At 36.0% G+C, this 51,782-nt stretch overlaps 3 protein-coding genes and 1 long non-coding RNA gene across 4 annotated transcripts; all 4 read right to left on the reverse strand.

The window, feature by feature from the left end:
- Positions 1-3,915: 3,915 nt before the first annotated feature.
- On the reverse strand, positions 3,916-5,723 carry LOC127977046 (leukotriene B4 receptor 1-like). The gene has a single exon (XM_052581724.1). It carries the CDS (start codon positions 5,237-5,239, stop codon positions 4,265-4,267), a length of 975 nt encoding a protein of 324 aa, XP_052437684.1. The 5' UTR covers positions 5,240-5,723; the 3' UTR covers positions 3,916-4,264.
- Positions 5,724-11,117: 5,394 nt separating this feature from the next.
- On the reverse strand, positions 11,118-15,273 carry LOC127977052 (cleavage and polyadenylation specificity factor subunit 5). Its single transcript, XM_052581728.1, has 7 exons — positions 14,969-15,273; positions 13,860-14,060; positions 12,605-12,668; positions 12,267-12,356; positions 11,797-11,872; positions 11,613-11,727; positions 11,118-11,504 (listed from the first exon to the last, which is right to left on the reverse strand). The coding sequence occupies exons 1-7, from the start codon at positions 15,085-15,087 to the stop codon at positions 11,483-11,485; spliced, it is 687 nt and encodes a 228-aa protein (XP_052437688.1). The 5' UTR covers positions 15,088-15,273; the 3' UTR covers positions 11,118-11,482.
- A 3,342-nt stretch (positions 15,274-18,615) lies between these two features.
- LOC127977044 (heat shock factor protein 4) lies at positions 18,616-27,550 on the reverse strand. The gene is made up of 13 exons (XM_052581719.1): positions 26,511-27,550; positions 24,679-24,787; positions 24,457-24,584; positions 24,188-24,312; positions 23,108-23,183; positions 22,908-22,975; positions 22,275-22,374; positions 21,959-22,083; positions 21,475-21,669; positions 21,258-21,366; positions 21,073-21,138; positions 20,186-20,304; positions 18,616-20,077 (listed from the first exon to the last, which is right to left on the reverse strand). The coding sequence occupies exons 1-12, from the start codon at positions 26,634-26,636 to the stop codon at positions 20,224-20,226; spliced, it is 1,308 nt and encodes a 435-aa protein (XP_052437679.1). The 5' UTR covers positions 26,637-27,550; the 3' UTR covers positions 18,616-20,077; positions 20,186-20,223.
- A 98-nt stretch (positions 27,551-27,648) lies between these two features.
- Positions 27,649-38,331, reverse strand: LOC127977058 (uncharacterized). Its single transcript, XR_008158088.1, has 3 exons — positions 38,135-38,331; positions 31,335-31,372; positions 27,649-31,067 (listed from the first exon to the last, which is right to left on the reverse strand). It is a non-coding gene; the product is annotated as an uncharacterized LOC127977058 (long non-coding RNA).
- Positions 38,332-51,782: the final 13,451 nt, after the last annotated feature.

Raw genomic sequence — 51,782 nt, forward strand, 5'->3', positions numbered from 1 at the left:
AACTTAAAACTACTTTATTGGCTTAAATGTTTCACATGCAGAATTGCCAAAGCAAAAGAAAAATGTCCAAATTTATAGTTGAAAAATAGATAAACAAGAACCACAGCAAAAGAAAGATTAAAATAAGAAAGGCAGTATGTATTTACACTTAGAGTAAATGGCTATAGATTCTATTTATACTATGTTAAAATAGCAGGATTTTCTGCTATTTATATTACTTAGGGTTAGGCATTTATTTGCATCTCAGTATTGTAGTACATTATAAAACAGTATGCAATAATGAGTGTAAACTGAGTGTAAATTATAATTTTAATTCAAATTATTAAATGGATGCCAGCATATTAGGAAAATAAAGCCCTACCTCAAAACAGTTTTATTATTTCCTTCGTTTTTATTCAAAATAAATGCTTTTCTGATGTGATTTGAAATTTGAAAAGGTAGGGAAAAAAAGGCAGATTCGGACCTGTATCGATTGCATCAAATTGTGAACAATACACGTTTTACCATCTGCACTATTAGAGCCGACAAATGTAGCTACTTTATCTGTTGTAATTTTGACTTGCTCAATAAGAAATATAAGGTGCCATTAAAGTGTAATATTACAATCTACACAGTGAAGTAAAGTGCAACAGAATGCTAATATATTGTAAGTAAGATACTACACAGATACACAGAATTAACTTTAATTCCGTTTAATTTTACCTCAGATGAAACATGGTTAAACATGGTTGTTTTCTCCGTCTTTTTTACACCTTAATGTTCTTTAATACTTTACCATTTTATTAGAGTTTTCTGTTAAGTATGTGCATCGTTTTAATGCACTCACGACGCGAAAACAACTAACATCATGATGCAATGCAAATTATAAGCGCATGCGCGGTAAACATGCACGTCACGTATGTACGTCACGTATGTACGTCACGTATGTGACGTCACCGCGCTACAGTCTGCAGCGAGGGGTGTCTCGAGTGCTTAAATACAAACACACATTAACACATTTGCATGAGAAAACTCTCAGAAAAAGCAGAAAAAACACTGGACAGAGTACTTTGACATAAATCAAAAACAAGGATGAAACAGTGGTACATATCTGATAAAGCACTGGAATTTATGTCTTGGGTCAATTCTGACACAGATTACAGCCAACGGATCGATCATTTATATTATGTATATTATGTTAACTAAGTAAATCATTATATAATTATACAGTTCATAAAGAAAGTTGCACTATTTTTTTTCTGTTGCACTCTGAATATTTCTCACTCATTTTGTGTGTAGTTTCTGAATCATTTGCACTGTTTTTTGCACTGTATTGTTGAAGACCATTTGTGCAATTGTTTTTAATATATGCTGCATAGTTTGAGTTTATTGTTCATACTCATATTGAAAATATATTCATCAGAAGAAGAAAAAAGAAATGTATCTTATCTTTAAGAGAAAATATAAATGAATATTTTATTACTTAATTTGATAACCCAGAAAAATGTAAATACACAACAGAATTTCCGAGGGGGAAAAAAAATTTCATGAGACTATTTTAAGAAAAAAATTATAAATGAAGTTGTTTTATGCATTTAAATAATCACCCATGCTAAAAAAATAATTTCATAGTGCCCTAAACATGTAATTTTTGTTAAATTATTAATATATTGCTGTGTAAATGTATAAGTGTCATGATTTAAATTAATTAGACATGCTTTTTGATAAATATAATTACATTTAACCATTAAAAATGAGTTGAAGTTTCTTTTCAAATGCAGTAACTAGTAAAGTAATCTCATTACAATTTACAGAAGTAACTAATAACTAGTAACTAATTAAATTTTTTGAGTAACTACCCCAACACTGGAAATCAGTCTCATGAATGGGCATGACATCAAGGCGGATGACGTAGCGACCAGGAAGCTATAAAAGCATCAGCTTCGGTGGAACGAGCATCAGCTTTTTGTCATCCAGCGAAGCTCTCTGTGTGTTAGGGTTAGGGTTAGGGTAAGGGTTAGGGTTTTGTGAGTCTTATTTAGTGTTGTTTGTCCACTGATAAGCTCCATTATATCAAACCTCAGTCAAGAGAAGTTTTGGGCTAAAGCTAGTTCAGCTCTCCCCTACTGGTTTCGCCGCTTTAGGGCACTGAGCCAGCAGCTCTGATTACACCAGAGGTCAGTCTCGAGAGACTGGTTCCCTTAATAGACTATTTAGCAGAGTGGAAACTACTGCCAAACATGTCTCTATGGGTCCTGCACTCTGTAGTGAGAGGCCACAGAATCCAGTTCGGTTCTCCTCTGCCTCAATTCAACGGGCTTTTTCCACACTGGTTCCACCCAGGGTTCCACCTCTGGTAATGGAACAGAAGTAGACAATCTCTGGGGACGGAGGCCATCGAGTTGGTCCCTCCTTGCATAGTGGTGTCCGGGTCATACAGCCAGTTCTTCACCATTCCAAGGAAGGATAAAGGGTTGCATCCTATTTTAGATCTGCGTCTTTTGAACCGCTCAGTCAGGGGACTGAAGTTCAGCACACTTGCACTAAAAGCAGTGGAGGTCTGGGAAAAAAGGGAAGGGCCTTCGGGCTGCGCAGGTGTACGACTAGTTAGAAAACGGTCGTCCAGCTTAGACGAAGGTTGGGCGTCTTCATATCATCCACAGTCGAAGGAGATAGCATCATATGCCTCCGGGGTGGGCTGTAAATCCTCATTTGAGAAAATGACTGGTTCGACAAAGCTCGCTTCCTGCACTAGGGTAGGGGAGAGCGAGCGACGTGGAGAAAACTCCAGCGCACCGGTGTCCTCATTATCCATGTCGCACATGTCTCCCCAAGCCATCGCCTCGTGCGGTGCCTCGGCAGCCGCAGAAGTGACATGGCGGGGGTTAGACACGGGGGTGCCCTTAGAAAATACTTCTACCCTCGTAAGCCGCAGGCCATCACAATGAAGGCCAGAAGAAAGGCCACTAACCGCTGCCTGTGCGTGATGGAAGCCCTTGCAGTCTCCCTTCTAGATGAAACCGGTACACAGTTCCTTACACTTCCGAAAATTCAACGCGTCCGCGAAGAGGAGTTAACACTGCTCAGAGAAAACCGCTGAGAATGTGAGATGATTCCTATGGCACAGATGATTCGCTTTCCTGAAGGAAATGAAATCTGAGCGAAATAGCACGCGGCACCCAGGTATACGATGCGTACACATGCGTGGGGCGGTGCCAAGCGCTATTTGGCCAATAGGATTGGTGAGATGGTATAGGGCTTCAGACATTCATCACACCGAGAGGTGTTCCCATACGGTGACGTCACCGCAGCATCGAAGTGACCTATGAAAGGGAACTGTTAGAACTGTCCTGAGCACGTCCAGGTGCTTTATGGTGGATCACAGACTTATAAGTGCATTACTGCCACCTATCTCTCAAATGGACCAATGACACTCTATCAATCTCAATTAGGAGTGTCAATGGTCCCCTTGAGAGACACAAACACAGACACTTTCTTCAAATGTCTATATATTTTAACTTTCAAATTATAATTGGTTTCTTACCAATCATATCGTTCTCTTATTTTATTTTTATAAACCGTAATTATGACCAGCTCTGTTCAGTCAATGATACTTTTTTTCATTAAGTAATTAACAGATATTGAATTTATAATCCATTATTATTAGATGTTTTAATTATTACTTGAATGCATAAATGAACCCAATCACAACAAAAAACACAAAACAACAATCTCTTGACTTTTTCTAATTTTTTTGTGAAGGGCTCACATGTACTTTTTTAGTTGTAGCCTTCATAACAATAATTCCTTTTATATAAATGGAAGGAACACTACGTCATCTGCAGAGAGAAACACCTATACACACACACACACACACACACACACAATAATTGACTAGAAGGCATAAAGGAGAATTGTGAAGACATTTTACTGGAACTTGGTCTTCATTACTATTTCCTGCTTCTGTGTTGTGCTATTTATTCAAGATCAATATAATTTGCCATTTATGAATTAGAGCACTGTTGTTGGAGCACTGTAATTTTTACATAAATAAAAACAAAAGTACCTACAAGATATGACTAATAATACTAATATTAATGAAAATAACAAATTATAACACTATGAATGTCCTGCAGTATACAATAAAGCTCTTTTTAAGCATGGTTCTTTATGGAACATTATAAAAAGGGCTATATATAATGCAAATTTGGTACTCTTTAGAACCATTTTTCTTAAATTTCCAAAGGATAATTGACTGCAAATAAATAATTCAGAATTGTTTTAATTATCTCATTCTGAAACATTTCATAAGATTCTGTGAAGAGATGGCATAAAGAAAAGGATTCAGACAGCAGTTCAGCAAAGCCAGAGTCTTGCTTGTATCACCATATACTCCGCGGAAAGTCTTCAGTTGGGAATGAACATCTGGATGAGATGTTTTAGTCAGAGTAGTGACTATATCAACCACATTGATAATATGCACAGGAGTCCAAAAGAGGAAGAAAGCCACTACGATACTGATCACAAGTCTCTTCTTGTAAGTCTTAACATTTGTCCCCTGGTTTCTGGGTTCCTGATCCTGTGGAGAACTAGTTAGACTGGAGCTCCTGGCTTTTTGTCTCAACCCTTTGTCCAACCATAAATAACATGTCAACATTATACAAAATGGAATGATAAACCCCAACAGGATCTCAAAAAGCAAAACAGTCACCACAAACTGTGACTTCGTTATCCTCTGACATCTTAGCAATCCATTCTTGTCTTTGAGCCCTTGAGTAAAAAATACTGGTAGGGCAAAAGCAAAGGCTAGAATCCAGATGCCAATCAGCTGAAGGCACCTCTGCTGTCTTTCCGGTCTCCGGAGTATCATCCTGTTAGTGACTCTTGACTTGAAGACATTATGATAGCGGTGTACGCTCATGGATGTGACAGTCAGAACAGCAACATACAGACTCCAGTGACCCAAAAAAAACAGAAACTTACAAGACCAAAGGCCGAACTTCCATCCAAACAGTATTCCATAAACCACAAAAGGAGCCAAGCAAAGAGTCAAAGCATCAGAGACTGCAAGGTATAACATTAGTTTTAAGGTGAAGCTCAGATTTTTGCTCCACTCACGAGCAATGCTGATGATTACCACAATGTTGCTTGGCAAACCAACCAAACAGCACAAACCCAGAATTACAGCAGGAGTGATCTTCTCTGAACCAACAGCAGTGCTGTTAGATGTTGAATTGAAGCCTGCACTGTTCTCCATCATGATCAAAAATATTTAGAACTTCTAATACTGGAAAAAAAAAGAGTTCCTGGAAATAACCCCACCCACAAAACAACTTATGCTAAATGACATGTCTATCTATAGCAGGAAACATAAAACAAAGACCACATTTCATTGCCCACAAGCAATTTTCACAAGTAGCATTTTGATTTAACATGACACAGTATATCATTATATGATAAAAGATCAGTAGTTAGTTATTTGTTGTGGCAATTTTTTTTGTTTTAATAAAAGGCATGAAACAAAGTCTTTAAGATTTATGTTCTTGCAAGAAAATGGTCAACAGTCCTACAGAGTGTGACCAACAGAAATAAGTTGATTCAGAATTTACAGCCTAATCAAATCCAGACACTTCTGTATCTACATGTCCCCTGGATGCATTTTAAGTATTTAATGCACATCATTTACAAATTAAAAGCGAGCATGTAGCAGCTCTAAAATAACACTTCTCACCTTCAGCTACACTTACACACATACATTTCCTGTTGGTCTTTTAGCACACATAGTACCATAGTAGCATAGTACCTCAATCACACTGACGAAGCATTTACACAATTTAAATAAAAGTCTTTAGAAGAGTAAAGCAAATAAAACCATAGTTTTATATTAAGTTATATTCAAGTGTGACTAGTGTTTTTATAACACCTGCAAATCCTCAAAAATAAATTAATAAATAAATATAAAATGTATTAATTAACATTAACTAACATGTTAAAAAGACCTATAGAAAACACACACACGTTTGTTTTTGTGAAAAGTGGGGACATTCCATAGGCGTAATGGTTTTTATACTGTACAAACTGTATATTCTATCACCCTTCACCAACCCTACCCCTAACCCTCAGGAGACTTTGTGCATTTTTACTTTCTCAAAAAAACTAATTCTGTATGATTTATAAGCATTTTGAAAAATGGGGACATGTCCTCATAAGTCACCATCTCCTTGTAATACCTGTGTCATACCCATGTCATTATACTGAGTTGTGTCCTGATATGTCAAAAAAACTAGAGCACCCACACGTTCAAGGTGCTCAGAATTTTCCACAATCCACATCTCTGTTTAAGTGATACCGTTTCAAGTGTTCTTTACAGTTACTCTTACAAAATAGTGTTCATTTAAGAGACCAATGAGAACATTTCATTATCAAACTCATAATTATCTCACAATGTTGAAATTTATTGCTTATATTTTTACATGCCTTCAGTTGTGTCAGTTATTTACAGTATGCACTGTAACCCTTCATCTGTGAGACAAATCAGTTTTATACATCAAAATCAGCACTACACTAAAAACAGGTGTGATTATGTTTAGTGACTTTGTGCATTGAGTTTAATGGGTGTGGTGAAGAATTTTACTAATAAGTATCTCTACTGTTTCTCTACATTCAAGTTAATTCATTGTCATTTCCACCACCACCCTGTCATTTCCATCACCACACACATTTGTAAATAAATATTTTAAAAGTTCTCAATATTTAAAAAATCCACAATTTATGAGATCATGCTCTACTTAAGTTATTTAAAAAAAATTTTGAGAGTGTGACAAGTGTACAGTTCAGCATTTGGTCCTTAGGGCAGTTAATTTATATCATTGACAAATGTATGATTATTTTACATTGTGGATAAACTGGTAAAATTACTAACAAAATGATCTTAGACAATTCTTGAGTGGCATAAGTTATTCAATTTTTAAATAACAGCTGTATATTGAGATGTGGTCGAAATGACATTTGTTAATTGCAGGTTGGAATTTTTTTTTAATAATAACAATTTCTCTTGTAATCTAAGTTTGTCCAAATGATCTATATATATATATATATATATATATAGATCAGTGGTTTGTCCTCTTAAGGACCTTAAAACTAGACAAATTATGTGTGTGTGTGCGCGTGTATATATATATATATATATATATATATATATATATATATATATAATACCCTTTTTTTAATAGCGCCTTTAAATGTATTGACAAATTATTAGTAACCTTGACCATTGCTGTTTCAGTACTATAGAATTTGCGGAAGCCAGATTGCAAAGGCTCAAAAAGATTTTTTCTGTTAAATGAGAAATTAACTGTGAAGCAATATCAATATCTATATATCACTAGCTCCAAATTAACAAGAAAAGGAAGATTTGATATGAGCCGAAAATTAGAAACGTTTTCATTAATATATATACATTTTTTTTTTTTTTTTTATAAGTTAATATAAAAACTGGTTTATGTGCAATTTACATGTTTGCATATTTATTTTTATTTTTGTTGTTGATAATTTATTTAAAAATAAATAGTAATTTAATTTAAGTTTGGGTTGTTAGGCCTAATCGTAACCTTATAATGTAGTTTTAAACTGAGGTAGATTTTTATCACTAAGAAAATTTAACTATAACTGAATGTATTTTTTCAAGAAAGAGCAACTTGTTCAGTAAAACAATTTTTTTGTACTGACCATCATATTTGTGTACCGTTACACCCCTAGCTTTTAACGAGCAACAGGGCCATCACTAGTGGAGTCAAAAGTGGTGACGATTATATGGGCCCACGGCCGAGGGGATCCCGACTGACTGATGCCAGCCTAAAACGATGCTCAGGACAGTTGACGGGCTGCGCATCGTCACTAAATCTTATCATTTGCAGGTGTTTTTAAGCCCTGCCAATTTCAACATTCAAAAGTTTTTAAAACATTCAAACACAAGACACAGAAAAACTGAACTGTTGTGCACGGTGTTCAGCTCGCACGCAGAGAGCCACATGCACAGACAGCAACACCGAACAGAGCTCTCCTTCGCATCCTCCTGCACCTGAACGAACAAATACAAAATACAAATTGCAGTTTGAACAAGCAAACAGAAAAAGATGTGTAATCTTCCACACTGCAAGCGTGAGCGGCGCGCGAGCAGTGCGTATTTTTTTCGGCGTCCATGTTAATCAATGAGTGCATTCACACTGAGACCAGGAGCAGCGCGTGACCCCTGTTTCACACCGCAAGCGTGAGCGGCGCGCGAGCAGTGCATATTTTTTCCGCCGTCCATGTTAATCAATGAGTGCATTATAAATGAGTGTTAAATAAATATGATTTCACACAAAACGTGCTCAAAATGCACAGAATAAGCATGTCAAGAGTTTTAACAACAATGCCAATGTCTAGTGTTTTCACAATCATGCCAGAAAAGAAAATTAAGTATAACAAATTGGATTTACCCATTTAAACTTTTTAATTAATCGTTTTGGGTGAAAGTATGGTGCATTGTTATAAAAACAAATGTTGAAATGTTGAATTGAATTATACCCATTGTTTGAAATGGTTATACTGTCTGCCGAACATGCTTTGCAGCCGCTGCTGTGATACTGTACCTATAGTACGCTTCCAGTGTGAATACTCGCGAGAGTCTGCTGCTGCAGTGACGGTGTAGTTGCGCGGACGCCCTGCTCGCGCACCGCTCAGGCTTGCGGTGTGAAAGATGGGTGGTAAGAGCCACTGATCTATATATATATATAGATCAGTGGTAAGAGCACAGTTTAGCAATTGGTGTAATGTGTTCAGGATGCACGCAGAGAGACACGTCTCTAAATGCTTCAACACCGAATTTGCCTCTTCTTGCACTTGTACAGATAAATACATACAAAAATATGTCAAAATACCCGTCTTGGAGAGTATTCTCAAAAAAACTGTTGGTTATGTCTTAAGTGAAAGTAAACAGGGGAGAATGAAATCAGATGTGTATCATTATAATGGATGCTTGTCTCTTAAAGTAACCACGCCTAATTTACTAGCTGTCGGTTTCTTTAATGTTAATCCAAGAAAATGTCAAAGCAAAAATTATTCAGACACCAGATATATTTTTTGATATTTGCGTGCAGGTCACTATAGTTCATTTATGTAAATATAGCAAAATAGAGTAAACTGTGACATACCCAAAAATTCTTCATACAGTGGACTAACAGTAAAATTGCTAGAAAAAACTTGGGACAAAAAATGATTCAGACACTTTGACCTGGCTAAATGTTTTGCCTATAAGTGTTTTTTCTTTAATGCAGCCTTTTTACACCACAGACTGAACTAAATTAAGCATTGCTTTGTAATTGGTCAACAAAGTATTGATAGTTGTGTAAATATTGTCATACTAACAATATTTAGGGGAAGTCGTGGCCTAATGGTTAGAGGGTTGGACTCCCAATCGAAGGGTTGTGAGTTCTAGTCTCGGGCCGGACGGAATTGTGGGTGGGGGTAGTGCATGAACAGCTCTCTCTCCACCTTCAATACCATGACTTAGGTGCCCTTGAGCAAGGCATCGAACCCCCAACTGCTCCCCGGGCGCCGCAGCATAAATGGCTGCCCACTGCTCCGGGTGTGTGTTCACAGTGTGTGTGTGTTCACTGCTCTGTGTGTGTGCATTTCGGATGGGTTAAATGCAGAGCACAAATTTTGAGTATGGGTCACCATGCTTGGCTGAATGTCACTTCACTTCACTAACAGTTGAATTTTGATTTTTTTTGTTGATTGTAAATCCATTACATAGGCCTACCTTTCTATCAAAGTTATCTGACATTATCAAGATGAATTTGTTCTGACGGTTTAATTGTGTTCTTGTCATATTTTATAACCATTTTCTAAACTATAGCAAATAAACTGTGATAATGTGAGATGCTGAAGGTGTCTGAATAAATTTGGGTTTGACTGTACATTTATTTTTTGATAAAGACTATGCAGTGCTATTTTACATTTACTATTTGTTTTATGCACCAGGAAACCTACAAACTTGAAAAAACTTGTTGTAAAGTGAATATCATAAAAAGGGAGTACAGGTTTGACGAATAAGTGGTCTAGCGCTTGCATGTTAGACTCGTCAAAAACACTTTGCTTTGCTCTTGTTGCGGTTCGCGGATGATTTCATTTTCCTCTCAAGTAGGACGTGGTGTACTGTGTGATATGTTACATTAGGCCTATGTCTTCGATGAAAGTGTTGTTGTAATGATTACATTACCACAAAAAATACAAACACGTGATTTATCAGTCTGTTAAAACTTGTTCTAAATTGTATGGCAAAGATGCTTCTGTATGAATATATAATTAAATAGAGTTAACTTAATCTGTATCACACAAGTGTCGATTTTTCTCCAGATATCAGCATGATAACAATTCAATGTATACAAGTTTAATAAAGTTAGCATTAAGTGACTTTTGCCTGTTTTTGCTCAATTTTGCCAACGAAAATAGTTCCAAACAAAGATCACAGCAGTTTTGCTTTTTCGAACAAAGGACTGTGTACTGTGTACTAATATATATATATATATATATATATATATATATATAGTTTTTTTTTTTCCTTTTTTAAAAATAATTTCAAACATTAGTATTCACCATTTTATGTTTAAAAAACAAAGCATTATTTATGGTTCAGTAACAGGTCAAATGCATCCATGTCCACTCTGAGCTACATTAAACTTTGTAAATATCACATATTTTAACACTTTTACTCAAGCAATATCATAAATGGTGACTTCAACATCTACCAAATTTTTTTTACTTGAGTACCTTATCCACAACTGCCTGAGGGCGAGTAAATTCTGTATTTTTGAGTGAACTTTTCCTTTAAAGAGAAATGTCAAAACATTGTCCCTTATCCTGGCGGTGTTAAAGCAAAAGTGGCTCTTCTTAACTTTAGTAAAGAGTGGCTTAAATTTTTGTTCGCAACAAGTTATGATTTATGTCAGTCCACCTGTTTAATCAGATTTTAGAGTAAAACAATCTTTTTAGTTTCTAGGGTTTAGAGTAAAATTATATATAAAACTAAATTATGACTCTTTGTGACAAAAATGCAAATTACAGCAACAATAAATTACACAAAAGGAAACCTGTGAAATCTCCATGTGATTGTGAACAATTTATTATAAAAAGCACTGACAAATATACAAGGTTAAAAAAAATTCACTGAAACATTCTTTTCAAAAGACATTGTGTTCACCGCTTAGTCAAACATAAAAACGTAAGTTACTCGATGGCAAAGTACAACAATAAAGACTTGCAATGTATTTATAAATGAGAAGAAAATGCACATATTTCTGTGGAATCTAAATCAATGCAATGCAGACAAAAAAGAAAATGAGAGATTTTGTAAACCTCAGTGGACCTAGCCAACACCTAAACACCACATCTTCATCCATTACCCCATCAGACTGCGTTCACAGAAACAGTCCACGGTCATGACAAATCCTGACGCTTCTCAATTGTAGATGAAGTTAAACCTGGTCCATAGAATAAACATTTGCTATTTAATTAGACAGCATTTATCAATACTAAATTATGTGAAGCCCATTTACTACAAGCTACAAGATTCAAAAGTAACATCTCACCTGCTCAGTAGCTGTGGAAGACTGGATATTATTGGGCCATAGCCAGGAGCATTATCATAAAGCTCAAACAAGGGGGCAGCCACCAGCTTGTAATTCTTAGGCACAGCAAACAATGCTAAAAACACACAACACACAAGTTGAGCTGAATAATAGTACATTGAGTAAACAATGTATTTTGTCTTACCTTTCTCTTGCAGCTGTACTAGAAAAAGCTTCTTATGTTCTTTAGGCTTAGTGATGTGTGCAGGAATATAAGGGTACTGTGGAAGGAAATGAGATGTTCAATGTGATTTACCATTGAATCAAACTATAATAACTAGATATTCATTGTGTTTAGTTAAAGTGCTTGAAAGTTAAACAAAACTATATGTACTTTTATCTGTCTGATGGAAAAGGCAAGGCAGGTTTATTTATAATGCACATTTCATACACAATGGTAAATAAAAAATACAAAATTGATAAAAAACAAAACTAAAATCACAACAATAAAACATGTAATTTAAAAATGATTATACATATAATATAGTGCAATCTGTCCGGACAGCGCACAGTGCTCATTAAATAAATGCACAGCTAAACAGATGAGTTTTGAGTCTGCATTTAAATGTGACTAATGTTTTAGCACATCTGATCTGAAGGAAACAGAGTAGTTACCTGAGGTGGTTCAAAGTTTGGTCTCCACCAGTTCCCAATACAGTCATCAATGACCCAGTCCTGTTTCACTCCATCCTGACGCCCCAAAATCTTGACAACAAATTTAGGAATTATTCTTAGTGTATATCAAACCGTTCTTTGCTAGATGTTACATAACATGGCATTTAATGTCAAACAAGATGGCACAATACTCTGATAATAAGTGTTTTTGGCTGATTGGCATTTACACTTTCAGATTCACTCTTTTCGAACAGACTGTAGGTTTTTTTTTAATTTTTAGATGGCATATTTCACCAATTATTATTTTAAATCCAGTCAAAAAATGAAAGCAATAATACCTCAGTCATTAGTCGCTTCAGCCCCTCCACTTCATCCTCTCCAGGGTTCAACTCACCCCCAGGACTGGAAAAAAACAATGTATAAACCTTCAGCCACTGACAGACATTTTAGTAGACAATTATTTTATAAATGCATAATGAACAAACAAAACACTGCAAAGAAAAGAAAACAAGACATAGCATAATAATGAAAAAAAAAAAAGTATAAGGGAATGTATATCAGTCCCTCCAGGATTTTGCGATCGCTGAATTTATTGCAAAATCAAGCAAACTCCACAATTTTTGTAATTGCCGCAATTTTTCAGCAGAATTTGGACGCATCCTGTGACCTCATAGCAATGCGCATTCAGTCAAAGAAATGTTGTTTCTCAGTTCCAAATATGGAATGAACAGCCTTGTGTTCTCATCATGACTCAAAGCTTTAAGTATTACTGATATTTATTCATCCTTCATAGGTTCCCCATGTATAAAACTAAAATTTTCAAAATGTAGGAAAGCAAACAATTATTTAAAAATAATATTAAATTACTACTAGTAGATGGCTGCAGAGAAGTACTTCTAAGCCATTTGCAATCCCTAATATATATTTTTGTATTCACTGAATTATATTTAGACATTATGAATGACAGAAATAAAAGTACATTTTATCAGATAAAGTCTGCTAAAGATCTGGGAATCATCTGCTGTCTACTCTGATAAAGGTCTCGGAAACAGTTTTACATGCATTCTAATAAATGCCTATTTGACATCTGACACGAAACATCTTAGAAACGTACTGCAGATGAGCAAGCACTCTTTAAAATACATCTTGCATATGTAAATGCAGACATTAAATAGAGATCTCTGAGATGTACATGTGCGATTAGGGCAAGTGCTTTACTGTCAGGTGCTGGTGACACCATCTGTAGAACTTAATGGCACTAGTGCTGGTGTCGTGGAACGTTAGTCTGGAGACCTACAGTGGTTCTCGAAGTCAGAAAAGTCATAACAGTGTCAGAAGAATGTTGTCTGTTGTATTATTTTCACTGAAAAACAATAAGAAATGGCGCAAATATCACTGCAAATTTTGAGAAAAGCAGCCATTTTAGGCAGCAAAAATCAGAAAAAAAGTTCCACTAAATCCTGGATGGATTGATATATGTGAAAATATGTTACATTTAACAATAGAGTACAGTTTAACCACTGAAAAGCACCCATTTGAATCGATCACATCCTTAACAAAAAAAAAAACTCCAGTGTATCACTGGCTGCTTACAGCTTGAAGAAGGTTGTTCCTAGCTGCAGCAGCAGCACGTGAGGGAGTCTGTGCTCGTGAACGATCAGAACCCCTTCCACCGTCCGCCGCATCCCAATTTTCTCAAATTCTTCCCGCATCCGCTGAAAGCGTGCGGCTACCGAGCTGTCCTTCTCATAGAGTGGCTCCTTGGTGCCGAATGTGTAATTTGTTAAAGGGTATCTGCAAAAAACAAACATCATGATGTTCAGGAGTGATAAATGATAGATCAGCACACAGGAAAATATGCAATAAATGCACTTCAAATACATGGATCATGCACTTATTTAACTGAAAAAAGGAAACAAGTGTGGAATGTTGGACACTTCATGCAGTGTCTGTAGCTGCTTAAAATAACCATAGAAATGGCAGAGTACATAGTACAAGTGCATAATGAGTGTATAAAGCATTATTTGGGCCAAAATTGATGTGTCCAGCTATGTGTATATGGATAAAACAAAAGTAAACCTTGTAAAGTAAATCTCGAGCTTAACTATCTCTGGTTGGATGGAAGTCTCAATATATCTTAAAGCAATTTGTTGAGGAACACTGTCTTCAATTAAATTCAAAGATGCTTTTTACATCTTTCATAATCTTATATTTTAACATTGTCTAAGGCATAGAATACACATTTTAACGCCCCTGGTTCCCAATTACAATTCTTCGCTGGTTAGTTACACTGGGAAATTTTGCAAACAGAAACATTTGGCGCTACTGTAACTGTAAATGTTGTGTTTGTAATCGATACTTTTCACGTTTAGGTAATTGACCCAAACGACTACTGTTATTTTCGATTCATTGGGCAATAAACCAACAAGAAAACAACACCATCTGGCTGCTACCATTAAATATAACAAAAATATGTTTTGAACGACATTTTCCCTTTATTTAAACTAAAGTTACGTATACGTTACACGTACAAGTTAACGTTAATAAACGTGCACACGCAAACAAACAGCAGTAAACACGAAGGAGCTACGAATGTTGTCCAGGCTGATGCTTCTTCAGCAAAAGCCATTGTGCATGACTGAGATCGCTCAGCATTGCTTGAAATAAATGTAATTGCACATGCAGCGGTGAATGTTACTCACAGATTTATTGTTCTCTCCAGGGTGAGGGGTTTAGCCGGCTGGCTAATGTATTTATTGCCGAACTGATTTACTCCACGAGGCCAACCGGTAGATGATCGATTAGGAGGTACAACTGACATCGTATAACGGATAATATTATGGACTCTTAATCTCTGCACTAATCACTATTTTTGTTACAATAAGTGTTTTGTTACAATATTACTAGGTTGACCCGCAAGCCTTGGCGCTCGATGAAAACGGGAATACGGCACTCAGCTGTAAAAACACATCCGGGACATCCGGCTCCCTCTTGTGTTACGACCGTGCGTTTCGCTTTACGGCTCATCTGCTTCCTGTCATACGTCAGCATTGAGGCTTTTTGAACATATATTAATAAATATGAGGTCTGAAGAAAATGAAGTCATTTCTAAAATAGCATTTCTTTCTCAGATCATAGTAACATTGACTGACCAAGAAAATATGGAACTGTCTAAATTGCAGAATAGGCTAGATGAGATGTATAGAACCAAAGCCGAAGGAGCTTTTATTAGATCTAGACAGCGTTGGTTAGAGCATGTTGAACAAAATTAATCTTATTTTTTTAAACTTGAGAGACACAATTCCAGTCATAATACAATTCATAGACTAAAGATTGATGGACAGATATCTGACAGTCCGAAAGAAATTGCACAATTTTGTGCAGATTTTTATAAAGATTTGTATAGTTCCTATTTTGATTACGAAGTTACTACATGTTTCTTCGATTCATTACCTAGTTTTTGTCAAATTAACGGGGCAGACAGAAACGTGTGATCTACCTCTTGTTTTGGAGGAAGTCACTGAAGCCATTAATTGTCTTAAACTTTACAAATCTCCAGGAGTTGATGGCTTGTCTTCGGAGTTCTACAAATTATTTGCAAAACAATTAGCACCTTTTCTTTTGCAAGTTTTTAGAGAAAGTATTTTAAAAGGCTCTCTCCCCCCTACACTTACACAAGGCCTTATCACATTGCTCCCCAAACCCAAAAAAGATGTTCTGGATAATTGGCGTCCAATATGTCTTCTTAATAATGATTACAAAATTCTAGCCTTGATTTTTGCTAAACGTCTTTAAAAAAGCATTAAAATCTATTATAGATGAATCCCAGTCTGGTTTCTTATCAGGGAGGCATATTTCAAATAATATTAGATTAGTGTTGGATCTTATTGATTACTCTGATTTAATTGTAGATGAGAGCTTTATTTTGTTTTTAGACTTTTATAAGGCATTTGATTCTGTTGAACATAAGTTTATTTTTATAGCGTTAGAAAAGTTTGGTTTTGGTCCTTTTTTTATCAAAGCTGTTGAAACACTTTATGCAAATGCAGACTGTTCTATCAAATTAAAGACTGGCTCATCTACTAGATTTAATTTGCTAAGTGGAATCAGACAAGGCTGCCCGATATCACCATATTTATTTTTATTAGCTGGTCAACTACTTTCTGTTTATCTTAGGGCAAGCGCTATACAGGGCATTAATATTGCAGGTAGAGAGATTATACTGAGTCAACTCGCAGATGATACGACACTTTTTTTACGCAACTCTGCTCAGGTTTCTTTAGCTATTAATATTATTAGTTTGTTTTCTCAGGCATCAGGTTTACATTTAAATATTCACAAATGTTTAATGTTTAACAATTAAAAATTGTTGTTTAACAAACATAGACAGCATCCCAGTGAAAGAAAAAATTACTTACCTAGGCATAGTCGTTTCTAAGGATATGAAGAATAGATGTGTTGATAACTTCTCTCCAATGATGCAAAAGACCAAAAAGAAACTAAATCTATGGTTACACAGAGATTTGTCTCTCAAGGGTAGAACTTTACTTTCTAAAGCAGAGGGTCTCTCACGTCTAGCCTATTCTGCTACATCTCTTTATGTTGATGCTCAGACTTCCAAAGCAGTTGATCAATGTTTATTTAATTTCTTATGGAGAAATAAGAAACACTATATTAGAAAATCTGTAGTTATGAATTCTTATGAAAAAGGTGGATTTAATTTTATCAGCTTTTCTACCCTTAATTATACATTTAAAATAAATTGGATAAAACAACACTTAAAAAATCCCACCTCTTTATGGAACTTTATACCAAATTTAATTTTTTCTAAATTAGGTAGTCTAAATTTTCTGCTCTTGTGTAATTATAATCCTGACAAAATTTCTTCCAAATTATCTCACTTTCACAAACAATGTCTTTTATCATGGTCTTTAATTTACAAGCATAATTTTTCCCCACACAATTATATAATTTGGCACAACAGAGATCTGCTGTACCAAAACAAATCTATTTATTTTGATAATTGGGTTAAAAATAATATTATTTTGGTAAGTCAGTTATTCAATGACCGAGGAATTCCATTAAAATATGAGGAGTTTCTGTCACATTATAAAATCCCAATTACAGCAAGAGAATATGCTATTGTTTTTGGAGCTATCCCTTCTGGGATTATTATGTTTATGAAGGGTTTTAACAACAAGGTCTCTCAGTTTGTGCCATATCTCAATGTATTTGATACATATGTGGGTAAATTATCCCTAACCACCAAATCAAATAATAGGAGTATTCGTGCTCTGTTCCAGAATGAGGTTGTCTCTTGTCCGAATGCCATCTTTTATTGGAACAGACATGCAGGTGAAATTAACTGGGATAGGGTCTGGGTTTTGCCTCAAAAACTATTTTTATATAATAAGACCAAAGAATTGTCTTATAAAATTATACATCGGTGCTATCCCACAAAATGTTTTTTAACAAAGGTTTATTTCTGAGGACTTTAATGTAAATTGCTCCTTTTGTGGTCTCCAAGCTGAAGATTTAACTCATTAATTTTGGTATTGTGAGTATACTAAGAATCTGTGGAAAAACATTTTGAGATTTTTTTGTGGTATAATTCCTGACATTTCCTTGAAATATGAAAATGTTATTTTGGGTTATATACATTTTGAAAGAGAACAATCAGATGTTTTTTATTTACTTAATCTTATTTTGCTTCTCGCCAAATATTTTGTCCACAAATGTAAATATTGTAAATTTAAGCCTTTCTTTAACCTTTTTCTGGAAGATTTAAAACTGTATCTGACTCTTCCAATAAGAAAGCTGTAAAAACTGTGAATCTTTTTTAAAGGTATATTATTTTTTTGCTCCCTGGCATGTAATATGTTGATGTCATTCTGTGTTTCAAATGTCATTATAATAATAATAAAAAATAATAATAATAAAAAAATAATAATAATAATATTAATAAATATTACAGCCTATTAATGGATAAGTCAAATGTGTTTATTATACTAATAAACATGTTATTATTGTATTTTATTGTATCCTTCTTTCTTTCTTGATCCCCTAATCTATATTCATTACCATTGCAAGTAATAACAACGTGAAGGAAAGAAATAGGCCTATTTTAACTTTCTCAAAATAAATAATTTAGTTAAACCATTTATCTGTGGTAGGGAATAGTAAACTCAACTGAATAAAATACCTTTTAAAAATGTTTATCACTGTTTAATAAAAATTCAGGCCTATTCCACAATATGACAAAAAAAAAAAAAATTCAGTTTACAGATTGATCTGTTTGATGTAATCTCCTCATGTATTTATTTTAAGAAGTAAAATCAGATTTGCTGCATGCTTTTAAAACAGGTTTATTGTTTTTCATTTTTTTGTGTACATAGGCCTATTTTTAACATGCTGGTGGGAGTCAGGAACAGACTACATCCAGAAATAATATGACAGTGGTTTCCTTTCTTGCTTTCATGCTTTTGTGTCTTGCCGTGTTTATGTGCATTCATTTTTCTTTTTTTAGCAGTGCAATTAATTACATTATGAAATTAAAATAAGTATACAATGAAAGACTTTGCAAGCTATATGAAAAAACACTCTTCTCAAACTAAACCATTTAATAATTGCTCTTTGGTAGAGAATAGTGGAAAAATAAAAGTATAAACTAACACTAAATAAACACTATCTAATACAGTTAGCACCCTTTGTGTAATTTATTTTATCCCATCATAGTTCCCATCTAAATCATAATTAAATGGTACATCCTTGAGAAATCATACAAATCAATACAGCAAAATTCCTTTTTTGGAAATCATATTAATAAATGCCAGCAGTATTGCACTTAAAATTCAACACATTTGTAAGAGATCTAGGGTTTTCTGCATTGCTACATGGCTGCCCTAACAACAAAGTGCATTATGGCCTATAAAATATTATTGCATTAGGAATAGTTGATTCTGTCTTTTGCATCTAACCAGTGTGGTCAATACATTTGTATCAAATGAGGGCAAATATCACACAATGTATCATAATCGTATCAAAGACAGCTGTAAATTCTCAAAGGCTAGTCAGTCAACTAAAGGATAAATTGAAACAAAGATACTTGATGTCTTAATAATATATTTCAGATACTAAAATATGATTGCGAAAAGACACTAAATTGTGCAAAAAGCAGTGCATCGTTTTCAGTTTTCTTTCTACGAGGTCTGATTAACCCCTAGACCTCTCACATTAATACATACATAGTACTTTATATGTCTTTAAATATATATTGAAATACAAGTGTGTGCTTCATTATGATATCAAACTAAATATATTCTTTTTTTTTTTACAGTTACATTTTAGAGAAAATGAAATCACAGCTCCACAAAGCATGCAGACAAAAGTGCATTCAAACTCAGACACTGATTTACGTCATATTGCATACAGTTCACCTGCATTGTAGTCGTTCGGGAGGGAAATGCTTAATATTGCCATTTCCTTGGCAACAGAAGTTTCCTTAGGATGCATTATATCATGAGACAAATATCTTCAAAATGATCTTGATGTAGCCTGAACTCTTAATAGGCTTTGAGAAAGGATTACTGTAAATATTCCATCTCCAAAGAGTTGAAATGCTCCCAGTTTTTTTTGTAGAAATGCACCTTCCACCAATGGCCAAACTAAGTGAATCTTCACAAAGGGCTGGTCAGCACGTTTACTTGATACTGTTTATAACCTCCTCATCTGCTAGTCAGATAAAGTTGAGCCTTCTCTTCTGATGTTGGGATAATTTACAATCCAAGTGGCATGCTTTCAAATAGATCACTCTGAAAGAAACAATGACGCAAGACAACTATAAGTGTGAGGTAGATTTTAATAGTATACAACTATTTAGACAAAAATTTTGGACATCAAGTTAGTGACTTGATCAGTACCTGCTCACTCTTATGAGAGATATGTGCTGGCAGTCATATCAGGGCTTCACTGCTCCTGCTTCCTGACCCTGAAACATGTACTGGGACACAGCAGCAGGGATGAGGGCATTAGCCAGCTCCTGCACATACACACAGAAATAGTTTAGAAAAGATTTCATACAATCATGCAAGCATTAATTTGAAAATGCTCTCGTTTTGTTTTTTTGTTTTTTTGTTTGGTTTAGTTTTTTTGAGCGTTCATGCATTTAAGCAACACAATGTAACTTTATGGCCCTCTAGCGGTTGAAGTATTAAACTACAAATTACCTGCGGAGGAACATTGTTTTGGTAATTACGTGAGTTATGATTCAGCTCCACTACAACTGTTTTAATATATCATTACAAAATTAACAATGCTAAATACAACTAAATACAACAATTACAATTCGTATTAGATAATGGTGAAGCTATAACTTGACAAGGCAATTTAGGCAAAAAGACCAAAATAATAACTGACCCCTCCCAACAGTATTGTTTTACGAACCTAATCAATTCACAACACAACAAATGTGTTTCTATGCAAACTATGTTGATTCTAGTTTTATTAAGCGTACTTTTGCTTTCCCTTATTGATTGCAAACTCTTGAGCCAGGCCTTCTTTCTTTTATTTACGAATATAATGTAAGCACACACACACGAGCGATCAAATTATGCAGTTTCCCAGGAAATCCATCCTGACAACTCTGAATATAAATTATTACTATAGACTTGCCATAGTGATTCAGGGTAATGCAAAACATATGGTTTTGGAAGATGGTTTTATGATTACATTTTGTTCATTGTATCTGTTGAAAAATAAATTACATTAACTATCTCAGCTGGTAATTTACAAATGACAGTAAACTCACTGATTTAAGGGTTGGGTCCATTTCTGTGAAGTTCCACTCGTTCAAAGATAGACTAAATGTGAAGGGCTAAGAGAAAGAGGAGAGATCATCTGTTAACCCATTATGTATTTTAAGGCTGACCTCCCATTCAGTTGCACTTGTGTAAGCATCGGATTTGTTCTGTCCCTGTATCGATTCAGACTTACATCCATTGCTGCAGCACTGGTTTCCATGCTCTGCTGGTGGCTCCTCAGAAGCAGCTGTAAATCCTCCAGGCTCATGTCAACATTCTCCACACCATCAGGAATCTCTGATCTGACACATAAATGAAAATGGATTTTTCAGTGAACTGAAATGTAAGTGTTGCTATCTGTGAAATACAATAGTCAATACAATAGATATTTGTTATATGATATATTATACCTCTCCAGCATGGGTCTTTTGGCCCTTCTCTCTCCCAAATTAGATCCTCGGCCCTCTAGGACGGACTGCACCATGGCAACAGGGAGGACGGGGGGTTCAGTGCACACCTCACAGGAGCCGAGTGGTACACCCTCTCCTCGTCCCTGCACCCCAGGACTCACTGGCTCTTCCTTAATCAGCATCAGACACTTTTCTCTAAACGAATAGACCACATCCTAAATAAATTCCATTGTATTTTTTTCTGAAATCTTGTTTTCTGTCAACATTTTTCAAATGGTTTTAGGGCCCTATAAACATAGCAGCTAATATTAAAGGGATAATTCATCACAAAATAAAAATTCTGTCATTGTTTTCTTTCCCTATTTAGAAGAACATTTGTGTCAATACATTGAAAGTCAGTGGGGTCCAAAACAACAAGATCATAATAATGTATTAGGGTTTTGGGGTGAACCATCTCTTTAACTCTGAAGCTGAGTCCACTCACCGAGATTCCTCTGCCTGCATTTGTAAAGCCATGGTGCTGGACTGTGAGATTTCAGTGACATCAGAGATTACTGGCCCTCCTGTCATCACATTGCTAGTGGAGCAGGATGCACTTTCTGTGGATGGCTGGATGAACATGAAAGATAGTCTGTGTTTGTCATATTTTATTGATTGAGAAAACCATCAAAACACCAGCTGTAAGAGTTACGATAAACAGTGAGTAAAATCTTCTGTCAGATCTTTAATCTTTAATATGAAAGCAAGTGAGTAAAATCTTCTATGTCGTATCTTCAAACTTTCATCTAAAGCTTTCTCACCGACTGGATATAGAAAGATTCTGGTAAGGACTCTGCGGAGTGGCTATGGCTGAATTTTGAGGCAGGAGGGGTGGAGCTGCCATCATCCAGCATGAGAGGACTGGGGAGAAAGAAGAATGCAACATATAATTAATAAAATAAGTGTTGAATGTTGCTGTGGGTTGTAATAAGGTTGCCCTCTAGTTTTAAAACTGTGATAGAACGGTGGAGAAATGTTGTTATTAGTAAGTTGGAGTGGAATACCAAGCACTGGCTCTTGTGGCTCCTCTTACCCAGTTTGTTCTCATGCATCACACTAGCTGACGCTGCACCTTTTTAATAGAGGGTAGAGGGTCATGTGCTACATTTCAGGTGTGTGCGTGTTTGTGGGTGGGTGTGTGTGTGTGTGAGGGCAAGAGCTCAGGAGGTCTGACTCAGCATTCAGGTCCATTCATCCCAGCAAGGGCAGTGAATTGTATCAGCTGACTGTTTCCAGCTGAGTTTGCCGTTCCCTCTACTGCGTTTGTGTTGGAGCATCAGGCTGTTGATTGCTATTTTCTGTTTGCGTTTGTGTGTGTGTGTGTGTGTGTGTATAGATAAAAAATCAAGTGCTTCAGATTAGTGTGCGTGATACAGATGAATGGGTACACTCACAGCTTTCTCTTCATTCCCACAGTGCTGGGAGTGTTGGACTGCATCTGGCTAAACAGGAACTGAATCAGCTATTAATAGAACAGAGGAACAGAGCGTGATTCAGCATTACTCAGTCACAAAATCTGCGCGACAGCATCTTCCCCAATAATGGCCACATCAACCCACTGTCTCTCAATGTGGCTATGAGCTGTATTTCTTACCTTGTTCATGACTTTCTGCTGCTGTGTGTGATTCTGCCTCAGTGACACCACCTCCCTCCACAGAACGTCATTTTGCCTACAAGATAGATAGATATTTGGATAGTTGGTTAGTTGGATGGATGGACATACAGATGGATAAATGGGTGGATGGATAGATGTATGAATGCGTGGATGGAAAAGTACTGTAGATCGATGGATGAAAGGATGGACATACAGACAGATAGATAGATAGATAGATAGATAGATAGATAGATAGATAGATAGATAGATAGATAGATAGATAGACAGATAGATAGATAGACAGATAGACAGAGATGGATAGATGGATGGACATACAGATGGATAAATAGATGGACGGATGGATGAAAGGATGGACATATGTAGATAACTATATGGATGAGTGGGTAGACAGAAAAATACTGTAGATACATGGATGAAGGGATGGACATACAGAAGGATAGATAGATGGACTTACAGATAGATAAATGAATGGAAAGATGGATGAATGGATGGATAGATAGAAGATGGGTGAAAGGATAGACATACAGACGGAAGGATAGATACAGTACGAATAGATATATTCATATAGAATAGATAAATGACAGACTACAGGACATATATTGTAGGTTATAAACTTAAGGGTTATTTGTGAGTAATTATTTTTAGGTTGGTGATTTCACCGAGCTTCGGGAATCTGGTGGTCTGCAGTTTTAGTTTTTCTTTTATGTTGTCCACCCCCTGGAAACATGTAAGAACTACTGATATAGATGATTATTTAGTCCATTGAAATGAATGTCTACCTGTGGGCATGTGATCAGATTGCTGGCCCCTATCTGTCAGGTGAGCTACTGAATGTGCTTTTGAGGCAGCTTTAACAAAACACCAAACCACTGAGATCCACAAAGCAGAGGAGCCAGTGAATGAGAAGTAGGTGAAAAGTTAAAGGGATAATAGAGATGAAAGGGCAAGTTGTTTGGGGTTCAGTTTTTTGATACTAACGTCAAGGATAGGCAGTAAATGATGGGATTAATTGGGTATGTGTGCATCTACTTATGTATCCATGTGTGTTAAACATCTTACTGTTTCATATCCTGCATCTGCATCTCCATGTTCTCTTGTTGGCTTCGTAGCACCTGCACCTCATACAACAACTTACTCAAGTCCTCCTGCCGCACTTTGGTGTCCTCGCTCTTCACTATTGACACCTGAAAACACACAAACACATAAACAGTCATCAGCAATGTGAGATCATAAACCTCGAGCCTGTGTGTGTGTGTGGCTGGGGGTCAGGGCCTCTGACTCAGAGAATGAAGCAAGAGTGAGAATCACTTAAAGATGAGACATCTCACCTTGCGCTTAATGTGTTCAAGCAGATGCTCGTGACCCTGGAGGAAATAGAGGTGCTGGAACTCGGTGTCATCTCGCTCGGGCTTCACCAGCCCACTCTGCTCAATATTCACCACCTTCCTGAAGCCGTCTGAGAGCGAAGTGAGAAGTTAACGCAAACACTCTTTCCGTCTGAAGAGTCTGTGATAGCTTTGGGATGTTTGTCAGCACAAAATGATACTTACACATGTTGAGCTGGCGCACAAAGCTTGCCATGTTATTGTGTTTGAAGTATTTGGGCAGAACCTCTTTGGCAAACCTGCCCTGGTCAAAAACATGGAAGCTGGTGCCCGTCTAGAATTAGAGAAAACAAGCCAAAAAGGAAAACACGTCTGTGCTTTGATTATAATTTGTTTGTGAAAGCGAGATTTTTAATGTTCTTCCTCAAGTTATTCCTGAAGGACATTGTTAAATGCAAAACTGAGACACATGATTGCAATCAGAGAGAAGCATCTGCTAAACAAGGTCTGCCTGTTTTTCAACCTCATTGAGTTTTCACTGTCTTCCTGCTGTTATTTCTTTTACTGCTTTAGTTTGTTGGCACACACAAGCAGCATATTAAATGAAAACAACTCTAGTGTAAATGATTTTTGGAACACAGGATTTTTAACAGATGAATTAATTTGCCCAATATTGGTGATGCATTTCCATATTTATGATAAATGAATGGTAGAGATGAAAAAAAAAAAAAAAAAATTCATCCGAAGATTATAAACAAACATTTTCAAGTCTCCACATATTGATGAAAATAATGTATTGTAGAGTTTCTCATTGATTTATTTTGGTTCCAAGTTCAGGCTATACACTTTTGTTTATTGGCCTTTGATTGCACCTCTCATTGATGTTCATTTTTTTAATTAATTTTGAACTGAGATATTTTCATATGCAGTTTAAATAGCTTGTATAAACTGAATGCTTCTTATTAATAATTCTCAGATAACATAAGCTAGAAGAACATCATTAATAATAATATGCAGAGCCATAGAGACTAAACCAGTTCTTTACAGTAAAACCACTTTCAATTTACATTTCCATTATTCACAAAGAATAATATATCAGATTCACACAAGGTGGTAATATATAAAATGATGAAATATATGTTGTATATATATACTTTTTTTTTCTTTGAAAATTTCTCTCAAATGTACTATTCCTAAAACACATGATTAGATAACAATTTTCAGCAAGGTTCAATTAACTGCATTTAAACATGAATTATTTATTAATCTTAAGGGTCATTTCGGCGTTTACTAATACATTATTAAAATCAAAAGTATTTTATATTACTATTATTTAATGGATAATGCTAACATTAAATAACAATCAGTAGATAACGAAAACTAACATGAACTAACATTATAATATTGTAACAAATTTATTGCTAATTGCTAGTTAGCTAATGGGACCTTATTGTAATGTGTTACCATAATTAAAATATTGTAAAATATTTGCTTAGTTAACACTATCTGCTTAAAAAAAAACAATTCTACCTCAAATAACTATGTCAAAGAAACAGCTTTCTAAATGTCTCTCAGGTTTTCGTTGGACCCCCAAGTGCTCTCGTATAGCTCCATTAGGGTTTCCTGAAATATATAAGCACAATTTATACATTTATACAAATGTTTCTCTGATATTGTAATTTGGGGTAGGAAAAATATTTATTGTAAAACATGTACAATGTTAACTAAGCAAGTATTTTACAATAGTGTAGTATTGTTTTACCTGTAGAAATTTATATCCAGTTATTTAATGTAGTTAATTACATGTTTATATTTATGTTTTTTCTCCACACACAATATAAAAGAGTCTTTATAACTACCTTCATTGCAGTCAGATCATTATAGTTAGATCTTTTCGCCATTAAAATGTCTAAAAATCCCTGACTTACATAACTTTGAAATATGTTGTTGCTCTGTCTGATTTAAGCCTAATATTGAATCAGAGGTCCACAACAGTGAGTTCCCTTCTATTTCAAATATTATAAATCAGCCAAAGAATGAGATCAGCGTGAACTCACAGTACTCCAGCAAATCAGATGACTGGTCTCTGGGTCCTCAACAAGAGTCCAGAGTTTAGTGAGGAAAGCAGGTACATTGCTGGCATATCCTCCATCCACACCTATAGAGCCCGGGTTCTCCTGCATGACAACACTTGGACTTGAACAGATGAGTCTTTAATCCAGTAGTATTTTAGTCCATTTCCAAATGCTCTCTTGGGATGCGAGTTGCTGATGCTGTTCCTCTCTCCTTCTCCTCCTCTCTCGGTCTATGGCCTAGTCATAGGGCCATATCGCTCCCTCCCAGAGTCAGCATAAAGCAATGGCCCGCAGCATCACCACTATACCCCCGCACTCAACAAAGCAGCCCACAGGAGAACAATACAGACCCACACAAAGCCTAGAATAATGGCACACTGTCACGCCAAGCAGCACAATGGCCAAACACAACCTGCACAGGAGAGTGTGCTGGGCAGATGTGTGGGGTTTTGTGTGGATTCTGAATTGACATTTATGATGTTAAGGTTGTTGTTTAGAAGAAAAATAAACAGCTTGTCTTCAAGAGGTGGAATATTTACAAATATACAGTAGCCCATTTCCACCGGCGCAGGTGAAGGTTTTATTAGATCTATCTATCTATCTATCTATCTATCTATCTATCTATCTATCTATCTATCTATCTATCTATCTATCTATCTATCTATCTATCTATCTATCTATCTATCTATCTATCTATCTAAATGTCCATCCATTTATCCATTTGTATGTCCATTCATCCATCTGTCTATCATTTGTGCTGCTTAATATTTTTTTGTAAACCACAAGACAATTTAACCACAAAACATTTTTTTTCCAGGATTCTTTGATGAATAAAAAGTTCACAGGAACAACATTTATTTGAAATAGAAAACGTCTATTTGATTCAGGTAAGTACTGGCAGGGTAAAAAAAGCTTTAATTCAAAGTATTAGGGCATTATATATACATGCACACGCTTTTACACATAAAAATAAAATGATATTATTACATATTAATAATTAAAAAAATATTATTACATAATAATAATAATAATAATAATAATAATAATAATAATAATAATAATAATAATAATAACATAAAAAAATAAAAAGCTCTACCCTTATGTAACCAGCAGGGGGACCCACAATCCAGATCTGAAGTGGGGTTTTTTTTTTTCATTCTGGCTCTTATTACTCATGCAAACCAGTCATCAGTTGAACAGATTCTGTAGGTATTTATGAACAATCTGTGAAATTCAGCATCTAGCAAAAAAGTTAATAAATAAAAGATACTGAATGCTTGACGTTCAGGCATTTAATCAACAATATCATAAGATTTCTGTATGTTGGCAATATCATATGTCAAACTGAACAAGTGCAAAGCACAAAATGTCATTATGAAGCAAGCACATATACATGTAGAGGATATTAAATAGATTGCTAAGTATGTATGCAACCCACAAGGTAACAAGGTTACTGAAGAGATGGGGTGCAAAACAAATTAGCACTATAATATCAAAATGAATACGGATGCCTGTAAATGTAAACACAAATATCTCTTTGTGAAAAACAGCAATTCTGAGCTAAAGCATAAAATCCATGGTCACATAGACATTATAAATGCTTCTGTAGTCATTCAGTTCAAAGCCTGATCGAATTAAATGTGAATATAGTAGCTGACTTATGCAAGATTCAAATCACCGTTCCGCATCTGTATACGCTAAACAGGTCATAGGCCCTTATGGCAACCGACTTTTAAACTGTCAAAATGTAGAATTAGGGCAATACAAGTCATTCAATTTTGAGAAACCCCATATAGTTACATCCCATAAGTTAATGAATGAAGATTCTGCAGTCAACATAAGTAAATTGTTCCCATGTATCTCGTTACAGCAGGCACATTTTAATTAGTGTTGCAGGAAGAAGGAAGTGTTTTATTTGCATGAGGATGCAAAGATCTATCAGGTTTGTTGTCTTGTGGGAGGTCGTCTGTGTTTATGTGTTATACCCACGAGTGGGTAGTAACTAAGTAAGAGATTGTTTGCTAGCTGTTGAAGATGAGTAAGAAATTTCTGTTGCCAGGCATTTACAAATTAATATTTTCTGAGTTGATTAATGAGACTCAATTATGGATCAGGCTGTATGTTGTCTGTCAGCAGTTTACCTCTAATTATCATTTGTTTCCATCTCCTAAAGTAATCCTGCAGCTTCATGAGAGCATTTATTGTATTCCCATCTTCTACTTCTGAGATAAATCACAGTCAAGATATTGCACTCCTTACTGTAAAAGCAATGTTTGCAGTGTAACATTAGCACTGTACTTGAATTGCTTGCAAGACACTTCCAACCTGCATGGACAAGCTGCATCAAAACTGACTTCCTCATATCTATAATTATATCTATATTTATTTTCAAATGTGTCACTTGAATTTTCAGTCATAAAACATGACAAATAGTCAGAATAAGTCACCCAACTGTCTGTAAAATAATGTTAAAAAGTTTGAATTTATATTGTTTTGTACATCATTTGAATTTTTCAGATGCCTGAAAAGCTGTTCATTATTCATCATTCACCATTCACAATTTTTTTTTTTGCTCATTCAATTAATTTTTTCAGGTTTAAGCATTAGTGTAAAGTCAAACAAAAAATAACTAATAATGTATAAAATTAATACAGGCCATCAGCTTTTGTAATGCTATTAACATTTTGTAAGTGTGAAATTTCCTAATTTACAAATGACATTATGAAATGTTTACAAATATTGTCAGTTCGGACTCATATAAACATTGCAGGGCCAAGAAATCACTGGCCTGAGGGTCAAAGAGCACAAGATGCATGATTTAAAATAGTCATCAGTGCCTGCAGCTGCGAGGTCAGTTATGATCTTTTTATTAATAAATTTGAGAGCCAGGATTAAATTTATGCAGCATTATGCTAATGCTAATCTGGCCAAACACATAATCCATTAGTGATTAAACACTGTGAGGAATTTGTACCATGGACACATGTCCATTCATCCTTTCAGAATCTACTTGGACACAGAAATCAGAGAGAAAATGAATGGTTAATGATCAAACTTAAATAATTAATGAAATACTTGTGAGATGCAGTGGTGAAACTGAGGGTTTGTCGAAACAGATTATAGAAGCCAGCGATGTGAATGTGTGTGTGAGAGAGAGAGAGGGAGAGAGGAAGTATCCAGTCACACACACATCAGCTTGAGTGGTGTGTGTTAGAACTGTGACGTTTAACTTCGGGTGAAACTAAGGCCATATGTGAGATCAAACCCACATGCTCTGAAAAAAGAGAAACCAATCATTCATATCCTAATCTAAAACTAGTCTGCGATTCAGTTTGTAAGGGATGGAAGGAGAAATACAGAATGATGTTGATTATTTTAGCATCATCTTGACAATTCCTTATGTTGTATATACACTACCTTTCAAAATTGTGTTTTGCTCAAGCTTTTATACCAAGGTTTCATATGAGCAAAATATTATTAGTTAGTATTTAATATAATAAAGTTTTTTTATGTGATGTCAAAGCTGAATTTTCAGCAACCATTACTCCAATCTTTAGTGTCACATGATCCTTCAGAAATAATTTTAATATGCTGATTGACTGTTCCAGAAACATTTAGTATTTTTTATCAGTTGTGCTGCTTAATATTTTTGTTTAAAGCATGATACTTTTTTCCAGGATTCTTTGATGAATAGAAAGTTCACAGAAACAGTTATGTAAATGTCTGCACTGTCGCTTTTGATCAATTTAATACACTCTTGCTAAATAATAGTTTTCCGAAAACAAACTGAATGGAAGCATTATCACAAAATATTGAAACACTATACAGCTTGTCGCACTGTTTTCTTATCACACTTACAGTCAGATTTTCACCTGGCTGATGTGAAAATATTAAAAATAGCATAGCAGTTCATTAAAAAAGGGTGGGAATATCAAGAAACCTGAGGGCTGTTTTGCCCAAAGCCAGCAGGCAAGCACATAGCAACCAATATGAACACCATAGCAACCACTAAGAAAATCCCCAGCAACCACCCAGAAAACCGTAGCTTACTTCACTTATTTTTAAAATCACTTATTTTCAAATGCATCGTATGCATCACTCACATTTTCCTTTTTTTTTTTTTTGCCATATTATAGAAACATATTTAACAAAATATATATATATAACACAAAAATGCAAACAATATAATATAAAAACCTAACAAACAATCTTTAACTATAACAAATCAAACAAACAGTATACTCTAAAAATATAGATAATCTAGAAAACAAAGTATTGCCTGGTTTAGCAGATGGTGAAAACGGTTTGTTGCCCTCAAACAAACCAACAGATAGAGTGACTAGATGGTGTGTGAAGGTGATATTTTCAAGTGTTCAGAGCCATTTCACATTCTCTGCACTCTCAGACTCAGAGTGCATGTGACCAGCTGTCACTTGATACTACCATGTGTGTTCAGAGCAGAAGTGTGCAGAAACATCTTCGTGATGGCTGGCTTGACTCTCCACATGATTTCAGACACTTCCCTTGCCCTCACTTAGCCTGTTGCAAACAAAAACAACGCAGCCACTTTAGGTCAAAAGGACACTTCCATGTTTGTAAGGTCAATAGTTCTTCAGTGTTTTCAACAAACCTACTGACTCTGGCTTTTACATGATTTCTTAATAACAAATTAAATTCCAATAGTTGAACACAGTAGATGTAATCATGATTAACATATAAAGATTTAACTAAACCTGATCTTTGATCCTACTTAGTACCTACTGTACAATACAATAGAATAATTTAAACCTCTTCTTTTTGAATTACCTCATGGAGTCCCATGCATGGTGTCAATAGAATTCCATCTGAAAAGTCAATGCATGAAATTAGATTAATTTACTGTAATAGGCATCCATAATGTGCCTTTATCAAGTCTGCTCTGTTTGATTAACCAGGGTAATACAGGTTATTGTGCGTTGTGATTATTGATTAATCTGGCTGATGCTAAAGCTGAAGCGTGTCATTTCATGTGTGCACCACTAGCTTCAAAAAATGTAATTGCAAAAATAATTATGGTTTTCAAACAGGTTACCCAAACACTCCCCCATTTGCCTTTGTGAACACAAATGGTTTAACTTTCGATCAAGTTGTTGTTTTATTCTATATTATATTGTAGCTATATCAATAATGAGCTATCTATCTATCTATCTATCTATCTATCTATCTATCTATCTATAAACAATTCTCACTATTGGTCTGAAACTTTCGGACCCCCACTATGTCTTGTTGTTGTCGGTGTATTTTTGTTCTGTTAGCTTTGTCCACTTTCTCGTTCTCCCTTTCTTTATTTCCCTGTTAGCTGCTTTTCACTGAAGTGGTTCTGGCTGTGTTTTATTCAGGGGGTAGCTGAATGACCGAGGCACTTTTGTGGCCCAAGCCTCCCGTATGGTCTATCGCTCCTCCTCTCTGGGCCTGTGCATTATTCAGAGACAGTGCTGTTAAGAGTCCCCAAAGTAACATTCCTTATGCTCCACAGAGCTGCTCCTGAACCTCAGCCGCCTCTCAGACACCCGAAAACACAGTGGCGGAAACGGCTAATCTCTTTTTTATTCATGGCGTAAAAGTTGGTACAACACATAATATCAGCACCGGACTGCTGAACACAAAAGTTTTGGACATGTTTTGAATGTGCTCTTGATGGAGTTTAAAACAGATGTTTTCCTTCTCTGGTGTAAGCAAAAAACAAAAGTACTTTTGCTTAAGGTTTTTAAATTTAGTCTCCGATATCTTAATAGCTAAAAATTTTAATTGGCTAAAAACTTATCCTCAGGCCATTCAAGATGTAGATATACATTTGTTTCTGCATCAAAACAGAAATTATATCAAGTGTTTACCAATGGAAATCTTCTGCAGTGAATGGGTGCCATCAAAGTGAGAGTACAAACAGCTGACAAAAACATTACAACTATCCACCATGAAAAATTAATCAGTTTATCAGTTAATGCCTTATGAAGTAAAAAGCTATGTTTCTGTAAGAAACAAACCCATCCTCAAGGACTTCATATGAACTATCGCTTCTGACAAAAGTTCTAGTCAAAATTACTCAATAATAAGACTTCCTCCCGTGAAAAAGGCCATCCCCTGTTGTCCTTTCATATCCAAATCCTCTGACATCTTTGTTCACAACTGTTTTGTGCTTTGATCAGTGCTTGATCTTGCAGATCTCTCCCCTGATGAGACAATTGTTTTGACTGGAGAAAGCAAAAATATGTATATAGGATTCACTAACCCTATTGGAATCTACCCCTTAGTCTGCACTTTAGTATTAAATGCATGCAGGATCATTTGTCATGTGCCAATTTAGGCAAAATATGCATAAAACATATTTTTCTGTTGGCCTAGAGGAAGTGGTAAAATTCATGACATGTTTAAAAAGTGACAAATTGCAGTATGTAACATCTGAGGAAATGTCTAAATTTAATTAAATATATATATATAATGAATTACATGATGAATTGTTTGTGAACAGACCTGAAGTCACTATAGTTTCTCAGCTTAGTCTTTTAAAGGAATATTCTTAGTTCAATAGCTGCTGACCAAATTTGTGGCATAGTGTTGATTACCATAAAACATTTCCTTTACCCCTCCTGTTTTTGAAACTATACTACATGATTTTTTACTACACTCTCAAAAAACCTTTATGTATCTAAATTAATTTGTGCTCTCTTTGTTCCTCTCTTTTTGTGGAGTTTCCCAGCAAGGACTAAATGGTGACAACATGTTCTTGGAAGCACAGAGGATTGAGATAAGCTATTCCATGTAAGCCAGATCACTAAAGCAACCAGAGCCCATGACAACACTTGTTTCAACACTGACCTGTCCAGATCAAAGCTCTTTGGTGGGCCTTCTTTAAAGAGAAACACAGTTCACTGTCAGTTTTGTCCATAAAGCTGCCTTGAATTAAAAAACCCCAGAGACATTGTGTTCATTCAGAAAACACTTGTTCCCTCAATATTCTGCTATTTGTTAAAAGCTTAGGGGGAGCTTTTTAACAGATACTGGCTATAACTGTGGTATCTTCATGTGGGTGGTTTTGAACATGTAGAATTAGCTCAACTGAAAAAGTGTGTTTTTGATCAAAATAAACGAATGGGTTTAAAGGGAACTGCAGTACTTTTTATAGAACCATGTATTTGAAGTGTGTAAGCAGCAGGGACACATGTGCCATCATCTGTTCTTGCTGAATGTCCCATCAAATGCTTCCAAGTGTTGATGGGATTAGAGTGGAATTAGTGTAAATGCCTGTAATTTCTAAAAGGTTTGAGAGATTATAAAAGAAAGAATTTTATCACCAGTCACCACTATAACAGAAAACAAGCATGATGTGTGTCAAATACATGTACGTCATCAAGATATATACACATATACTATCAGACTTATACTATATATTCTGTAAAAAAACATAAATACAAAATGTGAATTCTCCTCAGTTATAGATCACTATGATTCCTCCTATAAGGTAAGCCTCCAGATTTTAAAGGTAGAGCACTACATAATAACTGCTGGATGCACTTTTCTTTCTCTTGAAATATTGGAAAGATTTGATAAAGGCTCTGATATAAAATAAGTAATTTAGTGTGCAATATATGATGCACGCTTACTGTAACTTGATTTTTAGCAGTACGCTAGGACATTTGTTGATCGATACACTTAAATCTAATTTCATTCCAGAGCAGAATATTACAAAATTGTAAGTGAAAGGAACATAAAAGGATAGTTCACCTAAAAATTAAAACACTTTATCATTTAATCAAGGTTCTGTCATGCCAAACCTGCATACTGCTATAGTTCTTTATCTGTAGAGCACAAAAGGAGAATTTGTAAAGAAACAGAGGTCTCTAATCCACACGACTCTAGAACATAGATAAGTTAACTTGTGGAGTGAAGAGCTGCATGTTTGTAATAAACAAATGTCTTTAAAGGGTTAGTTCACCCAATAATCATAATTATGTAATTAATAACTCACCCTCATTTCGTTCCAAACCCGTGAGACCTCCGTTCATCTTCGGAACACAGTTTAAGATATTTTAGATTAAGTCTGAGAGCCCTCAGTCCCTCCATTGAAACTGTGTGTACGGTATACTATCCATGTCCAGAAAGGTAAGAAAAACATCATCAAAGTAGTCCATGTGACATCAGCATTGTCTTGTCTTTATTCAGCATTGTTTTCTCTTCCATGTCTGTTGTAAGAGAGAATACAAAACAAAGCAGTTTGTGATATCCGGTTCGCGAACGAATCATTCGATGTAACCGGATCTTTTTGAACCAGTTCACCAAATCGAACTGAATCGTTCACGAGTCAAGAACTGGTAGCATCGGTTTTCGGATCACCACTACTTCTTTTGGACAGTTCGATTCAAGCCTTCGGTTTACCCGCGCTCATAAAATGACCACAGAATCAGTTCAGAATCAATCACCAAAAGAATCAGTTCAGTTCAGACGCTCTGTGTGTCAGTCTGCGTCACACTGAATCACATATGCGTGGTTCTCTAAATCGGACGTGTCTGAGAGCAACAGTTCTTGACTCGAGAACGAGTCATTCTGTTGTTTGTTATCTGGCTCGGCTCAGTGTTCATCTTCAGTTCTCTCTTCACAGCAGTTCAGTCAGTGTTTGAGTACATGAATTACTCCGGGATATTGGTTTGTTTTAACTCAGAGGGAGTGTCTTTTCGTATATGTCCTTCATATTTTACTGATGATAAATGAGATGACTCCCCATTTAAGTAAACAAAATGGTAGCGATCGGACAGGTAGGATCTAAACCATCTCAAGGGCAGGCTCTAAGATGGTTTAGATCCTACCTGTCCGATCGCTACCATTTTGTTTACTTAAATGGGGAGTCATCTCATTTATCATCAGTAAAATATGGAGTGCCACAAGGATCCGTCCTAGGTCCCCTTCTATTTTCAATATATATGTTGCCCCTTGGTAATATTATTAGAAAATACGGAATTAGCTTCCACTGTTATGCTGATGATACTCAGCTATATATCTCAACGAGACCAGATGAAACTTCCCAATTATCTAAGCTAACAGAGTGTGTTAAAAATGTAAAAGATTGGATGACACACAATTTTCTCCAATTAAATTCGGATAAGACAGAGATACTAATTATTGGACCAAAAAACACTACTCAGAATCTTGTAGATTACAATCTGCAACTAGACGGATGTACTGTTACTTCCTCTACAGTCAGAAATCTGGGTGTTATATTAGACAGCAATTTGTCTTTTGAAAATCATATTTCCAATGTTACAAAAACTGCATTCTTCCATCTTAGAAACATTGCCAAGCTATGAAACATGTTATCTGTTTCTGATGCAGAAAAGCTAGTTCATGCATTCATGACCTCTAGACTGGACTATTGTAATGCACTTCTAGGTGGTTGTCCTGCTTCGTCAATAAACAAGCTACAGGTAGTCCAAAATGCAGCAGCTAGAGTCCTTACGAGGTCAAGAAAATATGACCATATTAGCCCAATTTTACAGTCTCTGCACTGGCTACCTATTAAGTTCCGTATCAATTACAAATTATCATTACTTACCTATAAGGCCCTAAATGGTTTAGCTCCAGTGTACCTAACTAGCCTTCTACCACGTTACAACCCATCACGCACCCTAAGGTCACAAAACGCTGGACATTTGGTCGTTCCTAGGATAGCTAAGTCCACTAAAGGAGGTAGAGCTTTCTCACATTTGGCTCCCAAACTCTGGAATAGCCTTCCTGATAATGTTCGGGGTTCAGACACACTCTCTCTGTATAAATCTAGATTAAAAACACATCTCTTTCGCCAAGCATTCGAATAATGTATCTTTTTAATTGTGAGTGTAGTTGCATCTGTTCAAATGTGCATTTTTATTCATTAGCTTGGGTTAAACTAATTTTACTTTGTTGGATCAGCAGCTATGCTAATGATGTCTGTATTTTGTTTCTATGTTTCGCCACGGGATTTACATCCCGTGGTAACTAGGATTTACACAAGCTCCAGTCTGGATCCAGAACACCTGAGAAGAGATGATGCTGACCCTCAGAGGACCCCAGATGATGCTAACCTTGAATCAACAACCAGAACTAACAATTATTGCTTAATGTGTGACTGCATCATATAATAACTTAATTAATAATATTGATAGTTCATCGTCTAGCTGACTACGTCTTGTATTATTATTATTATTTTTATTTTTTCTAAAATCCTGTCAAATGTGCACAAACTACTAGCTACTACTAAATATTGTAGAAACATAATTTTCTGTAAAGTTGCTTTGTAACGATTTATTTTGTAAAAAGCACTATACAAATAAACTTGAATTGAATTGAATTGAATGAGTGTCAGCCACATTAAAAAAGTTAACAGCTTAAGTCATTTGTGGATTAATGCTTACTGGAGACGCGAGCCGTTTAAAATGATTCAGTTCGATTTGGTGAACTGGTTCCATAAGATCCGGTTACATCGAATGATTCGTTCGCAAACCAGATATCACAAACTGCTTTGTTTTGAACTCTCTCACAACAGACACGGAAGAGAAGACAATGCTGAATAAAGTCGTAGTTTTTGCTATTTTTGGACCAACATGTATTTTCGATGCTTCAAAAAATTCTAACTGACCCTCTGATGTCACATGGACTACTTTGATGATGTTTTTCTTACCTTTCTGGATATGGACAGTATACCGTACATACAGCTTCAATGGAGGGACTGAGAGCTCTCGGACTAAATCTAAAATATCTTAAACTGTGTTCCAAAGATAAACGGTGGTCTTACGTTTTTGGAACGACATTAGGGTGAGTCATTAATTACATAATTTTGATTTTTGGGTGAACTAACCGTTTAAACCTTTAAACCATTGCTGCGCTAACCATAATTTTGCTTTCTCCACTGCTGATGGCACCCATTCACTGTAGAGGTTCCATTAATGAGCAAGTGATGTAATAGTAAAATTCTCTGCTATATGAGGAAACAATATTATCCACATCTTCCTGAGGTTATATTTTCAGCAAATTGTCATTTTTGGGTGAACTATTCCTGTTTTTTTTTTTTAATTGTTTCATCATTATTATTATTATTCTTTTATTTTAGTTTAGTTTGTGGATAAGTGTGTATTTCTTAATTACTTTCATTTCCTGCATGAAAAAGGAAGATAGAAAATGCTTTCTTTATGAAATTATTGCTTACTAAACAGTGTACTGACCTTGACAAAAAAAAAAAAAAAAAAAAAGGAACAAAAAATAGATTAGACATTTCTCATAGAATAAGCAATTATTTCAGATAAAGGCCAAGACTGAACAGCTAATGAAAATTGGTTGATTTGTATGTGAGCCCAACTTTCCTTGTCTGTGCATCTCAATATATTTCATACGAGGACAAACACTGCAATGGTGCTCTGGTGGGGGTTTATAACAACAATTTTATTCAATATGTCTTGCTTTTGCTTAGCGTCTTCCTTCATGATGGAATGAAATAATGTGTGGTGACAAAGTCTCTTAATGTTGCCTGTCAGTCGCTGCGTGTCTGGGGCATGCTAGTGTGAATTAAATCCTTTCACATATTTTGATGTGTTGCTGTTCACCTTTTTTGGTCTCTCTCCCTTTTTCATGTGCTCTCTTTGTACCATAAGCTTCTTTTCCACCCCCACCCTTCTGGACGAGACATCCTGTGCATGAGAGAAATGGCCTGTTTCTGATATAAAGCTGAACTAGCTGGTAAAAAAGTCCTAGCCATTGTAATGTATAAACTGAAATCTGGCTTTCTATACAGGAAGACGGAATGTCCTCTGACAGAATTCCACTGAAGGAACTGAAAGTCAACAGTGAGAGGAAGCCATGAATCTGTGTGCTTTAAGTAACTTGATTTCTTGGGTTTCTTAGTCTGATGCGTGAAACAAATGCCACGTGTATTTTTAATATATTAAGTCAAGCAGGGTTTTATCTACATTAACTTTCAGTTATATGCACAAATCATAAAACATTTTTTGCAGGTCATAAGTCTTTTAAATAAATAAATCTTCATGTTAGGGCTGCACAATTAATCGAATTTGTAATCGCAATTACAATTACAGATGACACAATTATGTAATCGTTTAAAGGCACAATTACACAAAAAAAAAAGTTCACTTACATCATTCTGTGTGCATAAGATATGTTGTTGTTGTTCTCTCTACAGATTAAATCTTAAGGATTTTTTTCCCAATTGTTTGAATTTCTTTGTTTTAATATAACATAATACCATGCATATATTTACTTTGGTTTGGTTTCTCAGAAAAAATAAATAAATAAAATAATAATAATTATATATATATATATATATATATATATATATATATATATATATATATATATATATATATGATATTTGAGGCTTAAAAAAAGGAACAGTGTTTTCCGCTGGTTTATTTTGATATAACAATATGGCATGCAGTGGCTTCAAACAATGGCATAAAGCTATTAAAAAAATTATTCAATCTAAATTGTGCTAATCGTAATATATAATCGCAATTTCAAGGGAATAATCGACAATTATGATTTTTGTCATAATCGTGCAGCCCTACTTCATGTTATGTTAATGTTACTGAGCTAACAAGGCAATCAAATTATGTAGCCAACCGAATAATAAAAAAACTATTGTCCATCAAAGTAACTTTAAGAAACTTTTTTGTGCAACAAAGTAAGCCTCTATCCCTTGATTTCATCAGGTGATTTCAAAAGCCATGAAAAAAAATGTTTTACTTTTAAAACCCTTGAAATATTAAATACAGATCCTAAGGGACCTTCTGGCTGGATTTTTTATTTTTAATCCACAGTATCTATACTTTAACTCTGCCATCATTCATTACTTTTTGCACATCTAGGGAAATACATAATGAAATATATAATAGAAATATATAATGCATGATTATTTAAATTTTAGTATGCATAAAAATATCATATCTATAAAATAGAAATAGAAAGATGTTGTCTTTCATGTTAGACCATTTAATTGATCTGTCTGTATATGTGTTATATATAAAGTTATGAAATGTATAGTGCATGGTGAAATCTCATAAAGCAGCCCTTTAATAAAGGACACTCGTGCAGAGAATTGCTAAAACAACCAGTCAAACTGCCACCTGGTGCTCATCACTATCAAGGGCACCTGGTGGAGCCTGTTTAAAGCAGCAGCAACAAAAACATCAACAACATGTGGTCTCTTGTTTAGCACTTGATTAAAACTTTCTAAACTTTTTATGAAATTTTAAGAGGTTAGGTAAACAGGTTTATCAGTTTATCAGTTTGGACAGATAAGAAGAAAGCAAAATGTCTGACTGCATTGTTGACAACAGAGGGATCACCATCAAATCATGATTTTTCAATTATATTGATGATGATAACCAAACAATAGCCTAAGGGGTTGCCTGCTATTACACTAAATGTTATTAAAGGTACTTCAAGTGATTTTCATGGAATGGTTAGCAGAAAATGTTCCAAATTACTTGAAATATGTCAGTGAAATAACTGCCCAAATTTTTTTTATGTAAATCTGTTTTTACGGACTCAGTTTCTACAGCCAATAATAATTACAGTTTTTGTTTGTTTTGTCTGTAAAAAGAAGGGGCATGTCTAAAGGCCAAGTATGATAACAATAGACTAAATATTAGCATCCATACCAATTCATGATAACATTCTGTTTATTATAAGCATGCATTCCAATTATGCCGTCTGCCCCTTAAAATAAATGCTCAGTCTATTAAAAGTCATGGGGATTCTGGTTGTCAGTGTTTTTATTGTTCATCTGCTGAATAAAAAACTCATACTGAAAGTAATTCCAACCATTCTGCTACGACTTTCTTGTTCTTATAGATTTAGAATCATTATTAGAACTTTAGGTGCCCCTATAATTATTGTCATTGTTATGTGCAGGTCTTAATTGGGTTTTATAAAAATTTTTAAAGATCCAGAATGGCTAACGATGGCTATACTTGGCTATACGTACACTGTCAGTTTTGGGGATTGACAACCACATTTACTTACAGGTGTGAGTCTCAAAATATACCGTTCACACAGTAGCTTACAGGTGCATTTGAAATACTGTGTATGAATGTGCAATGGGAGTCAAGCCCATTTCCTTTTTCAGAAACTCGAGTTGCGCAGAGGGAATGCCCTCTGCATGACCACGCTCTAAATCACATGTGTAATCAGTCCAATGGAAGGGTGAAACGTCATAGGAGACTGACGTCATCAACCAGGAAGCCTAAAAGTATGTGCCATACCGAGCCAGCGTCAGCTTTCTATCATTCAGCAACTGCTCTGTGTGTCAGTCTGAATTTTTGGGTCTGTTAGTCTTATTTAGTGTTGTCTTTCCAAAGAAACAAACTAATAAGCACCACTATGTCAAAAGCTAAAAAAAAAATCAAACCATTCAAAAGAGGAAAGCAAGAGCGAGCCACGTTATAGACTTTCTGTTCCACTTTGTGGCCACACTACATCACAGGTGGGGATACACACAGTCTGTGCGTGGTTTGTTTGGGAGTGGAGCATGCAGAGTCAGCTCTAGAGGCATTTTGAGCTTCTTCCACTCCGTATGCTTCGCTCCAGAAAGGCTCTCTTCGTGGAGGCTGCATTTTTGGGGTTCGCAGTTGGATCAGTGCAATCTCAGGTTAAAAAGCCCGTTCTGCGGCTACTTCCTCCTGGGGTAAGGGCTCGACACTCCATCTATCTTCCTCTGAGGAGGTTGATGTGGAAAGTGTTTATGGGGTCTTGCCCCCTCAATTGTCCCAGTACGAGGAGCTACTGGAAGTGGTTACTTGTGCTGTGCCCAAGTAAAATATAGATTGGCTTGCCGAGAAACTGGCCAACCTGCTGTGAAGCAAGCTGGATGAACGCATTCTGTGGTAGAGGCCACTATCTACATGCTGAAGCCTGCCACTTTTCCCCAACCTCCACACAGAGGGGTCAAGGTCATGGGCTAGGCCTTTCTCGGCCCGTCTCTTCATCTCTGCCTCTGACTATTATGGGAATGCGGCAAGGTTGAGTGAGCGTGGCTACAGGGCGATGCCTCGGGTTGAACAGACACTATAGCTATCTGTCCCCAGGCGTGGTATTGTCCTTAACCTTTTCAGTGGTGAGCTTAAAATAATCTAGTGGTCCCCCCAGAGTGAGTTTTTTTAAGATGGCCATTATTTTAGAACATTCCCCTTACCGTTTCCATGGCAACATGTCAGGCTTGTCACGTGACACACCGCATCTACAATGACACTGTATGACAGATGGATAGCTTTTATTTAGTTTTTCCTTTTTTTATTTCAAATATTCACAAACTTGCATACCATGTCATGAACAACCTGAAATTCTGATTCATACATATGTGTAAAAATGAGTGTGTTATAGATACACAGATACTAACACAAGTAATCTAACATAATCATGTTTGTCCCCTGCTCGGATCGAGGCGATCCTCACTGCAGCCAAGAGGGTGAAAAAAGGGCAGTCACTCACTGTCAATCAGTTTCAGAGACAGAGACGGAGGTGCCTACACGCCTTAGACATCTGGAAGAAACCTTGGTTCTTGTCTCAGGACCCAGTGCTGGGAGCTCCTTGTCACTATGTAATGCAGGCAATGGATGGATCCCTCACTGGTTGGGGAGCAGCCATGAGTGGCCACCCTGCCCACAGTCTGTGATCGCCATCTGACATGGGATATAAATTGTTTGGGGATGCTGGCCATGTTTCGAGCAACTCCCAAACCTAAGAGATTGCCATGTGTTGGTGTGCACCGACAACACATTGGTGGTCTCTTATATCAATCACCAAGGAGGTCTGTGTTAACACTGTTTGTACAAGCTAGCGTACCAGATCCTTGTGTGGTCCCAGGGCAAACTCCTCTCACTGAGAGCAGTGCGCCTGGGGAATGGTTATATGGAGAGTTTTTGGCCAGGCTCAGCTGGACCTGTTTGTGAGTCAAAAGACATCACACTATTCCCTCTGGTTAACTCTGACTCATCCAGCTCCACTGAAGAGGAATGTCTTTTCACCCTTTGTTATATCAAAAACCATTTGCTTAAATCTTTAAAAATGTTTACTCATTAATGTTCACACAGCACCCCATATTGACAGAAAAACACAGAATTGTTGACATTTTTACAGATTTATAAAAAAAAACCTGAAATAGCACATGGTCCTAAGAATTCAGACCCTTTGCTGTGACACTCATATATTTAACTCAGGTGCTGTCCATTTCTTCTGATCATCCTTGAGACGGTTCTACACCTTCATTTGAGTCAGGCTGTGTTTGATTATACTGATTGGACTTGATTAGGAAAGCCACACACCTGTCTATATAAGACCTTACAGCTCACATTGCATGTCAGAGCAAATGAGAATCATGAGGCCAAAGGAACTGCCTGAAGAGCTCCGAGACAGAATCGTGGTAAGGCACAGATCTGGCCAAGGTTACAAAAAATTCTGCTACACTTATGGTTCCTAAGAGCACAGTGGCCACCGTAATCCTTAAATTGAAGACGTTTGGGACGACCAGAACCCTTCCCAGAGCTGCCGTCAGGCCAAACTGAGCTATCGGGGGAGAAGAGCCTCGGTGAGAGAGGTAAAGAAGAACCCAAAGATCACTGTGGCTGTGCTCCTGAGATGCAGTCAGGAGGTGGGAGAAATTTGTAGAAAGCCAACCATCACTGCAGCCCTTCACCAGTCGGGGCTTTATGGTAGAGTGGCCAGACGGAAGCCTCTCCTCAGTGTAAGACACATGAAAGCCCCCATGGAGTTTGCTAAAAAAACACCTGAAGGATTCTCTGGTCTGATGAGACCAAGAAAGAACTTGTTGGCCTTAATTCTAAGCGGTATGTGTGGAGAAAACCAGGCACTGCCCATCACCTGTCCAATACAGTCCCAACAGTGAAGCATGGTGGTGGCAGTATCATGCTGTGGGGGTGTTTTTCAGCTGCAGGGACAGGACGACTGGTTGCAATTGAGGGAAAGATGAATGCGGCCAAGTACAGGGATATTCTGGACGAAAACCTTCTCCAGAGAGCTCAGGACCTCAGACTGGGCCGAAGGTTCACATTCCAACAAGACAACGACCCTAAGCACACAACTAAAATAATGGCGTGGCTTCACAGCAACTCTGTGACTGTTCTTGAATGGCCCAGCCAGAGCCCTGACTTAAACTCAATTGAGAATCTCTGGAGAGAGCTAAAAATGGCTGTCCACCAACGTTTACCATTCAACCTGACAGAACTGGAGAGAATCCACAAGGAGGAATGGCAGAAGATCAACAAATACAGGTGTGAAAAACTTGTTGCCTCTTTCCCAATCAAAAGGGTGCTTCTACTAAATACTGAGCAATAGGTCTGAATACTTAGGACCATGTGATATTTCAGTTTTTCTTTCTTAATAAATGTCCAAAAATGTCAACAATTCTGTGTTTTCTGTCAATATGTGGTTCTGTGTGTACATTGAGGAAAAAACTTAAATACTTAAAACTTAAATCATTTTAGCAAATGGCTGCAATATAACAGAGTGAAAAATTTAAGGGGGTTTGAATACTCTCCGTACCCACTGTATTTAGTGTGGCCACTTGTAAGTGTCCAACTAAATTTTAGAGCTTCTGTACATTTACAGTTGATCTGTATGACAACACCGTGTATCCAAAATATGGGCACATATTAGTCTCAGCCTTTAGACATCAAGCCCATGAACCGTTGGCTAAACGTCTGATGCATATGGGACACAAAAGTGGAAACACTTCAGGAGTGTCGAAGTCGTCATCGGTTTGGTAGAATTCTACAGGATTTCCATGAGATGTGTGTGTCGAGTTATTTAACATTCCACACTGGAAACAAACATGCCCTGGTGCCAAACCCCATCACGAAAGAAGAAATCTGCTATGTTTACGACTGTGATGACGAGCGCTTATCAGGATCAACTAAATGCTGGATTTTAAAAAGTAGGTGAAATAAAGTTTGCGGCATGGAATCTTTAAAAATATGTCAGAGTTTTATACACCGGTCTGTTATTGTGGAGATATTTCCAGGTCCCGAAACGTGACGATAAAGAAAACAAACTGTGATTGGTTGTTTGACATGTCGGTAAACGGCCTCATGGGCGGGCCTTGGTGAATGAAAGCTGCCATGAATTCCAGACCTTCAGTCTGAAGGTCTGGCTACACAAGACCAGGCAGATATTTGCATAGGAAAAGGAAGCTGAATAGTAAGTTGTCTTGGTTCAGCCTCACCAAACTACTGTAGAGCTGATGCTTTGAAGTGTAGAGATGACTGTGGAACTCCAAAGCCTTCAGTTCTGTCAGTCGCTTGACTGTGTCAAAGTCAACTCCTTTAAGGTCCTGCAAACCATAATCTTACAGGGCTTTGAATGGAAGGCAAACACTGACTGCTGTTGAAAAGTCTCAACAGAGGATTTACTTTGGGCTACAACTGAGAAAATTCAATTTGACACAGGATTTGATGGTCTAGTTCTAGAAGGCAATCATCAAGTTCATCACCTTCTGATAGGGGTCAGCCAGTGCAAGGGAGACATAACACGTCAACACATTATTTGCTCAACAGAAAGCGTTTTTGAGCACTATGAAGAAAAAAGTTTCTTCCTTTTAATGTTTTGTCTAAATGTTTATTCATTGCACTTTGGTCACAAAACAATTCTGATAACTTCTAGTCTTTGTTTCATCAACTCCTATGCGATTTACTTGTACAAATTCTCGAGACTATATATTCTTGAGTGTATATAGTCAAATACAGCAACACATTTAGCTATTTATGCTGAGTTTACATGCAATGCATACAAAACAATGCATGAAAAGTATTTTGTCTTAATATCCACAGCACTTTTTTTTTCTCTCTCTGTCACTATACTGCACAGCTTGTGTGCTTACTGAATTTCCGCTGTTATGTTCGGAAGCAACAGACCAAGCTAACGCCCTAATAAATGCAAACATCATAAACTCAGTTCTGACTTTCATACCAGTGAGAATCTTGTTAGTTTGTAGCCTGAGAGCTTCTGCTCTTCTCTCATATAGGTCATATCCTGACAATCATGGCATAAAAAACCTCAAGCAAACCCCATTATAGCTAAATGCATGCATCACAACTGAGAAGAAAGAGACAGACATAAAGATACATGAATATGAAGAATGAGAGTTTTTATTTATTTATTTTTTTAGGTATTTCAATCCAAATTCTGTTTTACCTTGTGAAATGTCTAATGCGTATGCTCTTTATATTTTCACAGTTTATTCTTTCTTTGCTAGATGTAATCTATTTGCATGAACAAAAGCACTGATTACATTTTTTCCCCAGCAAGACAGCACACTAACAACAACAATAACAAAAAGAAGTTCTATTAATAATGTCTTTTAGTTAGAATTATAATTATCATTAATGAATGATAACATAATCATCTTCAGACTGTCCTTGTGGTTTAACTAATCTCACAATCACTGCTGCCTCTTCCCTATTCATGCATGATGATGCTTGCATGACTCCCTGATGTTCTTGCATCAGATACATTGATTGTGTAAGGTTTACTGAGTTTCCTGTGATATTCTCTGTGCCATTTCTTCCCCTCAGTGTTTCTGAAGGTGGATTTGAACTCTGATGATACTGATATCCATGTTATTTGAGAACTGTATTCAATATGAATCTAAAACAGAACACTTATTATGTTCCTTGTCATAATTTTGGAATGAATGGTATAATCAAATAATGGGATTGAATGTCTATACATCTGCCCTTCATAAACAAATGATTGCGTTATCCTTGATCATTTGCTTTGCTCACACCACCTTCTATTTTGGACCACACTAATTATACTTCTGTGATATAATACACAAAGATACTGGGTTTATTTTGTGGTATATCCCCATTGTAAGATAATTAAAATACTGACAGGAGAAGAATGACAGTACAGTGAACACGTTAAATAGCAAAAAATATATGTATTTTTCATATGTTTGTATAAAAAAAGTAATTGGCTGTCATACAACAAAATGTATTTAACTTGTTTTCTCAGGATAAGTGGTGTCTAAAACACCTGCCGAAGCTTTTTATTTAATACATGCAATTGAACATTTGCTGCAGGGTTTCTGTTGGTCTTTAAAATAATTAATCCTTCCTTCCGCAAATTATGGCCTTAAAACGTCTTAAATAAGACCAGAAAGTCTTAAATGTATAAATTCATGACATTACAAGTCAGTTTGTGCTCAAATCAAGAATATGTTTCTGTAGGATAAGCAAATGTGTTCCCTTTAAATAACATAGATTTTTCCAAGCCCATTAACAGATATTTATTCTTGTTTTAATCACACATGAACTTAATTCTGATCCGTTTATCACAAAAACAAAACTTTTCATCTAATGCTGTTTTGTTTCTTAAGTAAATATTTCTTGATTTACAAATTTTTGCACTGGCAAATTAGGCTTTTTTTCATATTCTAGTGCTTTACCTGGTCTTAAAAATTAAACAAAAACAAACAAAAAACATTTGGTAATTTTTTTTTTTACGTTAATAAAACCTACCTATGCTATACTGTAGTCCTGCATTCAGTGCAACTGTGCTTACAGGCTATGTACAGATTTCACTTTCAGCAACGGATTATAGGAAATAAGAAGAACTGATTCTAGTCTGTTGTCTCGCTTCTGTCTCTATATATTTTCTCATGATTCGAGTACACTACAAATGCGTTGTTATGATTAGACGCAACAAATATTTGTCCTTATAACAGATCAGTCTGACACATAGATCCATCACAGTCTAAAAATCATTAGAAACAACCACTAAAATGTTCACCCCTTCTAGATCTCTATTTTAAACAGATATGCAAAGGAAAAGCTTCATGATTCACATGACATGCATGTGTAGTGAAATTGAGCACATCAGTGGTAATAATATGCATTCTTACGAACGCTGAAAACAAGCCTGGGCGAACTGCTTCGTAACGATGCGTGGGTGGATATCCACTGCCAGATTCAGATTCAATCACTCCTACCAGTGTCTCTCTCTCACTTTTTCTCTGTCTCATTCTCTAGGTCTCTCTCTCCTTCCTCCCTTTCCTTCTCAAATCAAGTCAAATCAAATCAACAAAGCTTCACTTGCCTAATTATCAACAATAGGATACTGCAAAGCATTCGAATGGTTGCCATTAGTAATGGTAGAAGAGAATTATTATTATTTTATAGTTCATATTCATAACAGGGCCTGGGGAGTGTTGACAGAGGCAGTTAAATATAAATATGCAGGCAATAAAATTGGACCAAGACTTCCATAAACAATTCCATTCTCATAAGATTATATGGACCATTTCTATACCATATGGGTTTATGTGATGTCAGTTTAAGCGTAGGCAAGTACTGTTGGAACAGGAGGAAACTGAGCCACTTGAATTTGTATCAGATCTTTCAAATCTAATCCATTTCAGTTAATTGATTGGCATATTTCTATAAATTGCATTCTTTGCTGCTAAAGCAATTTAATTACATAAACGAAAACCAAAGCAGAGCATAACGATATCTGGACCACTGGGAAAATTAAAGTACATATTGAAGTTAACTGAAATATAGGCACAATGTATAAGAGAAGAGAGACAGAGAGATGGATGCAGGCTCAGTGATCACAGTCTAGCAAAAGAAAAAAAACTTTGAGAGTCTTTCAAGCCTCATTTCACATTTTCCAAAACTGTTAAAAAAAAGATCAAATGTAGGTGTTCCAGTCATGCATCAGCATATTTAAGCTTGCCGTCCTCAGAAACCAGATAGTTTCACTATAGCCAAGAGTTCATGTGTAAATATTCATTAATGCTTTTAATGACTGTTTATTTAGTTGCTGTACACAGTTCGTTGAACTGTTATTCCAGCAGGCGGATTCAAAGGCTGTCACACAAGTGGTTTGGCTGGCTGTCCAATCTCAGAGATCCACGGTTTCTTTATTTTATATTTTCTTTTTTTTTTTTTGTATTCCATCTAGTAAAGTTTAAGTCCCTGATGTGCTTTCTCAAAACTTGTCCGAAAATAATTGTGCTAGGTGAGGCAATCATTTCAAGCTGTCCGAAGACATATGAACATTAAACCTGTGAAACCTATGTAAATTCATACATTTCAACTTCATCCAAATGTAATTGAAAGTGGGCGATCTTTTTTGGACTCAGTTAACACCTTTTTTAGTGTTCTCCACTTGGGATCTCACGCCTCAAAATGTTTCTTTATATTAAGTGTAAACAGAGTTCTAAGCTATATAAGTTAATAGGTACATGTGTATAGGTTTTACCTTGGTTTTTACATGTTTAAATGTTAGATTAACCAACAAAAGGCTAAAAAACCCAACACAGGTTCATTGGAAAAACCATATCTCTACCTACATTTCACAAGTTTGTGTGCCCATATAATTTTAGAATAAGTGGTAAACAGATTTGGCTTTCCGTCCACTATATAGAGGCTCAGAGAGGATATTCTACTCAAGCTCCGATTGCACCCCTATAACAGGCAAAATTAATATGATGTTTGCATCACATAACCAGTTCCATATGTAAAGTTTTTCTGACATAGTAAACTTCTCGGTTGCTCAACTGGTGCAGCTCAGCACAGTGCGCTTGGATATGAGTCCCAAGAAACACTCGCCATAATAATAGAGCTGAAAGACTTGTAGAAACAAGTTTAAATAACACGGTTGCATCAGCAAACTATGTTATACACTATCAGTTAGGTTTAGGCTATAGGGTTTAGTGAGGTGGTAGGTTACATTATTTTCAAACACAACAGAGCATTGACCTTTTATAGTTACTCACTGGACTTTCCAAATGGCCCCTATTTGTAACAACCTATGATTAGCACTACTTACTGGACATTTCAATTCGAAAGTATTGCAAAATGTTTTAGAATTTATAATAAAAATATTACAAATTTATTTTGATTTCATGGTGAATTTAAAATATGATAATGTCATGTAATGTGTCGGAGTGAATGACAGCAGGGACGTGGGAACTATATTGTGAGAGGGGGGGCGGCGTTTCCATGGTGACGTGTCATTGCTTGTCACGTGACACACCGCAGCAGCAACAGCGCTGAATGAATGATGATCTGCTTTTATGTCATTTTTCCTTTTTTATTCAGAATATTCACAAATGTGTTAGCTATGGCATAAACCTAAAATAAACAGTAGGTGGTTGAAAACACTGAAAAGTTGTGATATATGACAGCTCTGAGCGCGCCTGTCTCTGGCTAAATTCAACATTTGAATTTTGCAGTTGATCATGTGATGCACTTGATCGTATGCGCCAGGGACCAGCCTAGACTGATTACACCTGTGTGATCGTACGTGCGAAAGGTTTAAAAACAATACACTTTCTGACACAAAATTTTGAAATGTAGGCTTAAATCAAACATTTTAATTTAGAGTCTGTGTATATATACATATATACATATATACATTATATATATATATATATATATATGGGGTGGCCCCCCTGTTCCAACGTCTATGAATGACAGAGACGTAGATTAGAATGAACAGTCTTTAATTAATCTACACAAGGGGCAATCCAAACCAGGAATGGGAGAAGACCAGGGCCGTGCAGAAACCTTTGGAGGGGCAGGTGCTCAAAGTATAAAAGGGGCACATGGAACAAGGCTTTATATAGCGCGGTTCAAAATAGCAATACAGCAATATATTGTGATGCATTCCTTGCCGATTTGCGTATCGATATGGATGATTATGTATTGATACGGCAGCAAATGCTGTGATGCAGTTTTGAAAAAGAAAAAGATTAGAAGAGACAATTTTAGGTTTAAAAGTAAAAAAAGAAAAATTATTTCCACCTAATAATAGCTCTGGGATTAGAAACTGAAATGTCTTAAATTGTCCCAACCTGATGGCTTTTTCTTCTCTGTTCAACAGAATAATTAAGAAGAGCTGTTAAAAACTATAGAAAACGCTTGTGCCTCTACATTTTCCTCTTTCTCACCAGCCTCTGTCTCCTGGCTTGCTTACCTGCTCTACATTTGCCTCTTTTTCTTCCTCTATCTCCATCTCCTCATCTGATTACTTTCCAGTCTCTGTCCATCTAGGAACAAGGCACAATCTACTATTTCATTATCAATCTATTATTTTAACCATCACTACTATTCTTGCACCTAATCAATAAGTCCACCTTAAATATTGATACAAAACAATAAACAACTGAGTCATGCTATGAAAGCACTGTATAACTTATATAGGCTTATGTTTTATTTATTTTTCCTTTTTATTCAAAACAATTCCAAACATGCTTAATATATCAGGAAATATCTCGATTCTCAAACGTGTAAGTAAACGCGTTTTGCATCTTTATAGATTGTTATTTGATCAATAAAAAAGTGTAAATCTATTAACTACACATAAAACCCCGACTTTTTACTTAAGTGCCATATCATGCCATAAAATATTTTTAATACGACTGAATTTGTAATGTAAATTTTAATAACAATATTGTAAATTACTTATTTTAACACTTTCATTTTACAGAGAGTAAAGAACATTTACATTATCAAATAACATTTTCATTCAGTCTAGCCAGAGTTCAGGCACTCTCAAAAACTACCATTACAATCACTGAAGCACTTTACATTACATTATGCACATCAGGATTTTTTTTTTTTTTTTTTTTCTCTCTCTGTCTGAAGAAAGAATTTGCTAAATAATTCCATAATTTAGTCAGCGAGCAAGTGAACAAAAACACCGCGTTTCATGATGACTCTTCTGCACGTCTCCGATTGGCCATTGCATTCGCGCAACAGAACCGTTGATTGGTTATCATGAAGCGTTGTACGAACGTATCTGGCTCAGCGCCAGCCAGCAAACAAATATTTTTGTTTTTGGTCGTTTGGAAGCTGCATTTAAAATCAACTTGGCTCAGAAATCTTTGAATGGGCATGACGCCTCTGCCCTCGATGCCTGTGAAACGTTTATCCCTCAAACAGCACGCTAACGTTACTCTACACTACAGGCTACACACCGCAATATAAAGAACATATCTGCATGTTCTCACATCACGTCGTTCTTGTAAAATAATAATAAGTAAATAAATATCAAAATCACTTTGTTGAGAATTAAACGCCACTTACCAGCTTCCGCGGTGTTGAAAATATCCTCTGACAATTAAACAATTTGTACAACCTCACTGTACGATTTTATACGATTTGTCTAACGGTTAGGTTTAGGAGAGGGGATAGGTTTAGGTCATTCTTACAT

Source organism: Carassius gibelio, chromosome B18, assembly GCF_023724105.1.
Source record: "Carassius gibelio isolate Cgi1373 ecotype wild population from Czech Republic chromosome B18, carGib1.2-hapl.c, whole genome shotgun sequence".
Taxonomy (NCBI): Eukaryota; Metazoa; Chordata; class Actinopteri; order Cypriniformes; family Cyprinidae; genus Carassius; species Carassius gibelio.

Coding starts and splice junctions, on each gene's coding strand:
- LOC127977044 (XM_052581719.1), bottom strand. CDS start 26,636: ATGCAGGAGAACCCGGGCTCTATAGGTGTGGATGGAGGATATGCCAGC. Junction 23,184..24,187: donor CAGATGCAGGATATGAAACA/GTAAGATGTTTA, acceptor TCTATCTTGTAG/GCAAAATGACGTTCTGTGGA. Junction 21,139..21,257: donor CCAGTGCTGCAGCAATGGAT/GTAAGTCTGAAT, acceptor TCTTTCTCTTAG/CCCTTCACATTTAGTCTATC.
- LOC127977052 (XM_052581728.1), bottom strand. CDS start 15,087: ATGTCAGTTGTACCTCCTAATCGATCATCTACCGGTTGGCCTCGTGGA. Junction 14,061..14,968: donor CTGGAGAGAACAATAAATCT/GTGAGTAACATT, acceptor TGTTTTTTGCAG/ATACCCTTTAACAAATTACA. Junction 11,505..11,612: donor CTTCCACAGCTACTGAGCAG/GTGAGATGTTAC, acceptor TCTATGGACCAG/GTTTAACTTCATCTACAATT.
- LOC127977046 (XM_052581724.1), bottom strand. CDS start 5,239: ATGATGGAGAACAGTGCAGGCTTCAATTCAACATCTAACAGCACTGCT.